Below are 72,089 nucleotides of genomic sequence, written 5' to 3'. Positions count from 1 at the left end.
TGAAATAAATGATGAATATATGATAGTTTATCTGTATTAGATAGTGTTCGGCTTTCAAAAAATACATTGCATGTGATAGTGTCCGTCATGTACTTAACGACTGTGCTTTTGATAGAACTTCCTTTTATTGATGTGGAGCCGTCGAGTGGGGACCATTAATGTGGCACTTTCAGAAAAAAATTTTAAATTACACTAACACTGTTTAAAAATTAATACCATAACTTAAACATCAATATCGCCCTGACATTGATTTTTAAAATATAAAAGAAGGGTATATTTGGACTTGGCACACTTAAGAAACTTGTAATACTTGGAATTAGTCTAATCAAAACTCTCTCGATATTAATGAATTTTGATTGAAATATATTAATGAACTTAAGATATTTAGATTTCTTGAAAGTTGGTATGTAATGAAAGAGAATAATACATCAAAAATATTTATGATATCCATGCTGGGTTCTGATATCACTAAAAAAAATCATTTCAAATGAAGGAAATTTTCGTTGCTATTCGGTCGTTATATGTTCATAGCTACAAAATAACAACAGAACAATGAGTCTTAAAAAATTACGTTGTAAACCGTCATTTTTTTACGGAATATGATACCTAGGAATTTGCGATAGGAGTTCATTTTCGACGGAGAAAATAACTACGGAATCGAAAATCCGAAACTTCATTTCAATCGTCAGTATACTAATGACGGAACAGATAGTTCCGTCATTAACCAGCAACGGAATCATTTTTTACGTCGCTATATTAACAACGGATTTTATGAACATAGACAAAAAAAACATGATTTTGTCATTGATTATCATAATTAATTACTATGTGATATCACTAATTTTACGATGGATTAGTGCATCTGTCATTTAATACTGACGGAATGATTTTTTCCATCAGCATTTACTGATGGAATGATATTTTCCATAGTAGTTATTGTAACAAATCATTATTCTGTATTAATATTTAACGTTTGAATTATGGACTATCATTAAATACCATTACATACCAACGGAAGTCATTACTCCGTCGCTAAATATGTAAAAAAAAAAAAAAAAATTAAATTTGGAAATTACCCTATTTATATTTTCCATATCAAAATAAATCATTACAGACAATTACTATACAAACACAATCTATTTACAATACATATACAAATTAATCCAATACACAATCACAGCCTATACAAACAATCACAGCCATACAAATATTACAATCGATACACAAACAAATTAATTCTATAAACAATGTCCATAATCCACAATATATTATCGAAACATCCACAATAAAAATATGCAAAATCCAATAGATATAAAAAAAATCTGAATACCATGATAGAAATTCAAAGTATCCAAATTCACAATAAAATATTCATACCATATACAAATCCACTACAAAAGACATCCAAATTATAATCATGTGAGAGTAAGATCCTCTGGACCGCTTTTTGTAATTTAGGGGATGGTCCCTTTACATATATTGGTGGGGATGAATGGTCCCCAACTATTTTATAAGTGGGGGCTATCCATCCCACCAATGAATGTAAAGGGACCATCCTCTAGTGATATCAAATTATACAGAAAGTAAAATACGATAAATTATTATTGGAATAAAAATATAATATATGTATAACTAATTTTACATATAAAAAAAAGGTATCTGGATCATATTTTGAATATTTGATGTTGTTGATAATGATGAATATACCTAATGCGACGATAGAGGGAAGTTTATCTGGTACGAGGTCAATTGTCAAGGTGGAGGCCAAAGTCAAGACAGTCAACGCCCGGATGTCAAAGGGCCGAACAAAGGACAATTACAATAGTCGGTCGGGCAGCTAGGTCTCGACCGGGAGGAGACGGGTCCAAGCTAACTCTCGCTCAGACTCGGGATGATACGCAAGGCAGTCGACGCTCGATACAAAGTGGCAGGACGTCGTATAGGACTAGGCTCGGGATGATACGCAAGGCAGCCAATGCTCGATACAAAGTGGCAAGATGTCATATAGGACTAGACTCGGAATGATACGCAAGGCAGTCGACGCTCGAAACAAAGTGTAGGACGTCGTATAAGACTCATCCAAGGACGGAGTGGAGTCCCAGTTGAGCGACTGCCCCACTTGGCCAAACAACGAGATCACTGTAGTATCTCTCAACATCCTTTTGAGAGATAGTATCGCTGACACGAGGCATGGTAGACAGGCGGATCATACGGTCGAATCTTCTATTGTCGCGTTAGGGATATGCATGCCTTGTTAGGGTATGGTGTTAGGGGTACTTTCCTCACAATGCCCTTTCATAGGACACCTAGGAGAGCATGCCCATGCCTCAAGAAGCGTTCATGACGCCCACCGGGGCTCTATATAAAGGGGAGTCTTTCACCGGAGGAGGTACGCGTTACTATTGAATTTCACTATTGTTATTGTTGCTCTGCTTCTCCACATTTAATGATGACTGACTTGAGCGTTGGAGGACCAACGCAGGGGATCACTTTCCTAGCCTGACACTGACGCCGTTTGTTTTGCAGAGCGGAGCGAAGTCCACATCCGGTCAGTGAAGCCGCCACCTCCCAGCTTTCTAGCTTCACGATTTCAGACAGGATCATTTTGGTGTCGTATGTGGCAACACAACCTGCATCCGAACGGGAAGATGGAAGACTTGGACGCTTCATGAAGGTGACGTTGATGCAAGAGGAGCTCGACATACTGATACAAACCCGAGTAACGAAGATAGTAGAGCAACAACAACAGCAGGCGCTGGCCGAGCGCTAACAATCGATGGTCGAGCGCCAACAGGCATTGGTCGAGCGCCAACAGGCTCTGGCCAAACGCCAAACGCAGGAGCCTGCAACCTCAGCTATTGGTCGACCGGCTGAGCAGTGTAACCAAGCGGATCGAGGATCTGCTCGAGGTAATAGCAAGAAACTGGCTGGCATATATGGGGGCGTGCCTAATGAGCATATTCCCTTCCACCGAGCATTGTTCCGGACCCCATCGGAGGAAAGGGACCGAGCGAACAGGAACCGGGGGTCTTCCTCAGATGACGCGCTCATTCGGGACGCAAGGAAAGGGAAGACACCTAAAGAGGATGATTCACCCGAGCGGGTCAATCGACAGTTTTCAGAGGGATTCTGAGCAACCCTCTGCCAAAACATTATACTCCGCTGACGATCGGAGAGTACAACGGAACTACCAACTCAGACGACCACTTGGCCAAATTCGACAAATGCGGCCACACTTCATCAGTACACTGATGAAGTTAAATGTCAAGTCTTCCTCGGTACTCTCGCCGGATCGGCACAACGCTGGTTCAAAAGATTATCAGAAGGGTCGATCCACACCTTCAAGGACTTCCGGGCGACGTTCCTTCACCACTTCGTAAGCAGCAGCCGCCGCCACCAAAAGACGAGCGTTAACTTGTTCTCGCTCAAACAAGGGCCTAGAGAGGCCTTGAGGGCTTATATCCAATGCTTCAATCAGGTGGCAATGAATATCCCGGCGGTCTCCTCGGACGTGCTGGTGAATGCCTTCACCCAAGGGCTCACCAAAGGAGAGTTCTTCCGATCGCTCATTCGGAAGCCGCCGAGGGACTTCAGCCACCTACAAAAGAAGGCTAACATGTACATCAACGTAGAAGAAGCCCAGGCAGTAAGGAAAAAGGAGACACCCACCGAGCCCACTAGAGTATATGAGCGGCAGCATTCAAGAAGTCATCAACCCCCTAAGGGGTCGTGGTCGGGAGGATCCCCACCGCACCACGAGCCCAGAGCATATGTCGTTCAGCATGTGGCAGTCGCTCGCCCAAAGACTACAAAATGCATAATGAGAACGCTGATGTTCTGCTCGTTCCACCAGTCGGCAATGCACAACACCAAGGATTGCTACGACCTGGAAGCTAGCAGGCCGGTCCCGCAGGGATACTGTCGCCAATCCCCCTCTCTCGATCAGCGATATAGGCGCCAATCAACTGGTCGAAGGGAAGAAGGAAGGACAGCCGAGCCACGTCACTACCAGCCCCAGTAAAGAAATAATCAAAGTCCCACACGAGCCTTTGTCGAGCGGAATAAACATTCGTCTCGAGAAGAAGAGAACAAGAGCAACGCCACTCTAGGAAAAATATGAATGATCGCCGGAGGGCTGACCGGTGGTGATTCCTGTTGGAACCCCAAGGTTGTTTTGGTGTGATCAACAAGTTAAGTTAGGTCCTATTTGTTTCTAACCTTGTGTCTAAGTGTGCAGGAGTTTAGGAACACAGGTAGTCAAGCGGAAGACGCAGCTAGCGAGAAGGACGGCAGTCTGAGGGACGAGGTGCCGCGGAAGAATACCCCGGTGGACGAGAAGGAAGTGTGTGGTGGTTCCGAGGGACGAAAGCCGGAGCGGAAGATTGCTCGGGAAGCAAAAGATGCATCTAGCGAGAAGGACAGCACACGGTGCGCCCGAGGGACGAAGACTACGGATGAGTACGCCGGCGGACGAGAAGGAAACACGCAGCGATTCCGAGGGACGAGAAGCTGGAGGGAAGCCTGCTCGAGAAGACCGGAAGTTGGGTTCGGGTGAGCCCTATTCCGGATGGCAAAGATCACCCAAGTAAGCGGATCCGGAGCGAAATACCCTGACCGAGGCGGGATTGAAGCAAAGCAGAGGTCCCGGATGAAAAAGTCAACTAGAGTTGACTTTTGGGGTCCAGGGCGCCCGGAGTTGACCGGGGTGCCCGGAACCCTTCCGGACTCCCGGACCTGAGTTTTTGACCTGATCGAGTTTTGACTCGATCTGAACGTTGGGGAATAAAATTTATCCCCCTCAGGGCGCTCGGAACCCTTCCAGGCACTCCGACCAAGGCTATAAATATAGCCTTGGTCCAGAAGCTTTGAATAAACTCAGTAATTAGCATTCCAAACACTTGTGCGCTCACTGTTCTAGTTTAGCTTCTGTTTTTGTGCTTTCACCGGTGTAAGAGGCTTATTCGCCCGAAGGAGATTTTAGTGCGATCACTTTCCTTGGATTAATAACCTCCCCGGTTGTAACCAAGTCAAACACGGTGCCTCGTTTCTTTCTTGTATTTCTGCTTAGCTAATTTTATACAAGTGTTAGTTTAAGAGTTCGAGAAGGGTTGCTTTTATTTTTTTTACAGGGTTATTCAACCCCCCTTCTAGCCGACCCAACGGTCCTACAAGTGGTATCAGAGCCAAGGCGCTTCAGGAGGACTAACCGCCGAACGAAGCAACGAGATGGCCGGACCAAGCATTCACCCGCTGAAATTCGAAGGGGATTTTGCCACTTGAAAAAAACATATGCAGGTATTTCTTACAACAGATATTGAATTATTTTTAACAATGAAACTTGGCTTTCAAGCTCCAGAGGACAAGGAAATAGATAAATGGACAAAAAAGGAGCAGGCCGACTTCGTAGTGAACAGCAAAGCAGAGTACCATCTGCTTAGCATTCTTCCGCCTCAAGAAGTCAACAGGATCGATAAATACAACTCTGCAAAGGAACTTTGGGAGAAGTTCCTCGAGCTGCACGAAGGAACGCCCGAAGTCAAGATCGCCAGAAGAGATCTGCTTCGCAATCAGCTCACCAGCCTGCGACTTGGGGAAGACGAGTTAGTCGCGCATCTGTACTCGAGAATAAAAGAAATTATCATCGGACTTTCGAATCTCGGAGAAAAGGTAAGTAACCGAGATTCGCTCAGGTACGCTTTAAATTCCTTTCCTAGAAATACCAAATGGACATCATTAGTAGATGCATTTTACATTTCTAAAGATTTAGAAAAGATTTCATTAGAAGAATTCTTTTCAACATTTGAAGTGCATGAGTCAAGATGTGCAGGAATGAAGGAGCCTAAAACCAACGTCGCCCTCAAAACCTCGAGAGACGAACCAGAATCAGAATTCTCTCTCGATGACGAGGAAATGGTAATGATGGTAAGAAGATTCAAGAAACTTTGTAAATCCAGATCTACTAACCATCCGCAGGGAAAGAGGAGAAGAACGGTCCGCTGCTACCACTGCGACGAAGAAGGGCACGTCAAGGACAACTGCCCCAAGCTGAAAAACAAGGACAAGGAGAAGGGTAAGAAGCCTATCCAAAAGCGAAAGGCCCTAAAGGCGACGTGGACGATACATCGTCCGAATCGGAAGTCGAAGCTTTTTCCGGACTCGCACTGATGGCGAGTCATCAAGACGACGACTGTTATTCAAGCTCTTCCGAAATGAGCATCGAGAGCATCGATGAAGGGGGAGACACGTCGGAAGAAAGCAGCAGCTCAAGGGGAGAAACGGACAACGAGATCGACAAGGTAAGTCAGGTATGATCTCTTCCTCCCGATAAAATGTTTAAGTTCGTTAAACTTTTAACAAAAGATTGCTGCAAATTAGAAAGTAAAAATAAAAATTTAAAAGTAATTCTAGCTAAGTCTTGTCCCTTAGAAGAATTAGATAAATTAAAACTAGCAAATGAAAAATTGAAACTTGAAAATGATGATTTGAAAATTCAAGTAGATAACTTGAGAAACCATGCATGTTCATCTAAAACCAATGTTAGAAGATTTAATAATTTAAATTGGTACTTTAAATATCACCCTGGACAAATTAGGAACATTTCAAGAAAATATGTTCCTAAAAACTTTTTAGTTAATCCAGTAGGTTGGAACCTATATTGGGTTCCTAAATCATGCTTAAACTAAATTTTAAAATTAAAATTAGCACTTTAAGTGAGAAAATTAAACAAAGAATTTCTTTATGAGGCTTTGTCAAGGAAGTGGTTGTTGCTCCAATAACCAAGAAGGCCTAGTGCCTCGCCACGACTTGGAAGCCAAAATATTGAAATAAATGTTTAATTACTAATGAAGCATTAATACAAGAATTAATTAGTGCTTTAAAAAGGGTTATTCAAAACATTTTATTTCAATTTAGAAATTTACTTACTTAGAAATTTTTAATTGACTAAGTCATGTGTTTTAAAAATGTGCTTAAAAATTTTCAAAAATCATTCTTTCTTAAGTTAAAAGATTTTCTGAAATTAGAAATTTATGCTCAAATTACTTAGAAATTGTTTTTCCTAAGTCAGAATTTTTTAAAACTTTACTTAGAAATTTTTTTAAGTTAGAAATATTTCTCAAAATAATTCTTGCAAAAACTTAAAATTGTTTTTATGAATTTCTTTTAAATATTTTTTCAAATTTACTAAATCTTTAACCCTTAGATTGTTTTTCTTGGAACCCTATTTTTTTGTGATCAAAGGGGGAGAAGGGAAAGTATAAGTCTAGGGGGAGGTAGATAGATTTAATTTTTTTTATCTTTTCTATCTATTTGCACTTAAATTACAAATTAAGTTAATTTACTTAATGTTATTTAAATGTCTATTTTAACCCTAGCTTAACTTGGGTTGATCACACCAAAAATGGGGAGATTGTTGGAACCCCAAGGTTGTTTTGGTGTGATCAACAAGTTAAGTTAGGTCCTGTTTGTTTCCAACCTTGTGTCTAAGTGTGCAGGAGCTTAGGAACACAGGTAGTCGAGCGGAAGACGCAGCTAGCGAGAAGGACGACAGTCCGAGGGACGAGATGCTGCGGAAGAGTACCCCGGTGGACGAGAAGGAAGCGTGCGGTGGTTCCGAGGGACGAAAGTCGGAGCGGAAGATTGCTCGGGGATCAAGAGACGCAGCTAGTGAGAAGGACGGCATGCGGTGCGCCCGAGGGACGAAGACTACGGATGAGTACGCCGGCGGACGAGAAGGAAACACACAGCGATTTCGAGGGACGAGAAGCTGGAGGGAAGCCTGCTCGAGAAGACCGGAAGTTGGGTTCGGGTGAGCCCTATTCCGGATGACAGAGATCATCCAAGTAAGCGGATCCGGAGCGGAAGACCCGAACCGAGGCGGGACTGAAGCGAAGCAGAGGTCCCGGACGAAAAAGTCAACTAGAGTTAACTTTTGGGGTCTAGGGCGCCCGGAGTTGACCGGGGCTCCCGGAACCCTTCCGGGCGCCCGGACCTGAGTTTTTGACCGAATCAAGCTTTGACTCGATCTGAACGTTGGGGGATAAAATTTATCCCCCTCAGGGCGCTCGGAACCCTTCCAGGCGCCCCGACCAAGGTTATAAATATAGCCTTGGTCCAGAAGCTTTGAATAAACTCAGTAATTAACATTCCAAACACTTGTGCGCTCACTGTTCTAGTTTAGCTTCTGTTTTTGTGCTTTCACCGGTGTAAAAGGCTTCTCTGTCCGAAGGAGTTTTTAGTGCGATCACTTTCCTTGGATTAACAACCTCCTCGGTTGTAACCAAGTCAAACACGGTGCCTCATTTCTTTCTTGTATTTCTGCTTAGCTAATTTTATACAAGTGTTAGTTTAAGAATTCGAGAATGGTTGCTTTTGTTTTTTTTACAGGGCTATTCAACCCCCCCTTCTAGTTGGCCCAACGGTCCTACAATTCCAACCCAGCGAAGAAGTTGCACGCTAGACGACTTAAAATCCATGCTGTTGGTTGTAGCAAGGAGCGGGCCAAAGGACCTGAGATCAGTTTCAGTTTGAGAGATTTAGAGAGAGTCGAGATCCCTCACGATGACATGCTGATCATCCGAGCGTTAATTGCTAATTATACTATTCACCGAACCTTCGTTGATACAGGGAGCTCAGTGAACATCATATTAAAGAAGACGTTCGATCAGCTGCAATGGACCGGAGCAAGCTATTGTCCATGACAACCTCGTTCTATGGCTTCACAGGCAACGAAGTGTTGTCGCTCGGCCAAGCAAAGTTAGTCGTCTCACTCGGGGAGGAGCCTCTAAAGTGGGCAAGGACCACCAACTTCATTGTGGTCGATACACCGTCGGCCTACAATGTTATATTGGGTAGACTAGCCCTCAACGAGTTCCGAATGGTCGTATCCACATATTACCAGAAGATCAAGTTTTCAGTGGATGACAAGGTGGGCGAAGTCAAAGGCGACTAGTTGGTCGCTCGACGATATTGTTGGGATCGTTCGTACTCGGCTAGAGAGGGGGGGTGTGAATAACCGCCCCAAATCGCTCGTTTCTTCCTACAATTCGTTAGCGCAGCGGAAAAATAAACTAGAAACGAAAGGAAGAATATCAAACCTTAACACAGCGATGTACGAGGTTCGGAGATGATGCTCCTACTCCTCGGCGTGTCCGTAAGGTGGACGAACCCAATCAATCCGTCGGTGGATGAGTCCCCGGAAAACCGGCTAATAAAAACTCCTTCTGGGTGGAGAAACCTCGCCACACTTGTTTGCAACAGCAAACAGGAGTACAAGTACAAAGAATAAGCAAGAAATACAATAAGAATACACAAGCACTCTACCAATCTTGCTTTCTCGTCGACTGGAGTCCGGATGAAACAGCAGAACAGCAGCAACTGTTCCATCGGAAGCTCACGCGAAGCTTTCGGAAGGAACTCAAACAGAGCTCTTATCACGACTACAAATCTTCAGCAGAAGAGAAGAAAGAAGAGAGCTACAGAAGATGCCCTCGATCCTTTATACCGTGAAGAAGAAATGAAGAAACTAGCCGCATGGCTAGAACCCCGATCGTGGACCGATCGGGAAGAAGCTTCGCTTCCGTCTCGATCGGTCCATGGACCGATCAGGAACCCTGATCGGTCAGGATCCGATCGAACTCTGATCGGTCCGGGACCGATCAGCTTTGTCGATCGGTCCCCGACCGATCGCCCCTCGCGCCTCGCTCTGCTTCGACGACTCGATCGGTCACCGGATCGATCGGTTATTACACGATGCTATCGATAGCACCGATCGGTCACCGCACCGATCGAATATTCATCCGGATCGATCACTAGATCGATCCGACTCATTAATTCGCCCAAACCAAGTCCAAACCAACATCCGGTCAATCTTGACTGTTGGTACATGCGCCTAGCATCCGGTCACTCCTTGACCTAAGACTCCCCACCAAGTGTTCGGTCAATCCTTTGACCCACTTGGACTTTCCTCTTCGTGCAAGTATCGGTCACTCTATGACCTACTTGGACTTCCCATCACCAGATGTCCGATCACCCTTGATCCATCTGGATTTTCCCTTGCCCGGCTTCACTCACCAGGACTTTCACCTAGCTTCACTCACTAGGGTTTTCACACTGCCTAACATCCCAGTTAGGACTTTCTCACTGCCTGGCTTCACTCACCAGGACTTTCCACACTGCCTAACATCCCAGTTAGGACTTTCCCACTGCCTGGCTTCACTCACCAGGACTTTCCACACTGCCTAACATCCCAGTTAGGACTTTCCCACTGCCTGGCTTCACTCACCAGGACTTTTCCAGTGCCAAGTCTCCATACTTGGACTTTTCGCGTGCCAAGCTCCCTGCTTGGACTTTCCCAGTGCCAAGTCTCCATACTTGGACTTTTCAGGTCAACCAGGTCAATTCTTGACCTAGGGTTGGACCGATAATCTCCCAACCATCTATTCTTGTCTCACATCAAGAATAGAACTCTCTCACGAGTGTCAAACATCAACATGCAACTCAACTAGGTCAACCTTGACCTAAGGTTGCACCGACAATCTCCCCAAGTCAAACATCAAAATACAACTCGAGTCAAGTCACCTCGAGTCGGGTCAACCAGGTCAACCTTGACCTAAGGTTGCACCAACAGATATTACGTCGAGATGGTCAAATCAGAAGCGAAGGAAGCTCGAAAAAATTCACGCTTGGAAGTGAACACTATCACGGAGAAGAAGCCTCCTACGCTGGTCTACGAAGAAAAGGAGGAGGTTCAGATCCACCCGAGCCAGTCGGAGGCAACCACCTTTATAGTCGTCGATCTGGAGAGCGTGAAGAAGGCAAAGCTGGTCACCTACTTTAGACAAAATTATGATGTGTTCGCCTGGTCGACACACGAGCTTCTCGGTATCTCTCCGAGCATGACTCAACACGAGCTTCACGTCTGACTGGATGCTCGGCCAGTGAAGCAAAAGAAGAAGGACTTCAGCGCGGAGCAAAACCTGATCATTCGGCCAGAGGTAGAGAAACTGCTGGAGGCTGGTCATATACGGGAAGTCCAATTCCTTAGTTGGCTCGTTAATGTTGTGCTAGTCTCCAAGTCAGGCAATAAATAGTGGGTCTGCATCGACTTTCGCAATTTGAATAAGGCATACCCAAAGGATTTTTATCCACTGCCCCGGATAGATCAGATGGTGGACTCCATGGCAGACTGCGAGTTGATCTGCATGCTCGATGCACATCAGGGTTACCACCAAGTGTCGCTCGCCCGAGAAGATCAAGAAAAGGTCAACTTCATCATGGCCGATGGAACATACTGCTACAACGTCATGTCGTTCAGACTCAAGAACATTGGTGCCACCTACCAGAGGCTCATGGACAAGGTGTTCTGACAACAGATCAACCACAACATGGAGGTATATGTCGATGACATATTAATAAAATCCCTCCGAGTTGTTGATTTTTGCGCAAACATTGAGAAGATTTGTCAAACTCTGAGGGCTTATGGAATAAAGTTGAATCCGAGCAAGTGCATGTTCGGTGCAAAGGGCGATCAATTCTTGGGGTACATCATCACCGAGCGCGGGATCAAGGCGAATTCGAGCAAGGTTAAGGCCCTGCAAGACATGCCACCGCCGCGCAGCTTGAAGGAGGCCCAACGATTGATCAAACGGATTATTGCGTTGTCTAGGTTCATATCTAAGTCATCTGACCAGAGTCTGCCATTCTTCAAAGTATTGTGTTGAGCACCGAAATTCTAGTGGGACGAAGACTGCGACCGGACGTTAGAAGAGCTTAAGGAACACCTCAATTCCCTGCCTGTATTAGCTAAGCCAAGCACTGGAGAGCCGCTCTGGATCTATTTGTCGTCCACCGAATATGCAATTGGCTTGGTATTAGTAAAGCAGAATGGTCACGAATATCAGCCCGTGTATTTTCTAAGTCATATATTGAAAGATGCAGAGTCTCGCTATATTGGTCTTGAAAAGTTAGCTTACGCTTTGGTGTTTGCCGCTCGGAAACTCCGCCCATACTTCTTCACACATCCGATCATCGTGATGACCAACAGTGCCCTGGGAAGAGTTATCCTCAACCCAGAGATGTCCGGGAGGCTAATCAAATGGACAACCGAACTAAGATTTGATTTTCAATATCAACTCCGAACAGTGATCAAAGCTCAGGCCTTGGCAGATTTCATCATAGGGGTACAAAATGTCGAGCCAGAAGAAGCTTGGAGAATATATGTCGACTATTCATCCACCCGATAAGATAGTGAGATCGGTATCCTTCTAATTTTTCCACGAGAAGATCAGATGCAACTCTCTGTACGACTTGACTATCGGGTCACCAACAACAAAGCCGAATATGAAGCCTTGATAGCCGGCCTACAAGTTGCAAGACACGTTGGAGCCACAAAAGTCCTCATTCACTCAAACTCTCAATTGGCCACTCAGCAGCTATTGGGGACATTCGAGATAACCAACTCCCGACTCAAATTGTATGTAGAAGCTTTGAAGAAGCTAAGAGCATACTTCCAGGAGGTCATTATACAGAAGATCCCCTGATCGAAAAATCAAGCGGTGGATAAGCTGGCGAAGTTAGCGAGTTCACTGTCGTCGATCGTGATAGAGCAGTCGATCGAGCAAGTTTCATTAGTGGCACATAAAAACAAGATGGAAGGGATAACCTTCCCGAGCGACTGGAGGACAACATTGGTGGAATTCCTCCGATCGGGTGTTGCACCTGCTGATCAAGAAGAGGCTTGCTTATTGAGAAAGAGGGTTGAGCGGTTCACCTTGGTCAAGGATTATCTATATAAGAGAGCCTTCTTCTGGCCCTGCTTAAATGCGTGGGACCGGAGGACTCATAGTACATCCTTCAGGAAGTGCACCAAGGTTTTTGTGGAGGTCATCCATGCGGTCGTTCGCTGGCTCGAAAGATTCTCCTGGCCGGATATTTTTGACCCACCCTCCAAAAGGATGTCGTTCGGACAGTAGTCACCTGTCTATCCTGCCAAAAGTATCACAACATCTCGCACCGGTCGACCGAGGAGATGAAAGTGTCCACGATGTCTTGCCCATTCGACCAATGAGGCATGGACATCGTTGGGTCGTTCCCCATGGCGACCGCTCAACAAAGATTCCTACTCGTCACGGTGGATTACTTCTCAAAGTGGGTGAAGGCTGAGTCGCTGGCTAAAATAAGTGAGCAGATGGTAATCATATTCATCTGGCAGAATATCCTATGTTGGTTCAGCATCTCCGCCTGCTCGTCTTGGACAACGGGAGATAGTTCATCGGTCGGAGGCTCAGGGAATGGTGTGAAGGCTATGACATTTAGCAGGCCTTCACCTCTGTGGCCTACCCTCAAAGCAACGGGCAAGCGGAAGTCACCAATCAAGAGATTCTCAGAGGCTTACGGGTCTGGCTCGACCACGCGGGAGGCAGCTGGGTCGACGACCTCCCTAGTGTTCTATGGGTCCTCTGTACGACTCCGAATAAGGCGACCTACGTAACATCATTCCATCTAGTGTACAGTGGCGAAGCGGTGGTCCTCATAAAGGTTGGAGTAGAATCCGACCGGGTTTATCTCTACGATAAAGGGAATGCCAAGTGGAGGTGCATGGAGCTCGATTTAGTGGACGAGGCATGGGACAAGGCTGCCATTCGGCTGGTGGCATACCAGCAGCATATGAAGCAAAGCTACTGTTGTACAAAAGGATGTCCACATATCTCCACAATGATATTATATTGTCCACTTTGGGTCTAAGCTCTCATGCCTTTGCTCTTGGACTATACCCAAAAGGGCTCATGCTAATAGAGATATCATGCATCATTTTAACCCCATGATCTTTATCAAATCTTTTCAATGTGGGACTTTGATTGAACCCCAATAATTCTCCCCTCAAACGAAGGACCACAATTACTCTCATGGTCCAGGCATTCCCGAGAGCATCTAGTCACCCTGACGTACTTTGGGCCTCCCCGCAAGCATCCGCACCCGGTCACCTTGACCAACTCCGGGCCTCTCCACAAGCATTTGCCACCTTGACATGCTTCGAGCCTCCATGCGAGCATCCGGTCACCCTGACCTACTCGCCTCCCACAAGTACTGGTCACCCTGACATGCTCCAGGCCTCCCCGCAAGCATCCAGTCATCCTGACCTGCTTCGGGCCTCCCCGCAAGTATCCACTTCCGGTCACTCTTGATCTACTCCGAGCCTCCCTGCGAGCATCCGGTCACCCTGACCTACTTACCTCCCCGCAAATATCCAATCACCCTGACCTACTCTAGGCCTCCCCGCAAGCATCTGGTCACCTTGACCTACTCCGGGATCCCCGCGAACATCCGGTCATCTTGACCTACTTCAAGCCTCCCCGCGAGCATTCAGTCACCTTGACCTGCTCCGGGCCTCCTCGCAAGTATCCGATCACTCTGACTTACTCCGGGCCCACCCTCAACTTCGTTCAAGGCTGCCTCACATTGCATCTGGTCTGGACCATAACTCTGATACCAATTGTTGTGCAAAAGGATGCCCACATATCTCCACAATGGCATGATATTGTCCACTTTGGGCCTAAGACCTCATGACTTTGCTCTTAGGCTATACCCAAAAGGCATTATGCCAATGGAGATATCATGCATCCTTTTAACCATGATCTTTACCAAATCTTTCCAATATGGGACTTTGATTGAACTCCAACAGCTACAACCAGAGGGTGATCCCGAGATCTTTCTAAGCTAGCGACCTGGTCTAGAAGATAATCAAGTCGGTCGGTGACGTTAACAAGCTCGAGGTACCATGGGGGGCCTTACAAGGTCGTACAAAAACTCCGCTCTCGAGCTTACTATCTGGAGGACGAAGATGGGAGGCGACTCGAGCGGCCATGGAGTGCGTGTTAGAGTGTATACTAAAAGTCTAGCTTTTGTAAACATTTATTTGTTGAAATAAAAGAATCACATTGGTCAATATCTGCATTTATTTGTTAAATGTACTTGTTCAATTAATTTATATAGTAGATAACATGGAGTGTGGTGTCACACTCAGAAGATCATGTTGTCGATTCTCTATAAATTATAAACAGTTGCTCGCGACTAAGATAAAAAAGAACAAACTATCAGAATAGTCATAGTGTAATTAAGTATTAGTTTATTTTGACTAATAAATTACACTGATATACTTTAAGTGTATTGAGTAGGACCATTTAGGTATATTCTTTTTGTACTGACTTAGTAAAAGAACTAAACCTTAGTTATTATGGAAGTGTGTGCTCTTAATCCTAATATAATAACAAGCACATATATTTAATATTTATTTCTTTGACTTATCAAAGGGTGAGGTTTAGCTCGATAAATCAATATATGCCCGATAAGTTGGGAAATGATATTACTTATAGTGTGTATTGCTGATTATAGAAGGAATCTGTGTCCTAGTTATCTAGGTTGAGAATGTCCCCAAGAGGAGCTCATAAGGATTGTCATGTTAAACCCTACAGGTGGACCTAGTCCGACATGACAATAAAGTTGAGTGGTACTACTCTTGAAGTTAGATATTAATTAAGTGAGTTGTTAGTAACTTACTTAATTAGTGGGCATTCGTAATCTTAAACACAGGGAGACTAACACACTCATGATAAGAAGGAGCTCATAATGTAATTTGGGATTGGTGTGGTAGTGCGGTAATAACTCTCTAGTGGAATGAGTTATTATCGATGAACTTGAGTTGTGTGTTCGGGGCGAACACGGGATACTCAAGCTCATCGGAAGGCCAGAACCAATTTCTCCTCTAGGTCCCTGTCGTAGCCTCATTATAGCCTCAAGTCCATCCAAATGTAAGGCTTTTCTTGGTGTCCAAGAAGTGGGCCGGTCCAATGCTTGGTGACCAAGCATGGGTCGGCCACATCCTCTCCTATAGAGGCCGACCCTTTGCTTGGTGACCAAGCATGTAGGGGTCGGCCACACTATTCAAACAAGGAGGGTTGTTTTTGAATTTTTAAAATATTCTCTTTGTAGAAAATTATAAGTTTTAAAAGAGAGATTTTAATTTTTTTAAAATTTTCCTTATTTGAATTTGGCCACATGTTTTAATAGAGGTTTTTAAAAAGTTTTAAAACTTTCCTTTTTTAATCATCCTCATGGTTTAAGAAAAAAGGGAGATAAGTTTTAAAATTAAAATTTTCTATCATCATGTTAAAAAATAAAATTTTATAAGAGAGTTTTAAATTTAAAACATGGTTTTAATTTTTAGAAACTTTCCTTTTTTAACTCCTACTTTAGGAAAGAGAGCTTGTAAAATTTTATAAGAGTTTTTTCTCTTGTAAAATTTTTAAAAAAATTATTATTCCTTTCCTAAATATGGTGGCCGACCACCTTGCTTGGTGCCCAAGTAAGGGGCCGACCAAACTTAATCCTAAACCATATAGGATTGATCACAACCATTAATTGGTGATTGATTCAATCAAGAGGAAAGGAAAGGAAAAAATAAAAAGGGAAAAGGAAAAATTCTTGGATGATTTTATTTTTTGTAAAAGGTTTTTCCTTATTTGCCTTGGGCAAGTAATATAAAAGAAGGGGTGAGGGGATTTCATGAGACACAACTCTTATTCTATTGCTTGGAGGTCTTTTGGTGGCCGGCCCTCTCCCTTCTCCCTTTCCCTTTGCTCTCTTCTCCTTGGTGGTGGTGGTGGCCGAATCTTAGAGGAAGAGGAAGGTCTCTTTTGGGTGGTGTTCATCTTGGAAGATCGTCGCCCACACGACGTCAAAGGCGAGGCGAGGAATACGGCAGAAGATCTCGAGGTCATTAGCTTACAAAGAGAAGGTATAACTAGCAATTTTCTTCCGCATCATACTAGTTATTTTCTTTGTAAGAATTCTAAATACAAGAGGCAATTAGATCTAGTTTATCGAATTTATTTTTCGATTTTGTGTTTTCTTCTTTTTCGAATTTGTGATTCGATTGTTCTTTTTGGTTAACCTAGAGTTATTTAAGAAAATAAATATTAGCTTTCCTTAAAAGGCTTTGCCTAGGCGGTGGTGGTTGCTCCCATATCCAAGAAGGTCATGTGCCTCGCCATGCAGTCCTGGAAGCCAATTTTGGAAATTAATATTTATGGAATTAATAACTTAGGTAGATTTGAATCAATAGTATTAAGTTCTGCTTGTGATTCAAATATAAGCCATTAAGAACAGATAAGTTAAATTTGGAATCAATGATGTTAAGTTCCGTCTGCGATTCCTTATTTAACTTCTAAAGAACACAATAGGTTATTTAAGGAAAGGTTCGACACTTGTACAAAAATTTTTGTACAGTGGAACCGGTACGTTTTCCTAGGATTAACCAACAATTGGTATCAGAGCTAGGGTTTGCCTCTGTGTATTTTTAGAATTCAAATAGGTTATGCACATGTCATACATAATTTAGGCAGGAAAATAGTAGGATGTGCTAACTCTTTGGTTTCAGACTCCAACTATTATGGCTTATTGATATTGTGTGTGATTGGACCCTTGGACATGTTAAGGGCATTATTTGTGTGCATGATTGTATGTATAAAATACAGCAGGAGATGTATTATTTTTAGAATTTTATTTTTTTGATCTAGAATACATGTACATTCCCTCGTGGAATATAGGATCGATATATGTAAAATTCTATTTTTGTTGCGGATCGGATTCTTGCGAGGCGTGATACTTTTGGAGCACCAGAGGCGCAGTGGAATGAGAAGCAAGAAGGATGCGACAACTCGACCCGATGGCGATGGCTAAAGATGACAGCAGCTAGGGTTGGAGCATACTGGAGACAGTGATGGAAAAGGCCATAATAGTTGGAAAATTAATTTTCAAATTTATTACTTTTATTTACGGTGATGTTTATATGCATGTGATGTATGCTAGGATAGTTTAAAATTCCTCATTTTAAATAACTAAGTGGGAGAGAAATTTATTTTAATGAATTACACGGTCTCCATTACTGGTTTGTAAGTGATGCAAGCAAACTTGCGCGTTGGCTCTGAGTGCCTTCCTCTATATCGGATAAGTTTGTTTGCGGATCACTAGATCAAACTAACATTTCGGATGACTATAGGAAATTAATTAAGAGCGTGTGATCTTCCCCATCGGAAGGGACACAATCTTATTAATGGACTTAGTGTCAAGTAATGGTATACACTTAGGCGCGTCTAATAGTATCCTCCCCATCGGAGTCACTGCTATTATTTGTGTGACCGAAGGAAACCAACTATTAATTTTATTTGTCAAAAAGTTAGGTTGACAAAAATTAATAGGTTACACCCTCCTTTTACAAATGTTGAATTTGTATACGTCCACACTATCGTGGCATACAAAATTCATGGTGTTTTGAGGTGTTGGTTAATTTAAAATAGTATTGTTTGAGGAATCAATATTATTCTAAATTTAGAGTCCTAACCAAAGTTATTTTTGTGATTCTTAGGATGACTTTCAACCCACTGGCCATTATACTGAAAGAGAACAAACTTACTGGACCTAACTATATTGATTGGAAAAGAAACCTGGACATTGTCCTTACTGCAGAAAGCTATAAGTTTGTACTGACTGAGGCTTGCCCTGATGCACCTGACGGTGACTCTACCCCAGAGGAGATTGAGTATCATAAGAAATGGGTAAAAGCTGATGCGATGGCGCGGTATTACATTTTGGCATCTATGTCAAATGTATTGCAACATCAACATCAAGATTTACCAACAGCTTATGATATAATGAACAATCTCAAAGAACTCTTTGGGCACCAGAGTCGGACTGCTAGGCAAGAGGCAATGAGAAAGCTAATGACAGCCACCATGTCTGAGGGGACACCCGTAAGAGATCATATCCTCAAAATGATGGCTTTTCTGAATGAAATACAAGTCCTTGGAGGAGAAATCGATGGGAAAACCCAGGTCGATATAATTCTTCAAATGCTACCCAGAAGTTTTGAGCAGTTCTGCCTGAACTATAACATGAACGAAAGAGAGTATACGTTGGTGGAACTTCTGACAGAACTACAGGCAGCAGAAGGTATATTTCGTCAAAGTTCTCAGATTCACTATGCTGAAAATAGTTCTACTTCTAAGTCGAAATGCAAGAAGAAGAAGAAACAGGTCTTTTCAGCGAAGAGAGTGAATAAACCTCAGGGACAAAAAGCTGGAATGAAGAAGACGAAAGGCAAGTGCTTCATTTACAAACAGACAAGGCATTGGAAGGCAGACTGTCCTCGTAGGAATCAGAACAATAAAGATATATCTCATACTCTAGTTGTTGAAATATGTTTAGCGGTATTATCTACCAGCACCTGGTGTGTAGATACGGGAGCCACTGATCATGTCTGTAATTCCTTGCAGGGGTTCCAGGAAAACCGACGACTAGCTGAAGAAGAGATTAGCGTCTACATGGGCAATGCTACTAAGGTGGCGGTTGTTGCAATGGGAGACGCCTACTTATCTTTTAATAGGAATAGAAATTTGGTTTTAAGAAATTGTCTTTATGTACCCAGTTTTAGAAAGAATTTAATTTCAATTTCTAAACTGTATTTGGATGGATATTTAGTTTCTTTTAGTAACAATGTGGTTATAAAGAGAAATAAGGTGATTATCTGTTCTGATGCATTGGTTGGCAATTTATATACTTTAAATCTAATTTCTCCCACAAAGCAAAATATGAAAATTAATAACACATCTTCTAACTCTAATAAGAGAAAAGAACCTTCGGAAATGAACCAAATGCATCTTTGGCATCTAAGGCTTGGTCATATTAACTTAAGTAGGATTCAAAGGCTTGTAGCCGACGGACTCTTAGGTCCATTAGAGTTGGAAAACTTTCCAACATGTGAATCCTGCTTGGAGGGTAAAATGACCAAGAGACCTTTTAAGGCCAAGGGGTATAGAGCCAAAGAAGCGTTAGAACTGGTTCATTCTGATTTGTGTGGTCCTATGTCTATCCAGGCTAGAGGTGGTTTTGAATATTTTGTCTCTTTTATAGACGATTATTCAAGATATGGATACATTTACTTAATGCGCCGCAAGTCTGAGTGCTTTGATAAGTTCAAAGAATACAAGGCTGATGTGGAGAAACGTCTAGGTAAAAGTATCAAGACACTACGGTCTGATCGTGGTGGCGAATACCTCTTAGGAGAGTTTAGGAATTACTTATCAAAGGCCGAGATTCAATCCCAATTGTCTGCACCTGGTACACCCCAACAGAATGGTGTGGCAGAATGAAGGAATAGGACTCTTATAAAGATGGTTAGATCGATGATGAGTTATTCAAAATTACCAAATTCATTTTGGGGAAACGCTCTGGAAACGGCAGCGCACATTCTGAACTTAGTACCTTCTAAATTAGTATCTTCTACTCCCACAGAATTGTGGAATGGGCGAAAGTCTAGTCTAAGACATATTCGGATTTGGGGTAGTCCAGCACATGTGCTAAAACCATATGCTGATAAGTTAGAATCTTGTACAGAAGTTCGTGTGTTAAGTTATCCCAAAGGAACGAAGGGTGGTTTATTTTATAGTCCTAAAGACCAGAAGGTCATTGTTAGCACCAATGCCCAATTTTTAGAAGAAGACTATATAATGGACCACAAGCCCAGTAGCAAAATTGTTCTAGAAGAACTTAGAGAGGACACGTCTACTTCAGTACCAATAGTACAAGATGAGGTACCACAAGAGACTGCAACACGTGTCACCATGATACACAACCACAGACGGTGCCTCATCGTAGTGGGAGGGTTGTAAGGCAGCCTGAGAGATTCATATTTTTGGGAGAGTCTTCGAACTTGATCCCGGGTAAACATGAACCTGATCCCCGGACATATGATGAAGCACTCCAAGATATAGATGCAGTATCTTGGCAAAAGGCAATGAATTCCGAAATATAATCTATGTATTCTAATAAGGTCTGAGAGCTTGTAGAACCACTTGATGGTGTAAAAGTCATTGGATGCAAGTGAATCTACAAAAGGAAAAGAGGGATAGATGGGAAGGTAGAAACCTTCAAAGCAAGACTTGTTGCGAAAGGGTATACTCAGAAAGAGGGAATCGATTATGAGGAGATTTTTTCACCGGTAGCCATGCTTAAGTCTATCCGGATACTCTTATCCATTGTCGCTCATATGGATTATGAGATTTGGCAAATGGATGTCAAGACAGCTTTCCTTAACGGAAATCTTCAAGAAAACATCCATATGAAGCAACCAGAAGGGTTCATTGAAAAGGGCAAAGAGCATCTAGTGTGTAAGCTCAATCGGTCCATTTATGGACTGAAGCAAGCTTCAAGATCTTGAAACATCTGGTTTAATGAAGTAATCCAGTCATATGGATTTATTCAGTGTCCGAATGAGTCTTGTTTATACAAGAAATGTAACGGAAACGTGGTGGTATCTCTTGTACTATACGTAGATGATATTTTGTTAATTGACAACAATGTCAAGGTATTATCGGACGTAAGGGTATGGTTGTCCAAACAATTTGATATGAAGGACTTAGGAGAATGTGCACACATTCTTGGGATCAAAGTTATAAGGGATCACAAGAAAAGAATGTTGTACCTATCCCAAGCTTTATATATAGATACAATCCTTGCTCGTTTTAGCATGCAAAACTCCAAGAAAGGTTTCTTACCTTTTAGGCATGAAGTAGCCTTATCTAAAGAGATGTCCCCGAAGACATCAAAGGAGATTGAGGGCATGAAGGCAGTTCCTTATGCTTCGACTATAGAAAGCCTTATGTATGCAATGCTGTGTACGAGACCTGCTATCTGTTTTACCGTGGGCATGGTTAGCGCAGATATCAGAGTAGCTCTGGACAAGGACATTGGACTGCTGTGAAACATATTTTAAAGTACCTGAGAAAGACTAGAGATTATATGCTAGTCTACCAAGCAGACGATTTGCTCCCTATGGGTTACACGGATTCGGATTTCCAATCAGATAGGGACAATAGTAAGTCTACGTCAGGCTATGTGTTTACTCTAGGAGGTGGAGCCATTACATGGAGGAGTGTTAAGCAAAAATGCGTCTCGGACTCAACCATGGAAGCTGAGTATGTGGCAGCCTCTGAGGCAGCCAAAGAAGCTGTATGGCTCAGGAACTTTCTAATGGACTTAGATGTGATTCCTGGTTTGCCCAAGATCATCACAATTTATTGTGATAATAGCGGTACAGTTACAAACTCGAAGGAACCACGAGCTCATAAGGCAAGTAAACATATAGAGCGCAAGTACCGCCTGATACGGGACATCGTCAAGCGAGGAGAAGTTATCGTCACAAAGATTGCATCAGAAGATAACCTAGCAGATCCTTTCACAAAGGCCCTTCCGGCGAAAGCTTTTGATCGGCATGTGGAGGGAATGAGAATCAGATGTAATGCAACAGATATGGCAGCTTAGTCTTTTAGTATAAGTGGGAGATTGTTAGAGTGTATACTAAAATTCTAACTTTTGTAAATATTTATTTGTTGAAATAAAAGAATCACATTGGTCAATATCTGCATTTATTTGTTAAATGTACTTATTCAATTAATTTATATAGTAGATAACATGGAGTGGGTGTCACACTCAGAAGATCATGTTGTCGGTTCTCAATAAATTATAGACAGTTGCTCGCGACTAAGATAGAAAGGAACAAACTATCAGAATAGTCGTAGTGTAATTAAGTATTAGTTTATTTTGACTAATAAATTACACTGATATACTTTAAGTGTATTGAGTAGGACCATTTAGGTATGTTCTTTTTGTACTGACTTAGTAAAAGAACTAAACCTTAGTTATTATGGAAGTGTGTGCTCTTAATCCTAATATAATAACAAGCACATATATTTAATATTTATTTCTTTGACTTATCAAAGGGTGAGGTTTAGCTCGATAAATTAATATGTCCGATAAGTTGGGAAATGATATTACTTATAGTGTGTGTTGTTGATTATAGAAGGAATCTGTGTCCTAGTTATCTAGGTTGAGAATATCCCCAAGAGGAGCTCATAAGGATTGTCATGTTAAACCCTACAGGTGGACCTAGTCCGACATGACAATAAAGTTGAGTGGTACTACTCTTGGAGCTAGATATTAATTAAGTGAATTGTTAGTAACTTACTTAATTAGAGGGCATTCGTAATCTTAAACACAGGGAGACTAACACACTCATGATAAGAAGGAGCTCATAATGTAATTTGGGATTGGTGCGGTAGTGCGGTAATAACTCTCTAGTGGAATGAGTTATTATCGATGAACTTGAGTTGTGTGTTCGGGGCGAACACGGGATACTCAAGCTCATCGGAAGGCCAAAACCAATTTCTCCTCTAGGTCCCAGTCGTAGCCTCATTATAGCCTCAAGTCCATCCAAATGTAAGGCTCTTCTTGGTGTCCAAGAAGTGGGCCGGTCCAATGCTTGGTGACCAAGCAAGGGTCGGCCACATCCTCTTTTATTGAGGCCGACCCTTTGCTTGGTGACCAAGCATGTAAGGGCCGGCCACAATATTCAAACAAGGAGGGTTGTTTTTGAATTTTTAAAATCTTCTCTTTGTAGAAAATTATAAGTTTTAAAAGAGAGATTTTAATTTTTTGAAAATTTTCCTTATTTGAATTTGGCCACATGTTTTAATAGAGGTTTTTAAAAAGTTTTAAAACTTTCCTTTTTAACCATCCTCATGGTTTAAGAAAAAAGGGAGATAAGTTTTAAAATTAAAATTTTCTATCATCATGTTAAAAAATAAAATTTTATAAGAGAGTTTTAAATTTAAAACATGGTTTTAATTTTTAGAAACTTTCCTTTTTTAACTTCTACTTTAGGAAAGAGAGCTTGTAAAATTTTATAAGAGTTTTTCTCTTGTAAAATTTTATAAAAAATTATTATTCCTTTCCTAAATATGGTGGTCGGCCACCTTGCTTGGTGCCCAAGTAAGGGGTCGGCCAAACTTAATCCTAAACCATATAGGATTGATCACAACCATTGATTGGTGATTGATTCAATCAAGAGGAAAGGAAAGGAAAAATAAAAAGGGAAAAGGAAAAATTCTTGGATGATTTTATTTTTTGTAAAAGGTTTTTCCTTATTTGCCTTGGGCAAGTAATATAAAAGAAGGGGTGAGGGGGCTTCATGAGACACAACTCTTATTCTATTGCTTGGAGGTATTTTGGTGGTCGGCCCTCTCCCTTCTCCCTTTCCCTTTGCTCTCTTCTCCTTGGTGGTGGTGGTGGCCGAATCTTAGAGGAAGAGGAAGGTCTCTTTTGGGTGGTGTTCATCTTGGAAGATCGTCGCCCACACGACGTCCAAGGCGTGGCGAGGAATACGGCAGAAGATCTCGAGGTCATTAGCTTACAAAGAGAAGGTATAACTAGTAATTTTCTTCCGCATCATACTAGTTATTTTCTTTGTAAGAATTCTAAATACAATAGATAATTAGATCTAGTTTATCGAATTTATTTTTCGATTTTGTGTTTTCTTCTTTTTCGAATTTGTAATTCGATTGTTCTTTTTGGTTAACCTAGAGTTATTTAAGGAAATAAATATTAGCTTTCCTTAAAAGGCTTTGCCTAGGCGGTGGTGGTTGCTCCCATATCCAAGAAGGTCATGTGCCTCGCCATGAAGTCCTGGAAGCCAATTTTGGAAATTAATATTTATGGAATTAATAACTTAGGTAGATTTGAATCAATAGTGTTAAGTTCTGCTTGCGATTCAAATCTAAACCATTAAGAACAAATAAGTTAAATTTGGAATCAATGATTTTAAGTTCCGTATGCGATTCCTTATTTAACTTCTAAAGAACACAATAGGTTATTTAAGGAAAGGTTCGACACTTGTACAAAAATTTTTTGTATAGTGGAACCGGTACGTTTTCCTAGGATTAACCAACAGCGCGAACCATCTCCAACCCTACAGGGCCAGATGAGAGGTGCACGAGTGAACATTGATGTAATTTGTATGTGCCTTGGTGATGTAGGACAGATATTAATAAAAGCACAAGTATCCTAGACTCTTGAGCCGATCGGCCAAGTTAAAAGACGAGCGACAATTATAAACTCTTGTCTACACATTATAGCTGTCAAGCGGGCAATGTTAAACCCCTGTCTTCGTCAACCGTCGAGTGACGACGTTAAACACCCATTTTCATCAGCCGTTGAGCGGCGACGTTAAATCCCTGTTTTCGTCAACCGTCAAGCGGCAACATTAAACCCCTGTCTTCGTCAACCGTCGAGCGACGACGTTAAATCCCTATCTTCATCAACCATTGAGCGGCGATGTTAAACCCCTATCTTCATCAACCGTCGAGCGATGACGTTAAACCCCTGTCCTCATCAACCGTCGAGCGGTAATGTTAAACTCCGGTCCTCGTTAACAGTCGAGCGACGATCCTAAACCCATGTTTACATCATTCAGCGGTCAAGCGGCGACCTTAAAACCCCAGTTTTCAGTAATGGTTAAGCCGTGACCTTAAACCCAAGACTTCAATCAGCATCAAATGATAATTCAGAAACACTGCTCAAAAGCATGGGTTTTCACTATAAGGCGGTCGTTCAGTAAGCCTGAATTGATTAATCGCACGGCTATGAAAACGGATAGTCCGTTGCCGATCGAAAGGTCACGAAGCCACATTGGTAAGTGCATTATGTTGAGCAGTTCGCAAATCGAAAAAAATAAAAAGGAAGAGTTGAACGGCGCGGAACGAAGGAGTGACATTAAATAAAAAGATTCGTCAAACGGGCGACCATTCATTAGCACTTGCAAATTTTTACAAGCTCAAAAAGGAAGTACAAAAACGAAGGCGCGCGGGAGCAGGCTCACTCAAGATAATCCAAAATGTCGTCGGGTAGCGACTCGGTCATCTTGTCCCAGTTGATGACTTTGCTTGTCAGAGCGGTGGGAATGTAGCCACCATCTTTCAGTTGGTTGAGCGTCCCGTAGATCGCGAGGTTGAAGAAACAGAGTGCTTGATCGGTGACCTTATTGTTGAAGGTGTTGGAACCCCATGGTAGTTTTTATATGTTCAACTAAGTCCGATTAGATTTTGTTAGTATTTGATTTATGTATAAGTATATAGGAACTTAGGAGCAAAGGAAGTCGAGTGGAAGACGCAACTAGCGAGAACGATGACATGAGAAGAGACTCGACAGGCTCGATGCATCCAAGGGACGAGGTGCTGCGGAAGAGTACACCGACAGACAAGAAGGATGTGCATGGCGGTCCGAGGGACGAGAATCTGAGGAGGAAGTCTGCTCAAGGAGAAAGCCATAAAATAGGTTTGAGTAAGTCCTATTTCAGTTAGCCGAAATCACCTAAGCGATCGAAGCAACAAGAGAGCCAAAAGGGAGCTGCGGAGCTACGACGCTGCTGGAGGCACCCTTAAAGGAGTTAAAGGCACCTCCGCGTCTTTCAGTGGAAAGGTGCCTTCAATAGGGTTGACGGCGGCCTCAACCCACCATGGAAGGCATCTTCGACAGGCAAATATTGTCATTGCCAAAGGATAAAGCTTTATCCTTTGGTGCCTCGCTAGAGGCGCCTTCCAGCCTATTGGAGGTGCCTTCCAGCCCTGGATAAGATTTTTCAAGGGCTATAAAAAGACCCCTAGACCTAGGAAATAAACATCAACTCTAGTATTCATTTCCTAGCAACTGTTTGAGCAATTAACGAGTGTAAGAGGCTTCTCTGCCTTCAACGAAGGAGATCTTTTAGAGCTTTTTCATTGTCCTTGGATTAACAACTACCTAGGTTGTAATCAAGTAAATCTTGTGCCTCATCTTTTTAGTTGTTAATTTAATTTAGTATTATTGCTGCTTTTAATTATTAGAGTTGAAAGAATGGGAAGAGTGTTATTTTTTTTATAGGCAATTCACCCCTCTCTTGCCGGCCACTAGCGGTCCAACAATTGGTATCAGAGCACAACCGCCTCAAAAGGGCTAATCACCGATTGAAGCACCGAAACGATGGTCGGATTGACAATCTTTCCACTGAAGTTTGAGGGAGAATTTGCGTCATGGAAGAAACACATGCAAGTATTTTTCAAAACTGATTTTAAAATTTTATTAATAATTAAATATGATTTTGTAGGTCCCAAAGACCCCCAAGGAAATAAAAAAGAAGAGTACTAATGGACCAAGAATGAGCAAGCAGATTTTGTAGCAAATGGACGAGCCGAGTTCCATCTACTCAGCGTACTTCCACCCCAGGAAGTAAATCGGATCAGAAATTACGAATCAGCAAAGGAACTTTGGGAGAAGTTCCTGGAGTTGCACGAAGGAACTTCCGAAGCAAAGCTCGCGAGACGGGACCTACTTCGGAACCAACTGACGAACCTCCGGATGGAAGAAAGTAAAATAGTTGCACATCTGCACTCGAGGATCAAAGAACTTATCATCAGACTCACAAATCTCGAAGAAAAGGTAATGAACCAAGATTCATTAAGATATGCTTTAAACGCATTTCCTAGGACACCCGAGTGGACATTTATAGTCGATTCATTTTACATATCTAAAGACCTCGAAGTTAGTTCATTAGAAAGTCTTTTTTCCACTTTTGAACTTCACGAATCAAGATGTGTAGACTTGCGAAACAAAAAAGAAAAGACAGACCACAACATAGCACTAAAAGCCAACCAAAGGGATAAATCAGATTCAAACTCTGAAACATCCATCGACGTAAATGAAGCGACACTATTGGTAAGAAAATTTAATAAATTTATTTGATCTAATAAATTTAAATCACAGACGAAAAGGGACTATCGGAATAAAAGGAAGGTCCGATGCTACAGCTGCAACGAAGAATGACACATCAAGGAGACTACTCCAAACTAAAGAAGAACAAGAATGGCAAGGGCAACAGACCAAAGCACAAGAATTTGAAGGCCACATGGGATGAGTCGCCGTCCTCTGAATCTGAGATCGAAGCTTACGCCGAACTAGCTCTATTGGCTGACCACTAAGAAGAAGACGAAAGTAGCCCAGAAATGAGTATCGATAAAGGGGGAGGATCATCAGAGGAAAGCTCCGATGAAGGGGAAGCCTCAGTACATGAGGTAAGTGAGGTAAGTGCTCTTTCATCCGAACAATCTTTCTAATTTATCAAAATACTTTCTAAAAATTTGTGCAAATTAAAAAATGAAAATACTAATTTGAAAAGATAATTAGCCAAGATATACCCATTAGAATTATTTGATAGTTTAAAGTTAGAAAATGAAAAATTAAAAGAAAAACATAGAATTATTCAAACAAAATTCTGCATGCACAAATACCTATAATCATTCAAATGTTAGACATATCAGTACGCTAATTTGGTATTTATGATTTCATAGGGGTCAACTTAGAAAAATCCCCAGAAGTAATATACCCCTCAAATTTTTAATTAATCCAGTATGAAGGAACCTATATTAAGTTCCAAAATCGTATTTGGATTGAATTTATTTTGAACTTTTAGAGAAAAAAATTAAATGTTTAATTTCTTTAAGAGACTTTGTCTAGAAAGTGGTTGTTGCTCCAATAACTAAGAAGGCCTAGTGCCTCGCCACAGCCTGGAAGTCAATTAATGAAATGAATATTTAATTGACTAAATGTTAAAGTATTTAAATTAACTAATGCTTTCAATGTTTGTCAAAAATTCTATCAGAAATTATTTAGAAATTTTTTATTATTTCATCACTTATATTTTTTTAACAGTTAGAAAATTTTTCAAAGTGTTTTCTTTTGACTCTAATTTTTGGGCTTGCACCTTAATATTTTTTTGAAAGCTTTCCTTAGACTTTTTAATGAACCCTATTTTTTTAATGTGATCAAAAGAGGGAGAAGTGAAGAATAAATCTAGGGAGAGGGTACTTGCAAAATTTTTACTTAGAAAATTTTTTCTTACTTGCAAATTTTTACTTAGAAAATTTTTTTCTCACTTAGAAAAATTTTTTACTTGCAAATTTTTTTTACAAATATTAAAACTATTTCTTTGTATGGTTTACCCTAACTTAACTTGAGTTTGATCGCATTAAAAAGGGGGAGATTATTGGAACCCAGTGGCAGTTTTGATGTGATCAACCAAGTCTGTTTAGGTCCTATTAGTATTTGGTTTCTGTGTCTAAGTGTGCAAGAGCTTAAGAGCACAGGAAGTCGAGCGGAAGACGTAGCTAGTGATATGAATGGCACAGGAAGAGAGTCGACGGGCTCGGTGCATTAGAGGGACAAGGTGCTGTGGAAGAATACACCTGCGGACGAGAAGGATGCGCGCAACGGTCCAAGGGACGAGGAGCCGGGGAGAAAGTCTGCTCGAGGAGAATGCCAGAAAATGAGTTCGAGTGAGCCCTATTTCGGTTGGCCGAAATCACCTAAGCGATCGAAGTAGCAAGAGAGCCAAAAGGGAGCTGCGGAACTGCTGGAGGCACCCTCAAAGGAGTTAAAGGCCTTCGTATCTTTCAGTGGGAAGACACCTTCAATAGGGTTGAAGGCGCCTTCAATAGGGTTGAATGCGCCTTCAACCCACCATGGATGGCACCTTCGACTAGGCAAATATTGTCGTTGCCAAAGGATAAAGCTTTATCCTTTAGTGTCTTGCTGGAGGCGCCTTCCAGCCTGTTGGAGGTGCCTTCCAGCCTCGGATAAGATTTTTCAGGGGCTATAAAAAGACTCCTGGACCTAGAAAATAAACATCAACTCCAGTATTTATTTCCTAGCAACTGTCTGAGCAATTAATGAGTGTAAGAGGCTTTTCCGCCTTCACCGAAGGAGATCTTTTAGAGCTTTTTCATTATCCTTGGATTAACAACCACCTATGTTGTAACCAAGTAAATCTTGTGCCTTATCTTTTTAGTTGTTAATTTAATTTAGTATTATTGTTGCTTTTAATTATTAGAGTTGAAAGAACAGGAAGGATGTTATTTTTTTTATAGGCAATTCACTCCCCTCTTGTCGGCCACCAGCGGTCCAATAATTAGTATCTGATGTCTCAAAATTTTATATCTGATGTCTTTTATGTTCCTAAATTTCACCAAAACTTATTAAGTATAGGACAATTATCCGAAAAGGGTTATAAAATATACATTACTCAAGGGTATTGCACCACAAGAGATGGAAAAGGGAAATTGATAGCAAAAGTAAAGATGTCTCAAAATCGATTATTTCCTTCGAAAATTCAACATAAATTTCTTTCTTGCTTTAATTCTGAGATTTTGGATGATAATTGGTTGTGGCATATGCGTTTTGGGTACTTTCATTTTTCTAGGTTAAATTATTTAGCGAGAAAGAAGCTTGTTTTTGAGTTACCTGATATTATGAAGCCTAATCATGTTTGCGAGACTTGCTTAATTGACAAGAAGCATAGAGAACCTTTTCCTGTAGGAAAGTCGAGAGCCACAAAACAGTTAGAACTTGTTCATTCAGATTTGTGCACAGTTAAAGTTCCTTCACATGGAGGTAATAAGTATTTTATTACTTTTATTAACGATTTGAGTCGGAAAACTTGGGGTTATCTTCTACATCAAAAGTCAGAAGCATGTGATATTTTCAAGCAATTTAAGTTATTTATTGAAAAACAAAGTGGACATGAAATCAAAATCTTAAGAACTGATAGAGGTACAAAATATATTGTTTGTGATGATTTTTTAAAGAAGCATGGTATTCAACATCAAATGACACCTAGATATACTCCACAACAAAATGGGTTGGCTGAGAGAAAAAATAAAACTGTTATGGACATGGTAAGATGTATGTTGAAATCAAAAAAACGTGCCTAAGCATTTCTGGGCAGAAGTTGTATCTTGTGATATTTTTGTCTTGAATAGGTGTTCAACAAGAAGTGTTCAAGATAAGACACCTGAGGAAGCTTGGAGTGGAAGAAAGCCAAACTGTCAAACATCTCAAGATCTTTGGTTGTTTGGCATATGCACATGTACCAGATAAGTTGAGGAAGAAACTTGATGATAAAGGTGAGAAATATATCTTTATTAGCTACAGTAATACATCAAAGGCTTATAAGCTATATAATCCTAAAACTAAGAAAGTTATTATAAGTCGTGATGTGATTTTTGATGAACATGATAGTTGGAATGGGTCTATTGAAAAAGAAAAGTCAATTGTTATTCCTATTATTCCCAATGACCTTTTGGATGAGCAGCCTACTCAAGATAATATTCAAGTTTCTGTACAATCTGAAGCACCAACTAAGAGATCACAACGCGAGCACCGATTACCAGCTTGCTTGCAAGATTACATATTAAATAATGATAATGACCTGTCTGATGAGGAAATTGTTTAGTTTGCTCTTTTTGCAAATTGTGATCCTATATCTTTTGAGGATGCTGCAAAAAAGACTCATTGATTAAAGGCAATGGATGAGGAAATTCAGGCCATTGAAACTAATGGTACTTAGGAATTGACTGAATTACCTCCAAGAAAAGAACCGATTCGAGTAAAATGGGTGTACAAGACAAAGTATAAATCAAATGGTGAAATTGATCGTTTTAAAGCAAGGTTAGTTGCAAAAGGTTACAAGCAAAAAGCAGGTATTGATTACTTTGAGGTTTTTGCTCTTATAAGTAGACTTGATATAGTTCATATGCTTATTTCACTTATTGCTCAAAATAATTGGAAACTGTATCAAATGGATGTGAAATCTGCTTTTCTGAATGACTTCTTGGAAGAAGAAATATATGTTGAACAACCTTCAGGATACGTGAAGAAAGGGGAAGAGAATAAAATTTACAGGTTGAAGAAATCTTTATATGGTTTAAAATAAGCACCGAGAGCATGGTATAGTTGTATTGATTCTTCTTGAAAATGGTTTTTTGAGATGTCCTTATAAACATGCTTTGTATGTTAAACATACTAAATCTGGTGATACACTCATATCTGTCTTTATGTTGATGACCTGATCTTCACCGGAAATAACTTAAAGTTAATCATAGAATTCAGGGAGACTTTGGTTAGTAAATTTGAAATGACAGATATAGGCTTAATGAGTTATTTCCTAAGACTTGAAGTTATTCAGATGGATGATGGGATCTTTGTCTCACAAAAGAAATATGCTTCTGATAGTTTGAAAAGGTTTAGAATGGAGTGCTCAAAACCGGTTCCTACTCCTGTGATTGAAAAGATAAAGTTGTCCAAAGATGAAACTAGTAAGAGTGTGGATATTACAACTTACAAAAGCTTGATTGTGAGTTTAAGATTTTTGGTTGCTACGAGGCCAGATATTTCTTTTGGAGTTGGGGTACTTAGCAGGTTTATGGAGAAACCAAAAGAGTCATATTGGGCTGCAACAAAGCGAATTCTCATATATGTCAAAAGTACAATTAATGATGGAATCTTGAATTTTACTAATGAAACTGTGAAACTTGTTGGATTTACAAATAGTGATTGGGCCGGAGATGTTGAGACTAGAAAGAGTACATCAGGATATGCTTTTCATCTAGGTTCAGCTATATTTTCTTGGTCCTCTAAAAAACAGCAAGTGGTAGCACTTTCAACAACAAAAGCAAAATATATAGCAGCAACAAATTGTGCTACGCAAGCAATTTGGCTAAGAAAAATTTTAGAATTTCTTCAATACAAACAAGATGACCCTACAATAATTTTATGTGATAACAAGTCAACAATTGCATTATCTAAGAATCCAGTCTTTCATGGTCGCAACAAACATATAGATATCAAGTATCATAAAATCAGAGAATGGATTGAAGAAAAACAAATCAACATTGAGTATTGCCCTAGGTGAATGTCAAGTTGCAGACATCTTTACAAAATCAATGAAGACAGAGACTTTTCTCAAGTTGAAGAAGGCAATTAGAATGACTAACATTTGTGGCGGTTTAAGGGAGACTATGTTGTATTATTTAAATCAAGTCAAAATTAAGATAGAATATGTCCGTATTTAATGGATATGCTTTGAATCAAGTCAAAATCTAGATGCATAATTTAAGGATCCATGGCATGATTTTAGGATCAGATTAGTTTCTTCTACTGCTATATAAAGGCATGTGTAACCTATGCTTGTAATCATATTTTAGATTTATTAGCAATATAAAAAAAATTGATTCTCAAATTTTTATCTCTTCCTCATCTAAGTTACTGTTATCGAGTGTTCTCTTTTGTCTCTTCTTCATCTAAATGCTATCAGAAATGCATACAATTAGAAAAAAAAAAAATCTGATTTTTATTACGGAGTAGTGATTGACTAGGTGATGATTAGAGATCACTATTTCATTCAAGTTAGTGTCGTTTAGACGAAATTTTGTTTGGGTTTCTCATCTGCGTTCAATGTCGAATTTTATTTAAAAGAAATCCTGTGCAATATCCTCATCTGCAATCCTTTTGGCTGTTCTTTTAACTGAAAATCTGGTTCAGCACTTGATTCCCAGAAGTCATGATTCCTGTGATAAATAATTACCTGTAAAAGGTTCTGGTCTATGCAATATATACAACTTGATAATCTTACAAGGCTAATATGCTTTATAACATGGATCATATGATCGTTTGAAAAAAGCAACATATTCACTACAACAGAATGGCAGATTCCAAATATGTATAAAGGTAAATCCACTTTTGAATGAACATATTGAGTTTAGGCTGTCATCTGGCCAAGTTGGTAAAAGGACTTGGAATTTGTTATGAAACAACTGGACCAAAACTTACCTTCACAAAATGGGGGTTTAGGTTGTTTCTATGTGCACTAGAAATAAGTTCCAGGTAGTTTCAACACTCGTATGACATGAATATGATCAACTTAATATGCAAAATTGAGCTGCTTGCAAGTGTAAATTTCAAGCTCATTGGTGATAGGTAATGCACAATTTCCCACACTTGAGTGAACCATGGACTAATTTCTCCATCAATAATAATTGTGAATGTAGCTTAAGCAAGCATGCCTAGTAATTTATAAAAGCAGACATAATAGTAAAATTAATTTTATAATTTATCAAACACGCACTTGGCCTTGTACTTCCAGTAATTTCCAACTAGAATTTGCTGGTACTATGTGTTGTTTAAATTCCAAGGTGGTTTACATTAGCCACCTTATATTAGCCATTTGATTCCTTCATAGTCTGTTTGGAATGATATGAAATTCAATTTCTTTTAGAATTGGAATTGAATTCCATACTTTGGAATGTTTTTTTAGCTAAGAATTGATATGAAATTCAATTCCAATTCCATCAAACAAGGCAAAAGTAAATTACACCTCTTTATGTGTGATTTAGATAGGGAATTCAATTCTCCATATTATGTTCATTGTGCCCTCATTCTCTCTTCTTTGTAAAAAAAGAAAAGAAAAAAGAGAGAAGGATAAAATGGTAAAACATAAGAATTTCATAACTTGTTACAATTCATTCCAAACATGAGAATTGAATTCAATTCCTTATGGAATTCAATTCAATTCCATGACTTAAGTTATTTCCAAACAGGGTGTTACTATCTCCTCTTCCCCCCTATTTTTTTCTTCTCCTTCCCACTAAGTTGCTCCATTTATGGGATGATGGCCACTTTTATCATTGCCACCTCATTTAATAGCCATAATGACTACCTTACATGGTGACAAAAGGCGAATACGTTCGCCCCCAGCGCCCCCGCCAATCCGTCTCAAGACAAACACGGAGGAGATAAATCACAGGCGACTACTAGTCTTTGGAATAATGACTAACACATAAAGAAGATATTTACCTCGACTTTACCGAGATTCAAACCCATAATGACTACCTTACATATTGATGATAATCAAGTTCAGCAATGAAAAGTGATAACACCTCATGCATCCTTTATATGAGCTAAGAGATGAAGGAATATTGACCTTACATTGCCATGGTACTTTACATTTCTATACCATAGTTTCATTTTTTATTTTTTTTTTATTTTTTGCTACACGGTACACTACAAAAATTTCTAGGATTATCGACGGAAAAATCCATCGATACAAAGCCTTACCGACGGATTTCCGACGGAAAACAATCAGTTGTGAGGATATACGTCGGAACCTATTTTTCCGACGGAAATAAAACTTCCGTCGGTATATTACCGACGGAAATAAAACTTCCGTCGGTATATTACCGACGGAAAAGCTAAGCCCGTCGGTAATTTACGATACAAAAATACTGACGGAATACATATTCCGTCGGTATTCCGTCATAAAATTAAAAAAAAAACTGACAGTACTGTATATAAATTATATATATTCATATAAAATCATCACAATCGATGATATTTCATACATATAAACATCATATTATACAATCCATACGTACAATCATATTTTACATATACTAACAATTCATACAATCACCATAATACAAATCTTAACAAGCCATAACCACTACCCCTCCACAATTGATGCTATATTGATGCTATGGCATTCCTTAATTTCATATCCTTCAACGCCATAACCACTACCCCTCCACAATTGACTAGGAATGTTCCATCACCCATCACAGCCATAATTAAAATTTCTACTGTTGGAGCAGTTTCTATAGTCATAACATTGGGAATGTGCTCTTAATCCTGAAGTTAATAATTTGTGCACCAGGAATTTTCAAGATGCCATGTATATATATTTGTTCTTTCTTGGTGGCTGGATGAATATGCTTGACTTGATTACCTCAGGTACAATGTTTAAATTAATGAGATAGTATTATTGTTATATGAAGGAAAATGACTTTATGGTTCTGTGTCATCTAAACTTGAAATAAAATCTTATGCATAGATGGCTTCGGGCTTGCCCTATTTTATACAAGCGAAATATCTAAACTTAGAGTCAGTGGTAAATAGTTAAAACAAGAAGTTAGGGCATTTACTGAAAGTGAATTAAGATAACTGATGTTCCTTATGATGCTGATGTTGTTGTATGTAAGACCCACTCTTTTTTCTTTGTCGAAATTGGCATGAATCAAGTGCTCAAATAGGATTTGGTGAATGTGCATTGTGCAAGCAATAAGAAAATCTCACACTTCAACACAAATGAGTGGGGAGATGAAAAAGGTCCCTATGAAATAGGACTAACTTGACTCTGAGAAAATCCATCTTGACAATACTTAGTGGGCACAGGGTTGTCTCAAGCTAATAGACTGATTCTATCTTTATTATAATATAATAGATAAAGTATTAAATCAAGAAGAATCTAAATCTAAAACTTAAATACTAAGATAATGAGGAAAAATAACACAGCTTAGCTGGCTCATTTATTTTTGTTAAAATAAATAAAAAATTAATCTAGAAAAGTGGGCAATTGGACCACAGTGGGTAGAGGCTATGACATTCATTAGGATGATAGGGAAATTGGAGCAAGCGGTACTTATAATGAGTAGGGTGTGGATGAAGTAAGAAGGTTAAGAATGTACTCATGCAAGAGCTTATTAGGTTGCGCCAACAGCAGCAAACTACAGATAATCAATTACAGTCATTGACACAACACCTTCAAGGAATGGAACAACGACAACAACAGATGATGACATTCATGACGAAAGTCATGCAAAGCCCTGGATTCTTTGCACAATTTGTGCAGCAAAATGATAGCAATAGATGCAATTACTGGAGTTCACAAAAAAAGATTGCCAGAACACCAAGGCACTATGCTTGAAGGTCAAATAGTAGAGTTCCAACTATTGATCAATGAAGAAGCTAAAGCGTTGCTGAGTCAAATTTCAAAGATGAATGCATCTCCAAGGTTTGAATCTTTAGAAATTTCAAATAATCTTCAACTAGAGAACTCCCAAACTTCACCTGAAGTATTTGAAAGAACATCAAGTCAGAATTCTGGTGTTACTCAATCACAGATCCTTTCAAATTCTGTTGCTTCATTTCTCCCTGTGCTCTCGGCTGAATCTGATCAGTCTTCTGTAGTAGTTATACCATAGTCCAACACAGCTCGTCTGTATGGATCTACACAACGCATGAATAATAATATCATGGTGCTGAAGCTTTGATGTTTTTACATAGCCTTTTGGTTGTTGCTGCCTACAGTTTCTATCCGGCATGACTACCATTTCCTTTTTGACAGCAATCTTCTTGTTTTTTTACCTTTGTTTTAACAGCAATCATTTCTGTTACTAAAACCATTGTCAATTTTTCAAGCTTACAATTGATAAAAAGCCAGTGGCATAGGCTTATATGATTGTTTTCTCCTGAAATATCACTTCCACGTTTGTTCTCGGTCCTGTAACTTGACAGTCAAATCCTCAAATTTAATTTATAACTCAGCATTTGACAGTCAATTGGATATTTTTCTATAAAAAATTTCAAATCTAAAGAAAAAAAACGACAAAGATTAGAAAATATTAGAAATTATTAGACTGAAAAGTAAATTGACTCGTACCAAAATTAAAATTGAAAAAAATGTACATCATGAGAATATTATATATATTTTAAGAATGTCAATCCGATCAATAAAGGAATACGGAAACATATAATTATTGGATTGGAGGATATGAATTATATAAATGATCAGAATTTAATCTGCCAAAATAATATTTTTTTAATTTTTAAAATTATTATTAAATATGTCTAAATAATAATACATCTTCATCTATTTTCATATTTAATTTCAAAATAAATTTTAATTAATTTTTAATAATAATACTTAATTAAAATTTTAATTAATAAATTCATTTTCTGGTTGACCAGAATCTGGCCAGCCAGATTTACCAGTATTTAAATACGTGTTCGGATCCTCTGTCCCGAATTTTCTCTATTCCCATATCTCACTGTCGATCGGACGGTCTAGATTACATCTCAAGGATGTCTTGCACATCACAAGGATACTGCATATATCTTAAAGATATCATGATATTATGAAATATAATCTAGATCGTCCGATCGACAATGGAACATGAGGACAGATAAGATTCGGGAGAGAGATCCGAACTACCTTAAACTGCACGCCACGCAATTTAAAGGGTAAGACTAGAATTGTAATTTTCTTGCGGAATAAATCAACTCCTGCGCGGTTCAAACCGGTTCGGGATTTCGGTTATCCGATACGACGAGCCACCTTCGTCCCACTCTAACCCTACGGTCTCTTCTTCCCGTTCGCTCTCCTCTCCTGTTGCGAAAGCAGCGCATCCACCGACAGCACGCCTCCTCCGGATCCAAGCCGGCGCCGCGGCCGCCTCTTTGCACTTTCTTCTTCTCCGTCTCGCTTCACTACGCTAGCTGCTTGCCCCTCCGGCCGCGGTGCCGTTGCGGTCGCTGCCCCTTTTACGCCTTACTTCATCTGAACAGCCAAAAATGGTTGTCGGGTTGATCAATGCTAATCCCGTAGTTTATCAGAAAAAAGAACGTCGACCTCGTGGTCTTGCAGCCGTAACAGATGAGTATGCGGAAGAGCCTATTGATCTGCTAGAAATTTTCGGTACCCTTTTTAGCATCGCAAATTGTCCGCTTTATTTGATCTATGTAGTTGCTTCAGAAATCATCGTGTGAATTTCTTAGTTATATGAAGGTATCACTGATTATGTAGTATCGGCAATTTACTAAAAGATGTATTTAGATTTTCGAATTTAACAAAAGTTGCACACTATTTTGGTATTTACCAAAGGACGTACCTTTTTACAAGAGTCTTCCCATTATACTCTCTTGACAAATTTAACTGATTTCCTTTTTATTTTCTTTGTCATTCCTCTCTCTTTTTTTTCTTTTTTTTTTTTAGTTTTTATTTTCTCAACCCTGTTATAGGAGATCAGGCCTAACAACAGAAAAAAAAAAAAAGATAAAAGGGAAAAAAAAGAAAAAGAGAGATTTAAGATTTTCAAAACCTCTGGTTCACCACTAGGAATGCCGAAAATAACAATGGAGAGCATATTTGGATTCCTTCAATTTTAAAGATGTACAGGACCTGAAATGGTTGCAATCTGAGGTCTCTAGGTCGATCAATAGATTTCGATCTTATTTTTGGCATTTCTAATGGTGGATTAGAGGTTTTGAAAAAAACTAAATCTCTTTTTTTTTTTTTCTTTTTTCTTTTTTTTTTCTATTATTGGGCCTGATATAGGGAGATATCAGGCCCAATAACATGAAAAAGAAAGAAAGAAAGAGAGATTTAGTTTTTTCAAAACCTTTGGTCCATTACTAGGAATGCTAAAAATAACAATGGAGAGCATATTTGGACTCCTTGCAATTTTAGAAATCCACAAGATCTGAAATTACTGCAATCTGAGGTCTCTAGGTCGATCAGTGGGTTTCGGTTAAAATTCACTGATGGACCTAAAGAGCTTCGATTGCACCCATTTCAGTTTTGTGGATTTTTGATGTTGCACGGAGTTCAAATATGTTATTCATTGTTTATTTCGACTTCTAAAAGATGTTAAAATATAATAAGAAAGAATCAGCAAAACAATCCCCATACGTTGGGCCTGATATTATTCATATCAGGCCCACACATGAGGATTTTTGCCAATTTATCATTATTATAATTTTACACTTCCGTAGAAGCCAAAATAAATAATGAATCAGTTTTTGTTGATTTCTGGGGTTGCAAAGAATTCAAATATATCATCTATTGATTATTTCGACTTTATTAAAATGTTATCAAAAAATTAACTAAACTCTAAACATTGTGGGCTTGATATGATTTTCATATCAGGCCTATGTTATGCATGAATGCATGGAAAAAAAAAGAGAGAGGAAAGAGAAGAGCGGAGAGGAAAAATTAGATTGGTTGCATGCATAGGAGAAAGTAAATAGAAAAGAGAGTGAGAAACGACAGTGAAAAGGAAAACGTCAAATTTGCCAAAAGGATAAAATAGGAAATGCACTTTAAAAAGTGCATTCTTTGGTAAATACCAAAGTAGTGTACGCCTTTTGATAAATTTTAAAAAAAAATCTACATGCGTCCTTTGGTAAATTGTATCCTACTTAACATATGATCTATGAGGAATGGTAATTTAAACTGTGCCCTTTGTATCTGAAAAGCATCAATAGGCAATATTTGACTGGAGGATCTTTGTTCTAAATGATTTATGAATTGCATTTCATTTTTTTAGAAGAAAGTGTTTCTTAACTTGCATATGGTAGAATTGTGGAGAAACTCATGAAGATATATTCTCTAGGTGATGCTTGGAAAAATTAAAGCTATTCATGTGTCATTAGAAATTGCTACTGAATTAGTGATGGTCAGGGAGAAAGAGTTATTAAGAATCTAAGATATCATTGTGAAACATGCTCATCCAAATTATTTTTGTCAAAGATATTATTGTGAAACATATTCATCCATATTCAGGGACAACAAAATACCTTCAACAAAAGTATTTTTATGATTTAAAATTCGAATCAATATGTAGTTATCAATTTCATCACGGGATTTTCTGACTTATTTTATTTTCATAAAAAGTAATCACGAATAATACCTTTAATAGAGTAAGGTACATGTTCTCTTCTTGGTATTTGGGATTATTTTATGTACTCCTAGCCAACGCCAAAATTTGTGTAATCTTCAAAACTTTGCATTTATAAACATCATTTTTGTGTATTCACCTCCATTCATTTGGGCTACCGTTATGTGGATTACTGCCAAGAAGTTGAGCAGACAAGAAGTTAAGAGTAGGCATGACTTGTTAAACAAAAACCAGCAATATTGATATGCTGTTAGTATGATGAATAGTAATCATCAGATGATAAGACTGTCGGATCATTTGTTTTTGCATTTTTTTTAGTGTCATCTATGCACTAATTTTTTATATTTTATATTTTGGCAATAGTAATTAGGGATTGTGGTTTTGGTCAGTTTGTGTACTGGCATTGAGATCTGATTACTATGTCACAATTTTATATTTTTTCTTCTATTTTACTTAGATGCTTCAACTACTTAATGCTCACAGATCATGTAAGAGATATCAAGGACCCAGAGCACCCATATTCATTGGAAGAGTTGAAAGTGGTAACAGAAGAGTCAATTGAAGTCAATGATAAAGAGAGTCATGTTAGGCAAGTCAGCATTTTTTCCTTCACTTTAATAGGGTCATTTACCTAGTTGGTTATGAGATTTATTGTTGAGTATCTGTTTGTATATGTGCAGGGTCACTTTTACACCCACGATAGAGCATTGCAGTATGGCCACTATTATTGGACTTTGCTTGCGAGTAAAGCTTATGCGCAGTCTTCCTTCTCGTTACAAGGTTTGAGTGCCATGCAAAATCAATTAATAAAGTGTTTGTGAAATCTGCTCATTACAACCCGTATCAATATGCATGCCCAATGTTAGAACTACTAGAAGCATGACAAATGATTTTTTATATAGCTATAAGTTATACACCAAGAGTCGGCCTTAAGTTCCTATCTTTTTTATGTTAGTACTAGGTAAACTAACCAATTATACAAGTATACTTCTTTGGTGTATTGATGAGAGTATTGAATTTGAAGCTTGAATTATAAAAAGAAAAACTTGATACTAAAGGCTTTAGCGTAAGGAGAATAAAAATTGAGCATAGTTTCAGTAGGTTAAGATGGATACGAATTTTCATGAATAAGAGTTTTAAATGTCTTTATCTTATTATTTAATAAGGGGGCATGATAATGATGAAAATATTATTAATGGTATAGAGAATGAGCAATAATATGATTGTGCTATGGTTTGCAATACTTTATGAATCAAAATATTAGGTGTTAGAAATTAATGCGTATCAAAAGTTTGATATAGCCAAGACAAAAGTTATAAGATGGACCCGTGGAGTTACTTGAGCAACTAAGATTAAAAAAAGTGTCAGAGCAATTAGGTGTAGTGTTAATAGATGATTAAATGAGACAAAGTAGGTTGAGACGATATAAACATGTTTAAAGGTAATCAATACATAATATAGTGAGCAAAGTCAAATCAATTAGAGCAAAAAACATAATGGGTAAAGTGATACTAAAGAACTTCAACAGTCATTGAAAAATCAGATCGTATCACATTCACCAATGTAATTAAAAAATATTATTGATTCAAGCAGGGCTAATGATGTAGGGTTGCATAGAGCTCTATGTAGTGATAAGATTTATGCAGTGGACTCTGAAAAGTTGGGACATACACTATTTGATGACAATGATATATACCTGTAAGATTTCAAATTTGTTTAGATTATAGCAGGCATAGCTTGAAAACTCGGCTGATTTTGATATTTATCCTTCCAGTTGGATCCAAATCAGACCTGAAATATTTAATGTTGTTTCTTATTAATCAGGTAAGGGAATACAATATAATTATTATTACACTACATTTAGGTGATCTAATACACTTCAACTATTTTTATTATGAATTTTATAATTTAATTTTGTTCATCATTGCCAATATATTTTTAGTTATATACTCTTAACATTTTGATATATATATTAATAGTAGTATGCTAGTGATAAATTATAGTGTAAATATATTGCATAAATACTTTTATTTTATACACTAAACATTTTTTCTATTAGTTCCAATAATTATTGATTCTATCGATCCCATAAGTAGATATTTTGACATGCTGATACAGATTTTGCAAACTATGCTCACATGTTATGAACTTCTTAACATAATCTGTCGGAACTACCTGATTATGTATGAATTGCAATTGGGGCTCTGAACTTTCTACTTGGCTGATGTAAAGCAACACAATATAAAGCAAAAGCTAAACTGATTTCACTCGAGACATTGGGGTCTAGATGGTAGAGGTTAAATGAGGTTGCCACGTAGTGGAACAGCAGCAGTCTGGTGCTCTCCGACTCCAACAGAAGATGTTAGTTGAACCTCGAGGCTGATGCGGAAGGACCAATATTAGAGAACAGTGAGAATTTAGAAGATGAGGTTGTTGGTATGGAGGAATTCGCTACTGATTGTGAAGGACCAATATTAGAGAAACAGTGAGAATTTAGAAGATGAGGTTGTTGGTATAGAGGAATTCGCTACTGATTGTGGAATTTGGTCCCGTTGTAGTATCATGGCTTGTGGCAGTTCTGTGGCAAGCAAAGGGGGTTTAGATAGTGGAAAACATTGAGAGATTTAGACTTCAGAGTGCTTGGGTTTGTTTACTAATAGAGTGATCGCAGCAACCATTCGATTTTTACCTGTGCCCCCAATCATCAGTCAAATTTTTTAATAATCGTTTAAGTTATATTGTGTTTAGAATGAAGCTGATTATTAGACAACTGCAACAAAAAGGTAAATTTAGCCGTAACTCAACTCTACTGAATTATATGTTTTGAACCAGCATGACTACAGATGTCCTTTCAGCGTACCCTTTTACCACGTTTGGATGCAGTTTCCTGCCGATCCTCGTGTTATTTTTACCGTGTTCATTAATTCTCTTCCTTGAATGGGGCTAAATCTTTTTGTAGGTGGACATCCGGGTGGCTCCTGGAACGCATGCAACAGAAGCCGCGGGTACAATACCATACTGTTTTGGGAGATGAGATCCTCTGTCCTCAAAATACTGTGTCCTCATGTCCCAGAGCCGATCGGACAGACTAAATCACATCTCAAGAATGCAGTGTACATCATGAAAATATCATAGCCGTCCGATCGGCTCTGAGACATAGGGACACAACATTTTGGGGACAGAGGATCTCATCTCCTGTTTTGGCTGTTGGCATCACTGTTTTTCCCTCTTTGTTTTTCTGTGCTTCATTCATACTCAATTTCATTTCGCATTATTCCAGTGAACAAGCAGTTAAATGACAAAGAGCGCGTTGCAGCAGCGCTGGAGAATCCAAACCTACAGGAAATGGTGGATTCGTGCTTAGAGCCAACTTTTGCCTGATTAATTCAGAGAGTAATTATATTTCAGCTGCGACATTTAATATGCGAAATTTTCGTGCCCACGTAAGAATGCATGATTTGAATTCCTCATTCCTTGCATGTGTTGTTGTTTCTCCTGTAGAGCCACAGGCGTGGTTTGTGTATTTTTTATTTTTCCAGAGCGTTGTGCAAGTGAAAGACAAAAGGAACCATTTTTCTGATGTAATTTGGAATATTGAACAGCTATTTCACGTAAATACAATCGATAATAAATTAATTTGTTCTATTATATATTGTGCCTTTTAGTGCTTCCAGGGTAATATAATTCAGCTTTGTTTAGCACATTATTTTATTTTTTTGGTGCTTCCATTCATAGATCACTAACATTTGCTAGAACTTTATTTTGACCAGTATCGTTTTCGCGTCTGCATCATTCCTCCTTTATGTGATGTGGAAAAAAAATTCTACAAAATAGAAATGCAAGCAACTTATTAGCAATAAATTTGGTTTTTTAATTCAAAAATTAAGAAGATCCTTCTGATGAGATAATTTGATTAAGTTCCAATCGATGTGCTCATTTTTTTTTATTTTTTTTTTGCCAAAATCCAATAATTCAGGTTGCATAGTGAAATAAGCTTGTTGCCAAAATCTGACTATTTTTGAGTCTTAACAATGATAAAATTGCCAAAATTTAGAGGGGCAGAGTGATGAAATAAGTATTATACGGTACGGTGTATATATAACTTTCAATAATAAAAATAACATAATTAAAAAATAAAAAAAATACTCAAAGTTAATATGTTACCAAAAAAGAAAGCTAAAAGTTACTTAAAAATATATTCAAATATAATTCTTTAAATAAATAATTTAACATTTTTTAAATTTTCAAAATGTCCTAACTTTTATGTTCATATTTTTAATAATTTCTCACTCAATATATATTAGTAACGTGTTAAAAAAACCTCCTCCATTTTACTTCCAAGTATTATTTTCACAATATTTATCATAAAAAATAATTATTCTATAGTATCAATAAAAATCCGAAAAGTAAACATAAATACAAGTACTCTAAAAGTTAGGTTGTATATAACACACTTATCATTAACATAACTCTAAAATCTCTAAAATGGATGAAAATTTTTTTAATCAGACCTTTGACTAATTATATTTGTAATACTTCGATTGCATTTCTTATTAATCTTTTTTCGTCTTTTATAAAATATTGGAGATCAAACTTTTCAATCAACATGTATATGACAACTCTGAAAACGAAAAAACAAAGCATCTTTGCTTCCCAGGGTCATCATAAATGCTGAATTCGTCCTTGTACTTAATCATATTAAGTAACGTTGAATCTAGAGCTATCAATTTAATCTTATGAAATTTTTTTATTAACTGTTAAGATAAATAAAAAAGTATCGCATGCAATGAACAATGTAAAAATTCAACATCCTTTAATTACAGTTTTATTTTAAAAAAAAATTCTTATAAATATATTATAATTAAAAATCGAATTGTAAACATTCGGATGATACCCTTTCATGCATCATAACCCTGGCCTGCCTAAATCCACCACAATAGATTGATTGTTTTTTTTTCTAATCAATCGAATGAATTAAATTTTTTAATAAAAAATAAACTAAAATAAAAATTATTTTTTAAAACCATCATCAAGTCATGGAAATTTTATACTTTTTTATATTTTATTTTATTTTTTTATATTTCATTTTATTTAATTAAAAAATTAAAAACCGACCCAATTAATTAAAAAAAATCAATTTAAATTTCAGTCTAACCCAACTTTTACTCACCGCAGCTTGAACTGAGTGGGAGTATACGCCATGGAATTATAACTTGTTATCCAAGAATGCAGTTTGCCTCTCCTTAAACCCTGTAAGCCTCTTCTCCTTGCCGACCACGATTTCCCACCATCGTTGCAGCAAAAAGGTGAAATCCTCGCCCCCAGGACTCCCACCGACCGGACCCACAGTCATTACGAGAGAAATAAATCATAGCATCCGAATTAACATGGGACGAACATGGAATATAGAGATAGGAGATTTATCCGGCCTGATTGCAGCAACTTCCGCCCCCATGCCATCTCGGATGACCTACGGGGTCCGATTTGCCACCATCGTGTTCCTATGGCGGGTTTTCGGTCGGTAATGTTGGCCTCTGCCGTCGCCTCCGCAGCCCTTGCTGCCGACCACCCTACGCTGACGGCGGTTCCTTCACGTTCCCTCCCTTCTCACAATCGTTGGCGGCTGCTCCGACAGCTTCCGGCTCTGCCCGCCGAGGTCCTCCTCCTACCCGTACGGCCGATACCTCGCCGGAGGAGGCGCCTCGTGTTCGTAACGACAACCCTCGGACCTCTGCCGCCGGTTTCGATCCGGAGGCCCTGGAGAGGGGTGCGAAGGCCTTGCGCGAGATCAACAGCTCGTCGCAGGCCAAAAAGGTGTGCACCGATCCAATTCAGTGTTTCCTTTGATTTCGGTTTTCCTTTTCCGAGACCTCAAGGGTTGTTACTTTACTCCTCCTTTTTGCCTTCTGCGAATTAGGTGTTTGAGTTGATGAAGAAGCAAGAAGAGACAAGGCAAGTAGAGTTGGCGAAAAATAAGGCAGAGTTTCAGGCTTTGCAAGCGCAGCATGAAACCGTAAGACACCAGTTTGTGAATATCTCAAGTTTATGCGAACCCTGCTTGCTTACTTGGAGCTGCATCGCATAGATGCTTACTTCTTTTGGAACACTTTCATGTATCTTAACTGCTTAGTCCTCCTCGGAGGTTCTTGGAAGGAACGACTATTTGTGATGACTGCCATTCCTTTTTTAAAGGTGCCTTCTTTTCTAGGCCGCAGTTGTTTCTTAACTCTGTGGCGCCCTTTACGTCTCATTCAAGTCTAGGTTTATTTCTACAACAGGTCCTTGTCATCTTTCGTGGATATGCTTCCAATCTCACATACAAGCAAACTTATGAGAAATTACTGAACTGTTGTGTATGATGCATATTTATATTTTAGGCTTTTGGCTATGATAAGGTAATTACTTTGCTGATCAACTATGAGGAGTCAAGTGACATAATAAGGATTTTTTTATTCTCTTATTTATTGAAGTTGAGCAACGGCAAGGATTTTAACATCCTAATAGGTTTTTGGTGTGTTCAGTTGCCACTTGTTAAACTCGCCAGTTAGACTCTCAAGTTGTGTACTGGGGCTTGAATTAGAAATAATTGTGGTATAAACAATCACTCGTGAAGGCAATTTATTAATGTACTGTTATGCGTCCATTGCTCATCTCTTCTGCTATGTTTCTATTAGTGATTGACATATGTTTTTAAAGTTAGGTCTTAACTAGAATTCTTTAGACTACTGGGTCGAATTCACAAAATCACAGCCCTCTGACTTATGTTTCCGTCATATATTACTCAAATGTTTTTGACAAGTCAATGTTTTTGACATCAAATTCCAAGGATGGAAGTTAAAGATTTGGTACTTGTAGGTATTTGATATAGATGTATAGGATTACAGATTGTGAATCTCTTAGAATAGGTTCCATGGAGTGAAGTAATCTACCTGAGGCACTCACTATTGTGGAAAGTAAGAGGGATTGTTCTGGTTGAAAAAAAAACTTTTCATTCTTATATAAGCTGTATGAATTTTTTTCCCCTTTGACGGATTGTTCTAAGTTGTGTGAGTGTCTAACTAAAGGAGCTAATACATCATGTCTTTTTCATTTGTAGTCATCTTTGGTATAATATTGATAACCATACAATTTTACCCAAATAAAGTCACTGAAGTTGTTGAACTGACAAGCTAAGTTGGCTATATGTTATGTAAATTTTTTTTTGAAATAATATTTTCACTTTGTAGTTATTTGGTCATTGAAGTCTCAATGGGGGTCCTTGAATTGTATTTGGATGAAATACCAAAGGAAAAAAGACGTCATCTTTAACCTTAGAAAACCAACTCATGTTTCATTGGGATTGCTTTTTTACCCTTTCGAGTAAGTTGTTATGTCTTCACCCTAATGAGGCAAAAGGTCGTAACCTGAGTTTTTTTTTGCTGAATGAGCCTTGCCTAATTGTTTCCAATGTAAAATTACTCTGATGTAATATTTATTTCCACAATTTCAGAAAATGTATGCAGGTGCTATTTTGTGATCAACCTACTGTATAGTGTATATGCAATACATTTGGCATATGCAGTTAATATTAAAAATATTTTTAAAAATTGTATTGATGAAAATGACCAACCTATAAAAAGGAATATAATCAATATAAGTCAATGATATAGATAGATGATGTATGTAAGAACATGCATATCGATACCATCTAAATTGTTTATTACTTGCAAATTAAGTTAATAGAAGGGGAGCCTTGACGCAACGGTAAAGTTGTTGCTATGTGACTAAAAGGTCATGGGTTCGAATCTTGAAAATAGCCTCTTGCAAAAAGCAGGGTAAGGCTGCGTACAATGAATCCTTCCCCATGACCCCGCATGGTGGGAACTTCGTGCACCGAGCTGCCCCTTTTTTTTTTTGCAAATTAAGTTAATATTTATGAATTACAAGCTACAAATAGTTAGCTTTGAGTTGTAAGTCAATTGGTTCAGTCTAAGCTGGTCTAAATGATTCAAAAATGGGCATATGTCATATGTGACAGTTATACAATCCTCTTTCAAAAGCTCAGGTAGCCACTTTTAGAACCATGTTTAGGTCATGATTTTCAACTCCCGCCCTTACCTCTTAGGTAAAATTGATCTACCTGTGAGATTTTTTATATTTTTTTCTTATGATAATTTTCTGTTCAACTGCCTTAGCTTTTCAGCATTCATTGAGGAGTTCCATGTGTCTCTATACTGAAATTTTATTTTCTTTTCCAAGCAAAATTGTTTCTTTTCCTATTCAGTTTTAATGAAAATATCACTCAATCCACATAAATTTTCTTTCCCCGTGCAGATTTTTTTTTTTAAACTTCAGTTCTCTTTGTCCTTATGTTTTTGAGTTTCCTTTTTTCTTCTACGTTCGAGATTTGAACTCAAGAGACTTCAGTTCTCCAAAGTTCAGGATGATTCTTGTAGCACATGCAGTTATTTTTGCAGCTTTGCTATAAAGACGTTTGTTTGATTGCCTACTAGTTGCTATTTGATTATTAAGGTCCTGATTAGTTGTCCACCAAAGTCTCTGTATAGCACAGGAGGAATAACTAGGGCACTAGTTGATCACCTTCTGAGATCATGTTGTTTCCCTCTCATACTATGTCTCACTAACATATTGTTATAGATGAAATTGGTTGTCATTCAGATTTTATGTTTCACCAAAGGCTTAAAATCTCGACACATGCCGAGGTTTCGATCTTGAACCGGAACGATACTGTTTGGGTACCATATCGTGTTGTGTTGTGCTGATATGGTTTATATATATATATATATATATAATGGGATAGTTTTTTATTAGGGTTTAATTAAGGTTATTTAAATTATCCCAACTATATGCAGGAGTTGATTGAAATTATTAATGTAAGTTTTTTTTTAATTAAAAGTTAAGTTGACTCTGTGTTCCAGGCCGCCAGTGAATGTGAGCCCTGCGCGTCCTCTGCGGAGGCTGCGAGGCCATCATAAGGCCTCTGCATGGCCTCCACGGCAGTTGCGAGGCCTCTGCGATCGCCGTGAGGCCATCGCGAGGCCTCCACAGCTGCTGCGAGATCCTCGTGAGGCCTCTGCAGTGGCCACGAGGTCATCGTGAGGTCTCCGCAGCGACTGCGAGTCACGCACGACACCTCCTTCACCGCGGTAACTCAGGCGTGTGAGTGCCAATTTCGGTCGGTGGGCAGAACAGGATATTTCGCCTGTACCAGGTGACACACCACGCTATTTTAAACCTTAGTTTCACCTTGTATTTGGTCAGATTAACACATTGAATCTTGCTTTGTTTTGTGGCTGTTGTCTCCATCTCATTATTTGTTTGCCTTGTGTACTATTTGTTTCATTATCATGTTCCACATCTCCAAACTGCATGCTTTAATATGGATTGTCAAGATATTTCATGCCTCAACTTCTTTCAATCAGATTAGCATATTGGATTTTTTGCTTTTCTGTGGATGATATCACCATCTTGCAGGACAGGCAAAGGTTGATCTATGAGGAATTCAACAGAAGGCCCATGGCTTGATACGAGGATGAATTAGTAAGAAAGAGAATGCAGGTACACTGAGTAATGTTTTTTATTCAAATTGTCTACGACCCCCGTGTGTTAATTTGTTTTGTTCTTTATGCAGGCGGAGCATGAGAGTCAAAGGGCAAGAAATCAAGAGCTTGTGAAAATGCAAGAAGAATCATCAATTAGACAAGACCAGATTCGTCGTGCAACTGAAGAACAAATTCAAGCTCAGCGTAGACAGACAGAAGGGGAAAAGGCAGAGATAGAACGTGAAACTATTCGCGTGAAAGCATTGGCAGAAGCTGAAGGAAGAGCATATGAAGCAAAATTGTCTGAAGAAGTAAACAGAAGAATGCTTGTAGAACGGGCTAATGCTGAGAGAGAAAAGTGGATATCAGCAATTAATACAACCTTTGACCATATTGGAGGTACAAACTTAACACTATGGAAGTTCCAAATGATCTAGTATCCTTGTTCATTCATTTCATTTAGTTTATCTAATGTATATATGTCATAAATGATAAGGTCTTTTTTGCAACTGCTCCGAATTTATGGCAACAAGGTCATTTACTCAGAGATTCCTGGATAAGCAGTCAACTGTTCAGTATTTACTCATAATTTTATATCATTACATCCCAAAATTCTCATAAAGTGCATCTGTGTGGGTGAGTTAAATATTTGATGGTAAAATTTCTCTTGGGGGATTGTTGATTTGGCATGATTGCATTCACAATGCTTCAACTGCTGCTTCCAGGCCCTTCTGTGGTTAAGATAAATGAAACATTTCAAGAAATGCACACAACTGTAATTCTTATGCTTATCTGATCAGCTCAGGCTATGGAAAAAGCATGCCTTTTTTTCCTTAGTGTTCACATTTTAATGATCAATTTTCCTCATACATCTATCCTTTTAATGATTTAAACAAGAACATAATTCCGCTCCAATATAATAACTTTCTTTTTTTCACATACATTTGTTTGTTCTCCATATTCTCCCTACTTTCACAATCTTTTTTTGACTTCTATAACCATCATAAACTATGAACTTGGGTACTATGAAGAGGATTCTATTTCTGGAATTGGTGACTTTTATAGTACCAATGAGGTATTCAATTCTCAACGTAACTGTCATGGCCAAAATGCTGGCGCCTGCAGCAGAACTTGCGAAACAGAACTTACTGTCATATCTATACTGTTATAAAATGTGTTAATGATGATTGACAGTGATAATAGTTGCATTGTAATCTCTTTATGATGAGCACAGAGTTTAATTCTGTAAAAATGGATGCTGGACTTGAACCAGAGCTAAAGCAGGATATTTTTACTGTTATAGAATATGCTAATGATGATTAAATCTCTTTTTGATAACTACAGTGTTTATTTCTTTAAAAATGAATGCTGGACTTGAACCTGACCTAAAACAGGACTTATCACCAATATCTACATTTTAAAAGTGCTAATGGAGGTGATATTTAACACATTTCTTTTTTCTGGGAACACTGTTTAAACATACGTGCAACATCAACATCAATGATATGTATTAGTCCTAGGCTCACTGCTATTTCAATTTGACTATATGGATTTTATCCTCCATTAAATTTTACACAAGGCTATACTACTAGTCATATATATAGATCTCTTAAATTACATTTTTCATTACTTTAATTAGAGTGTGATAACTCTAATCCATTAAACTGGTCTAAGCAAGAATCCATTGGTTGTCTTTGGAACTGTTCATATCATCTTTAATCTATTGTATCCTATTTAATCATCTATTGAAGCTTCACTTTTCTCATCACCTGATTTTCTAATTGCCTTGCGCAACTCTCTAAGAAATTCCCTAAGCACATCTAACTCCTTTAAAATTGTGATGGTGAAATTATTTTCATCACTGATATATCTTGTTTAAACTATGATTTAAGGTATTCTATTATATATGCCTGACAAAGTGATCTCTTATCCTTTCTCTTTAATGTGTTCAATTTCCATAGATTTGTCTGATAGCTAAATGCATCTCAATTTCTAACTTCTTACATTTCTATTTAGTAAATGTAAAATGTAGATAATTAAGCTTTATATTCAAATTTATTGCACTTTAGGTGGCTTGAGAGCAATACTCACCGACCAGAACAAATTGATTGTAGCTGTTGGAGGTGTAACTACTCTAGCTGCAGGGGTTTACACAACAAGGTAATGGATTCTTTGCCCTATGTACTTCTGTACTGTTTATGAGAAACAATGCAAATGCTTGTGCATTTGTTTAGCCAGTAGATCTCTGTATTCAAAATGTCCGATGCTGCTATTTGTCAAAATATATCTATGGTAATACTTTCCAAGGCACTACAGGAGTGTGCATTTATGTGAAGTGTCAACCATCCATGTCCACAGAGATTATCAGCTCGCATAGCAGACAATGGACTGATATTATACAATAATAAGGTGTATCATGGACAAATTGACTTGTGAGATTGTAGACTTGAAAGAAATTTTTTTTGTTTAAGCTGTCAGAATTGAATATTTGAAATTACTTTATCCAATACAACATCAAGTGAATCTTGATTGCAAGCAACTTAATAGGTTGATGATGTGAAACTCAGTATCGTCTTTTGATGATGATATATAGTTATTTGTTTGATCAAGTTAGAAGAGACTCAAGAACCAAACAAAATGAGATATTACAACTAAGATAAAATTTAGAGTTAATTCTTCAATGGGGATGGGAAGACAGATGCTTGTATCACTTGTCTCATGTGACAAATCTAGGTTACCATTATGCTTGTTGCAAAACATATAAACAGGTACAGTCCAATCAAACTTAAGCTAGTTAATAATCCCACATTTGAACCTTTCCTATAATAAGTGCAAATGATATTCTCTGGTATTCTGATTTTTGTTTGCTACTAAACTAGAGTAATATAGCAACCTCTTTGTTTGTTGTATTTGGGTCCTGCTTAGTCTAAGTTTTCTCTGTTGTCTTGTATGTTGTAATCAATTATCAGAGAAGGTGCTAGAGTAGTCTGGGGATATGTTGATCGAATCTTGGGTCAACCATCACTAATCAGAGAGTCATCCCGAGGAAAATACCCCTGGTCTGGCGTCTTGTCTCGTATAGTTAGCTCGACATCAAACAAATTGAAATGGAAAGATTCAGGAAAGAAGGGAAATGGTTTAGGTGATGTAATCCTCCATCCATCCCTTCAAAAAAGAATTGAACAGCTTGCCAATGCAACTGCAAACACACAGACCCATCAGTCTCCATTTCGTAACATGCTCTTTTATGGCCCCCCTGGTACAGGGAAGACTATGGCCGCTCGAGAATTATCTCAGAAATCTGTATGTTGCTTCATGATGATTCATTATGAGAAATGATAGTAAACTTACTGTTTAAATTTACATGATGCTTGATATTGCCCCAGGGCCTAGATTATGCACTAATGACTGGAGGTGATGTTGCACCATTGGGATCACAAGCTGTCACCAAGATACATCAATTGTTTGATTGGGCCAAGAAATCCAAAAGAGGTTTGCTTCTTTTCATTGATGAGGCAGATGCATTTTTGTGCGAGTGAGTCATCCTTTCCTCTAAATAATATAGTCCTTTATAAAGATGTAGTGTAGAATTTGTCTGAATCCTTGATTTAATTTTTTAGCTAGGTGCAGTGTCAGTATTCATCTTGGATTGTTTTTTTGTGTCAATAGAATCTCGAGACATGCTAGTTATGTGATCATCTAGGCTCTAGCATTATTGCTGATTTTTTCTGCCTGAATCATTGTTTATATTAGCCTGGACATCCAACTTTAAATATGCGCCGTCATATTGTCATATCAGTTGTTAAACATGCCAGCTTACAAGCATATCTCTTTCACTTTGCATAGGCTGTCTTGGGGTATTTGATATAACAGAAAACTTTAACTGAGCCTTGTATTTTATAGGCGCAACAAGACATACATGAGTGAAGACCAAAGGAGTGCTCTCAACGCTCTCCTTTTCCGCACGGGGGACCAGTCAAAGGACATTGTGCTTGCCCTTGCCACCAACCGACCTGGTGATCTTGACTCCGCTGTAGCTGACCGCATCGATGAGGTTCTTGAATTCCCATTGCCCGGGGAAGATGAGCGACACAAGTTGCTCAAGTTGTATTTGGATAAATACATTGTAAAGGCTGGACAGAGCAAGTCCGGTTGGTTTGGTCAATCTCAGCCTCAGCAGGAGAAGATAATCATCACAGGCATATCCGAAGAGGTAATCAGGGAAGCTGCTGCTAAGACTCAAGGATTTTCTGGCAGGGAAATCGCCAAGTTGATGGTCAGTGTTCAGGCCGCTGTCTACGGAAGCAAAGACTGTGAACTGAATTCCGAGCTGTTTCGGGAGGTTGTGGATTATAAAGTTGCGGAACATCAGCAGAGGAGAAAGCTTGCTGGGTCTGAGACTCCTGGGGAAGGCATCTAATGCTCTAGGTAACTTCAGTGTACCTTGTATTTGTTTGCTCAAGATCGCGATTTTTCGAATCATTGCTATTGGCATAAATTTAGTTTCCCGTTTGGGGATTTTGATGAGATTTTTTCATCTATTGAAACGGCAGTCGACTTTCCTTCTGCCGATTAACTTTGTCAAGAAAGTCAATTTAATGCAGATACGACGATAAATCGTGTCGGTGAGACCGCGTCGCATCACCAAGATAATGCAGCCCAGCTGCTCCCGTCACGTGACCTCATCGGAATTCTCACATGCCTGCCATTACCCATAATTAACCACCACGGACGTAACACTGACTCCAGTGCGAGAAGTGGCAAAAGCGAGCGAGCGAGGCCATGGCCATGGCGGTCGGAATGGGCCTCAATCTTCTTCTCTTGCTTGCCATGGTCGCCACCAATATCCTCTCCCTCTACCATCTCTCCTCCACCCGAAGCGTCGCCACCGCCGCCACTTCCTCCTCCGCTCCCGCCGACGTCCCCGACCACCTCCTCCGCCAGCTGCACACAATACGCGCCACCATCTCCCACCTCTCCCGCCTCCGTTCCTCCTCCGCCTCCGCCGCCGCCGCGCCACCGCCGGAGCTCCTGATCTACGCTCGCATAGCTCCCATCGCCTCCGCCTGCTCCGACCACCCCGACCTCCTCCACCGCTACATGAACTACACTCCCTTCGCCGCCTGCCCCGGCGACGACGCCCGCGCCCTAGCCGAGGCGCTCATCCTTCGCGGCTGCCATCCGCTCCCCCGCCGCCGCTGCTTCTCCCCTACCGCCCCAAAACCCCTAACCTCGCTCCCCTCTGACCCCTTCGCCCCTCTCCCTGATGCCGCCGTCCTCTGGCCTTCTGCCACGTGCCGTTCCTTCTCCTGCCTCTCTGCCTCCCTCGGCTTCGACCCCAAGGTCGAATCGACCCGCTTCCTCTCCGCCCGATCGGTTCTCGATCTACCCCTCACCCAGCTGCTCAACCTTGCCAGATCCGCCGGCGCCGCTCCGATCCGCCTCGGCCTCGACGTCGGAGGCGGCACCGGCACGCTCGCCGCGCAGCTCCGGCGGCTGGCCAACGCGACGCTGCTGACCATCACTCTGGATCTGGGGGCGCCCTACAGCGAGGCGGCCGCGATCCGGGGGCTGGTGCCGCTACACGCGCCGCTGCAGCAGCGGTTCCCGGTCCAGGACGGGGTTCTGGATCTGGTGCGCACGGGACACGCTGTGAACCGGTGGATCCCAGCGCCGGCGCTGGAGTTCCTGCTCTACGACGCCGACCGGGTGCTCCGAGCGGGAGGGCTGCTGTGGGTGGACCACTTCTTCTGCCGGGCCGGCGACCTGGAGGCGGTGTACGCCCCGATCATCGCGCGTTTCGGATACCGCCGTATCAAATGGGCAGTGGCCAACAAGACGGATGGCGGCGGCCTCAAGAACGGAGAGGTGTACCTCACCGCCCTCCTTCAAAAGCCATTGCCGTCTCCGATCTCCTCTGCAGCTGGAGTCAAGTCTTCTTCCAACTAGGTGAGGCAAAAAATCTCCTGTCCTTTTTTTTGATCAATGTAAGGGAACATCGATCTTAATCGTTATCATTATCTTCCTGAACAAAAAAAAAATGAAGATCTAGATCTGCGTAAGGACGAGGCGGCAGTAGTTTGAGGAAGAACACGAGTTACAAATTACAATGAGCGCTCCCCTGAGTTACAGTGAGGCGGTGACGGTACCGCTTTGTGATAGAATTCATTGAAGCCAGAACCGACCGCGGTCGTCGCTGGTCAAATGCGTATTTTGGGCTAATTGACTAATTGGTGGATAGTTATTCTTGATCGTCTAATTTGTCTGTACATTCACAAGTTTGTATTCTTTTACACTACTTCAGTATTGGGTAAGTTTATAGATTTAAGTTCCATTAGTTTTTGTTTGTTCTCCTATCACTGAAAATATACTGAGAACTACAAGCACTGCGGTATTCATGTTACTGGACGAAAGCTAACTTCAAGGCGAAGAAGCATTATATTGAATAAGAAAAGAAAGCTGGATCACAAGCTAGGGCCGAGCAACAAACCGAATGCGGATTTACATCTGACGTCAAGGATCAGACAGTCCTGTAAAGCGAGTTAGTTTGTCATGGTTCAAATTCATAATGGTAGACATAATGAGGAGGGGATTCCGTGCTCATTTCACTCCTAGAAGGCGAGGAAAGATGTGATTGGCCTTTGTCTACTCGGACTTCAACCTTCTCTTCTTCATCGTCATCGAATGAGTGAAAAATGGGGTGCAAGTATGCGTCTGCTAAGTAGGCTTTAAGGTTCAAGTTTGGTTCAGATTCCCGCTCCATTATGTCCCTTTCCATTGCTTCCTATTATCAACAAGAGAAATACAAGACAAACAGTTTGCTATTGTATCGTAAGCATCTAGGAATAGAGTTCAACATTTGGCATTACCTCGAGCGGATACTTTCTGAAAGCAGGTTCAAATCGGCTCTTGCAGTATCTGTGGAACCATATTGTAAATACAGGTAGCACGGTGAGTAAAGGCGTCGAATTGGCTGCTTTCTTTGTGCTGAGCAAACCAATAAGAGTCAATTGGGCTATCAACAAGCTTACGACTATACGACCATGCACGAACGGCCAAAACGCCCCGGCACTTTCGTATTCTTGATTATAAACGTTAATAATCTGAAGCAGTAAAAAGAATGTGTTAGGGACAATTGGAGTTCATATCAATCTCGTCTACTCATTTTGAAGCTAAGAGGGAATATCTGCCGGTTGAGAACACAGAATGGTTGCTAACCTGGTGACGATACACAAGAAAAGCCAAGGCGAAGAATACTAGGATAAAGGGAAGGAGGACTGGTGTGACAACTGCGTAAACTAGTCCGAGAAGAAAATATAGTTGCAATGATGGAAGGTTTTCAGGAAAATCAATACTTCCAGGATCCATAGCTTTTTCTCTATCTCTTTCGGTCTTTACTATAAACATGTTCTTGAGATGGTATATGACCAGTGGCTTGAGTCGAAGAATCTCACTTGCAATTCCTGCCCAACCATCCAACATAATATAGGTCATAAAGAATGTAGCTTTCATTGGTATTGCCACACCAATGGTTGCTGGGATTCTGCAAGCATAACCACGTATTATATTAACAAAAGATGAAGCAAGATATATAGTGTTATAAAATAAATGATACATCATCCAGGCATAATATGATGTGATCATTGGGACTTTTTCATGCCTATGCCTGATATTTCTAAGCAAATATAAAGTCACAGTATAAGTATTAGCCAAAAGAATGTGCATTGAACCGATTCATAAGGTTTAAGAGAATTACTGAGTAGGCGATTGATGAATAAATGAATAAAGTTGTTCAAAGGCTGCTCCAGCTATGATACTTCCAAAAAACACATTCACCAACATAAAGTAATAATACTTTGCTGCTGCTTTTCTTTCAATCGATGATAGTGAAAAATAACCTTCCATTTTGGACATCATTACCAGAACTGCTGGAAGAATGTATAAAAATATTTTTAAAGCTAGACCAGGCAGAAAACCTTGCAAGAAGCTCTTGACCACCTTTCTGCAAATGTTAAGAGAACAACTTGTCAGCTAAAATAGAAATATAATTGCATGAAACAGACTGGAAATGTAATGTCTCATGTACAGAATAGAATCAGGATTATCTTAGCAAGTGTCTATATCATTACTATTTAGAGATACATAAGCTACTCAATTTCAACTTTGCGCCATTCTAAGAATTAAAATGCTACGTGGAGCACATATAAGTTATAATATAACCGATAAAAGAGCCCGCATGAAAACAGCTAGCATACAATGATAACGTGGGACTAGTATCTAAGAAATCATAAAGAATACTTCGTTAAACTAGTCCCTTTGTCATATATAAAGAAAGCTATCATATGACCATATCCATGTTGAGTAACAAATCTGCTCATAGAGAATGATGGTATGCGCTGTTCTTTCCAGTCCCACATGGCCTAGTTTAGGTAATTTGAGAGCCTTTTAAGTAAGCATAATGCCACTCCCAAATTGGTACTCCATGTGGGCTAAATGCGAAGTGCAAACCCATTAACATGGTAGCAAAGCAGGTCTGCACAGGACTGAGAATTAGAGTGCTAGCAAATCTACTTGGCCAATGCTTCTTATATTCGCACTTACAAGCGCCCCCCATATGGTAGCCATGTTTGGCTGAATAGAGAGTGCAAATCCTTCAACATCAAGATACAAGCTCAACCAACAATGTTTCTAAAAATACAAGTTTCAAGGAGAAGAGGCCTATTTTATGATTAGCTTTCTCTTTCTTTTTAAGGGATCTATATGAAGTAGTACCTACATGACAAGATAAAAGCAGTTATCTTCAAGTTTGAAAAAACTAAAGTTTAGTAAGATCACATTTGGAATCCTAGAGGGAGACCTGTTGGTAGTAAATCTAAGCACTGGGGCACTACCATTATAAATTCTGGTCTTTATCTTGATGCAGTATGTTGTCTCGTTTCAGTTCTTGTAATTCTGATTCATCTTACTACTAGCAAGTTACTTTGCTGGAACTGACTGCAGGACTTGCACGCTTATTAGAACAATCATTATCTCAGCATCAAGGGTACCAACATTATCATTTCATCCCTCTAGTGGTAGTTAAAATCACATGATTGGGACTATAGAGGAAATATAACAATATAGCTAATTCTCATATTATGGATTAGCATATCAATATTATTTTATCATCAGATTCTAATAATACCTTATCTAAAAAGTAGAACTGAAATCAAAAGGAGGATCACTGCCCATGCTGAATTTAGGCTTCATTTCCACTGACCATTTTAAACTTCAGGTGTACTATGCTTGAGTTTAATGCTAAATTGAAACATATCAATCATTTTTATACAGTGCATCTACCTAAAATATAAGAATATATACTGATACGGATGTGTTAAGGGGGCCCAAGGTAATTAGGGAGAAGGGCATGGGCATTAGGGGAATGGAGGGGGCTTTTCAGGGGGGATTCTGGTCCGCCGCCCGGGGGGGGGGCCAAGTTTCCTCCCTCCTCCCTCCTCCCTCCTCCCTCCTCCCTCCTTTGACGCTCCTCTCCTCACCGACGTCACCGCGGCTCCCCTCCTTTTCTTTCTCCCATCACCAGCTCCACCGAGGGAGCTTCCTCCCGACGCCACTAGCTAGGACGCACGGGAGAGCCATCGCCTCCTTTCTTCTCCACGCCGACGCCGCCGAGGAGCACCGCCACCGCCCCAAGAGGCCTTCGGCGTCACCTGCAGCGGCCTTCGCCTGAGCTCGTCATCGGCGTCAACGCCGGCCAAAGAGGCACTGCCTCCTCCCCTCACACCAACAGCCTCATAGGTTGCCCCCATGGCCAGACTTACACCCTCATTGTCGACTAATGCTGTCATAGGCCCTGCTGTGGCCTATCTAACCGTGTTCCACTTCCGTCATGTTCCTCTTCTGTGGTGTTCCGACCTTTGCTTTGACCTAACTTGCGTGTCGATGTCATAGCTTGGCCTACGTGCCGTAGTCATATCCCGACCTATGTGTCGATGTCATATCCTGGTCTATGTGCTGATGTCATAGCCCGACCTGCTTGCCGATGTCATACCTCGGCCTGCATATTGTTGTTAGGTCCTGGCCTGCATGCCACCTTTCGGATCCATACCGCGTCCTGCTCCGCGTAGTCAGATCCAGCTCACATTCATCAACTCTTTCGGATCATGACGACTCGATCAGCGTCACGACTATCTCACTGATCCACTAGAGGGCACCCTCCTAGGCCAGGGTACGTTCACTGTACTCACTCTTCATAAATTTCATTACTCTACAATTTGTTCTGTTCATTATATATTCGTTGAATCTGCCTCAAGCATCGAAGTACCAGGGACCGGAGCAACCCGGTCACTGGATGCAAGTAGCGTTGACCAGAGGACTTATGACGACTTGATCAACATAGAAGGCAGCTCAGCATATCCCCCTCTGAGCTATAGCGATTCAGTCAACATTCCCCCCAAATCACCTTGGCAATCCGTCTGATTCAGCTTCGAGACAAGATCATATACCTTCAATGAATATCAAAGTGAGATAATGCAAACGAAAACAAACCAAATACAAAAGCTATCTAGATTCTAAATATTGCAAATCTATTATCGTGAACAAATTGGTTTGCAGTATATTATTGAAGGCTCAAGAATCAGCTTAGTAGATTAGGCTGGACAGATTTGTTTTGTAGGCACGTCATAATAAAAGGCAAGTGTGGCATGATTAAATAATGTCAAATTTGGAAGTTAAACTTGCACTAATCAGAGAGTTCCTTTTGACAGTTCACTTTGTGTCAGAAGTGATAAATAATCCAGGGCTGAGTGCAGATATATTAAGCATGCATGCATGGAAAGACCAATACTTGTAAAACTAGCCCCATGCATGAATAAACTAAAAGGAGTAAATCTTCCTACCATATTTGGTAGGATGTCTGGATATATGATCCTTTAACAAATATAACAAACAGCGTATTACAAGTTATTATCAATGATAAGAGATACTTACGTTTCAATTACTGGCCTTAGAAAAGGAGCAACCCTTTCAAGACCCTCCAGATTTGCTAGTGATTGCACAAATGCGATGGGGATCATATAAAAGAAAACCAACAAAAAGACTAGTATTGATATTAGAAGCCTTCGAATGCTGAGAGAAACAAATGGAATTGGTAGATTTTCCCAGTATACATCACGTGGTTCGGGTGCCCATTTTGTCAACCATTGAGTGGGATTCTTACTTTGCTGTGTTTGGGCACACACAGCTGCTCCCCATCTTGAGTCAAATGTAACAAATGCTACAGGCATTATAGCTTTGGGGTCTTTAAGAATTCTTTGGCGCTCATATGATATCTGAAGACAAATGGGAAGATAAAGTAATTTATCTTATGGAAACTTAAAATCAGAACATTCTTAAAAAAAAAGAGAGAACAAAATATAAATATGAATGAGCTGTTTGCCATCTAATGAGTATTTCATTAAGGCAATACAATATTTTCCTTTTCCAAATTCTACATAGTATCATAGCCTTCTAAAGATTAAGGTTTTTAAAGGAGGATTCCCCTTAGGAGGAGGCTGACATTGCCGCTGCCACCTCTACAACCTTTCCTCATCTCTTGATTACTTCTCTCTTTCCCTCTTTCTCATGTTTTCCCATTTGTGAACCCGAAGTTGCAATCTGGCATAGCCTGCATGTGAATCCCTGACGATAGGCACTCACAATATCCCTCAAATAGAGGAAGCCCTCCACGGCAAAGTTCCACAGCTGGGAGCTCCTTTGATGCAATGTCCTGTGGATCCACCCGCCAATCATACAAAAGACATCGTGATGCCTTCCCTTGTTCAGAACAACCATGAGAGACGACGACACCTATTCCATGAGACTCTGTTGTAGTGCATTTACCTCTTCTAAGCAACACGGTCTCGCGAGACTCTTCTAAAATGTTGACCTCTTAATCCAATAGCGCCACCAAGAGTGGGAGATGTCACCGATATGTTGCTCTCTCCCTATTGCTTCCTACCAAATTTGCTTGTTCATAGGCACAATCTCAACCCTGTCAAGGCCATTTGAGCCCCACAGCTTATGTTCTTTCTTGATCTATCCATCGATGATCTAGCCTCCACTTGGTGCTTCCCTCAAATTCTACTGCGTGTGAATCCAAACAAGGGAGCCTAAATAGTTCATCAATGTTGAGCATATAGTTGCAGCAACTCCTTTATGATAAAGGAGAATTACGTCCAGAGCAGGTCCGCGTGAAGAAGGCAGAGCATCCTCCTACATCGTCCTCTCATCGACGCCTCTAAATCGACTTTGAGTTGCCTCTCTCATTCAGCCTCTTTTGAGAGAGACCAACATATCTGGTATCTACCAACCCATCTGATGTTGATCCTCTTCTTTATAGTAACCTCTCTCTTGATTGCTAACACCATATTCTGATGGTGCTTCCTAGTCTGTACATGTGGATCCAAGTCCTCCATCTTTTCCCTTTTAATCCATGTCCTTTTGCCTTTTACTTTTGGTCTTCTACACAACCTCACAAGTCATCTTCATTGGGTCACATCATGAAGGGAATCCTTGGTTGTTTGTCATCCTCCTATTCTTCTCCTTGTGTTTCTTTCATGTGTACTTTTATCCAACTATTCATCTTAAATGACAATCTGAACAAAGAATATGTCTAGTTCTCATTGTTTATGTCCAACAAAGGATCAAACTACGCTATTCATCTCCAATGAAAATGTCTTGTTCTCATTTTGTTACGTCCAACAATATATCACGCTGCGATGTGTTATCATCTTTCTACTACAACCCTCAAGTGTTTTCTTTTTCTCACATCCTATTGTGTGTTGTTATATCCGCCACTTGATAAAGAAGACCACTCGAACAACACTCTTGAAATCACTCTTTATACTAGTTTCATTAATCTTATCTTTCTATCTTCTATCTCTTAATGATGTGTTGGTTGATCTGAGGTTGAATAAATCATTGCAAATACACTCCAACTATTTCCAAAGTTGTTTTATTAAGAGCATCCACACTAGCTTCCCTATCTAAAATGCATAATTTAGGGTAAAAAAGTTACTTTATTAAATTTAGATATCCACTTTTCAATACACCATATATCAACTTTTCTATTTCTTCTCTCTGTTCTATGATGTTTAGGGAATGGAATCCATTCCTTAAATTTAAAAAAGTAATGTTAATAAATGCATAATTTAGCGAATGGATAGGGTAGCTGATGCAAAGATTTTTTAGCTAGCATATCCAAAATTTAAGGTAAAATCTTTGAATACGGTATCTGATGTAGATGCTTTAAGTCGAAGCGACCATTAGTTGCATGCCCATTTACTCCTTTAAACTTTCATTTTACAAGTGTGAGGAATATGCTACTAGTTCCATTATTGTTGTGTCAAGCTTATGTTCTAGTTATTAGTATGAGAGGTTCTTTAGTCTATGTAAGAAAGTGAACATAGATAATATCTATTTCCAGCTTAAAGGAGATTGTTAAGTACTGGAGATATTAGGTACTAGGTATAGTGGGTTTAGTGCTGTATTAGTATCTCAAGGTTGGAGTTTTATTATGAGGCTATACATGCCTATATAATATTGTAATCTCATTAAAGCAATACAATAGTTCGTTTCTCCAAATTGGGCAATAAAATAAATAAATCTCTGTTAGAAATTAATATTACAGGAGTGAATAGAGTAGAAGCACTGATTACCTTTTCGTCAAGCTCACTAATTTTTTCTCTATAATAATTGATGGCATCCACTTTTTCACCACAAAGGCCTAAAAACCCTCCCTGCAACATTTAATTGAAAACGTCACAGGAATAATTAAAAGAAAAAATTGCTATTATGTTTTGATTTCTTCCTGATAGTGTGAAGTATCTTTAATTTTATTAGTACATCACAATTACAAATATTACTAAATTTTACAATCAAACTACAATAACAAATGCAAATCCCCCAAAATTCCAACTGTTCAGGATCATACTTATACTAAAATTAATCACGAATCAGTGCAAATCCTAAATAACATATCTATCAGAGACTCAGAATATATCTAACCAACTTAAAATTTAAACTTAGGGTTAGAGTGTACCTTAGTGGTTGGCCTTTTATCTGGATGTCTTTCATATTTCAGTTGGTTATAGTCCAACCAATTTTGTAATCTTTCCTTCTGCCTCACCAGTCTGGCAAATCTGTTTGCATTGTACACAGCCTGAAGAAAACAAAGAATGTGCATTTAATTCATCTGATTTTTTTCTTATTCTAATAGAAGCAAGCAAATTATCTATAACAAAGTATTATTGTTTTCTTGTGGAAAGTACCTTAAAAGTTTTTATCAAAAAAGCACTATTAGTGAAATAATAGCAGCAGTACCTGGTGTCCTATATAATGGTCAGGGTGGTTTCTTTGAAAAAATTGTTCAATACTCTCCGAGATGGAATGTCCTGAAACATGTGGCACATTTCTCACTACAACCTGGAAGGAAAGAAATCACTGATCAGAATCTTTGATTTGCCTAGGAAAGACGTGAGATGATGAAATAACAAATAGAAATAGAAAAATATAGAAAATGTTGAGCTTTGATAACATAAGAAAGAAAGAAAGAAAGAAAGAAAGAAATAAAAAGGGTTATGGGGTGGGCCTGGTCTGTTTTCATGTTGACAGCTATCACTTGTCAGATTGCAGTAAGTGTTCCTGAAAATTACCCAAAAGAAATTTCCACCGTGTAAATTATTAATCCATTATCAAACATAGGATAGTTGTTGGATTTTGAATGGATCAAAAGAATTATTTATGTCTTTTGGCAGCTTTTATTACACTAATTTCAGAAGAAATTAATTAGTAAAACAACAAATTATCTTCTGCAATAAATAGTAGCAATGCCAATGGGGAAATTCATTTAGAACTAAAAAGCTTTATGCCCCTAATTTCTTGTTTGCATTTGCTATCACGGTTGAGCCAACATTAGCCCTATTGCTCAGTACTGTTCTTGCCCACCCCTTCCCACTCTTCTCTTGTTGTTGCTACAGCAAGACCGTCATCCTTCCTCTCTCCTGCTGCTGTCAAAGACCCACCCACTTCTCTTTCACTCTACTTCAAATTCGTTTAACCAAGCAAAGGCCATAGAATGGGCGTGAGTCAATAGATTGTGTGATCAGTTGGAAGTCACAGTGTGTGTGACAGCAAATCCTGCATTTGTTCAAGCTCCTCTTGTCAAATGCTTCTAACCAAGGTGTATGCAACGTGAGCAAGCTAGAACGTGAATGTCACACCCTTCTACAGGCAATGCAATAGTAGCCCATTGTTGCATTCAAAAGACCAATTTTCTCCGAGTTATAATCTCAAGTGATTAAATTAATGATGTCCTTAGAAGCAAAATGTCGAAAAGGGACAAATTGCATATACTTTGGCATTCTCAGTGTGCAAATTTCAAAGTAGAAAAAACTACTTTATTGATATTTTTATCAAAAATATTATATTAGTTAAGTATATACCATTATATTATCAAACTAGATGGTTTCACAGTTTAAAATATTACCTTATCCATGTCATATACTAATACATAGTATATACCATTACTTTCCTAAACACCAAAAACAACCTTTTGTCTTACATTTCTGTTGTGGTGAATTCTAAGCCATATTTTCCATATGTTATTCCTTCTTACCTTAGAAAATCATCACCCATGAAGTTGAAGGGTTTTCTCTTTTTCAATTGGCTATTTTCAATAATGCAAATAGTTCATGGAAGGCATGAGTTATTTTAGGAAAGACTTTGTAGTCCTTGTACAAAGGGTCATAGATCTTTTGATTGTAGCAAAAGGTGATTAGGTTCACCTCAGGCACCCCTCACAGCCCGTCTTTAGGTTATGTAAAGGGAGGTAAATCACGGGGTCAGCTTATAGCTGACTGCCAAGTGACTAGGGAGTGGGAGGAGTTTTTTCCACGAGGACATGTGCCCGCTAGGAATTGATCCCTGCTCCATTGTAACAAATCTGCCACCCTCTAGCTAACTAGGCAGCACTATCTAGTTGAGATTTTTATTTATGATATATTTCTAAATTTCTGTGAAACCATCACAACTTTATAGATGGATTATATAGAGAGAAAGGACCAAAAGAGCATTATCCCAAATACACCTTATGATCCAACCAATACAAATTTTAAAAGAGAACATTTTCATAAAGTAAACACTATCCATTACAAGGTCACTGGAATTGATTTAGTTGCATATAAAATCTCTTAATCATTCACACTAACAAATGCTATAGAGAAAAAGAAGGCACAGTAAGACATGCAATTTAAAGGTGGAACATCGCAGCTGTTACTTACAGTAAATTGATCAACTCGGCGATGCTGAGACGCTAGAAAATGTAACCTCATAAATGCTACATTGTCATATTCCTTGTAGAGAACATACAAGGTCCATAATGTGAACAAGTATGCCATCAAAATGTGAATCCAGAATCTAAGTAGAGACAAATAATCATATAAATGGAGATAAAAAGAACACAGCATATATTTGACAAGAATACAAGGTAAGGGATATTTAACTAAAAACAAACATTGAAAATATACTGATCGCTTATTAAAAAATATAAGGAACATTTCAAATACAATGCAAAAATAACCTTGTCCAGAACATGAATCCTTCTATTCAAGAAAATTTTTCTTCAATGTTCCCGATTGATGAGATTAGGAATAAGATTTAAATTTTGAATTCTGATTTTGAGTGTGTAGTAATTATTCTATTTTGATTTACTATTTTTGATTTGGTAGTCAAATAATGGGATTATTGTATTTCCCAATTAGCACTATTTCTTTTCTAGATTAGTAGAGATGGATTTTATAAAAGTGTTGTTCCTATGATTAATAATATTTGTACTTCCAATTCTCTGTCTCAGCATTTTCTTTTGATGCTACTTCACCATCACAATAAGATTGTTATGTAAGTATCAAGTTCCTAAATAATGCTAAAACATTGTAAAACATAATGGCATTTCTGAAATCTAACACTACACACAAGTAACAACAATAAAGCTATAAAAAAAAAAGTGCAAGATGCAAATATGAACAGAAAAATTTAGAAAAAAACATATTGAGATAACAGCATTAAGTGCTTATTTATAACAGATCGGGAAAGGAATCATTTTTCCATTGTTCGCCATGTTCTAAAATCAAGTCAAGCAAAAGGTTTTCACTTTAAAGCAATCACTGCTAGGTACAGAAAATCCTTTCTGTGGTTAACCCTTTTCTAGAATCTAGTCAACCAAACATTAGCCTACTCACTATCTTCTCTTTCATGAACATTTCACAGTTTAAAATATTACCTTATCCAAGTCATATACTAATACATAGTATATACCATTACTTCCCTAAACATCGAAAACAACTTTTTGTCTTATATTTCTGTTGTAGTGAATTCTAAGCCATATTTTCCATAAGCTATTCCTTCTTACCTTACAAAACCATCACCCATGAAGTTGTAGGGTTTTCTCTTTTTTTTATTGGCTATTTTCAATAATGCAAATAGTTCATGGAAGACATGAGTTATTTTAGGAAAGACTTTCTGAACAGGTTCAAACGTGTACCTCCAGGATAGAAAAATGAGTATGAATATATGAAACAAATTTAAGTTCAAAATATCAAGACATATTCTTAGTTTCTTTGTCTTAAATAAGTAAAAATTGAATTCTTTGTAGCAGCTAAAAACAAAATTATATGTATGCAACACTGGAACATATCAATTATTGTTGTCTGAATGAATAGCATTGACCAATAGAGATGAATGGTTTACCTTTGAGATCCATTACTAACATTTGAAATTGAAAGCTTATCAATGTCACTGAACATGATATTTCTGTTGATGTTTAATAGTGTACCACCAGATACATTAACTGGAATTAGTATCAACAGTGCAAGGACTGTGATTGGCACAAAAATCTTTAGCCTGAAGAAGGCAGAGAGACAATTATTGAGCAAACCATTGTGCCAACACAAATTAGCAGCAGAAGTAGTAGAGTTGCATGCAACATGAAGTAGTAGAAGCAAGGAAACAAAAAAACAAAAAATTAAGAAATAGATAACAACACACAAATTACATTTTTCTTAAACAACCACAAGGACCATACACTAATAAGATGTACAAAAAAACAGCCCATTGATGAGTTAAATTAAAAAAGAAAACCAACTTCAATAACCTTTCAGTTATGCTTCAATGGAACCTTTTGTACACTAATCTATGAATATCAATTGAACATCAAAGTGTTGCAATTTTCCTAGAAACACTATTGTTTAACAAGAAAATAAAGCCTGTTAATATAAGCTGTTAATATGATTCACGAGAGATCAGGGGTGTTGTATGACTGCACCAAAAACCAATTGGCACATACATATAAGCTAGTTTATTGATTGAAAATGCACTTTCTTTTTCAATTCCAACAGTATTTGTGATCATGGAACTAATATTCATGGAAAAAAAACATGAGTATTGATTTATTTAATATTCAAATATGTTTGAACTTTGAATAGAGGACAAAATAAGTAGGAATAATTACCTTTCTCATGCTCAGAATCAAAATGAGCTGGCACTTACCAATATTATTTTATCAAATTACATTTTAGATATAAATGTAAGTGCAATTTACTTTTCTCCTTGAGTCTAATTTATAGTTTGCTTATGAGAAGTTTCTCTAGTTCATACAACAAGCTGGACATAGACACTATCTATGCTACAGCTTCAGGACGAGTGTAAGAGGAATTAGTATTAACAGGGTGGGTTATTGATGTAGGGGTTTAGTCCCTCATTAGCATTTTAGGTTTAGGTTTATGCCAATGTCATATTTATACCTAAGTGATGGTTATCCCTTTAACATAAGAAATATAATTATTCTACCTTCTCTGATTTCTGCAGTACGTACAAAGCATCTCGGAGTATATTTCAGCAACATTTTAAATGTCAGTATCAAGAATTGCCCATAGATTACCTCGATTATCAATTGGGAGTCAGAAAACCTGATTGAGAATATGGGGACAGATTGTGAGTAAGATTTATTGTCACTTGGAACTTTGGCAGTGATCCTTCTTATAATGTCAGTTCTTCCATGGTTTATAGATCAATAATGTCGTTTCTTCCATGGTTTGCTACTGATCCCGATATTACATTATAAGCTGGATCGCTGCCAAGGAATGTTCTTTCAGCACCTTCGAGCTTCACATCATCTCCTTCCAGTGCTTTGGCTGCATCTATAGAGTTAGGAGGTTTGGGCATTTTAGATACTAGATTGTTGGATTTAGCCTAATTACCTAGCTGATGGTCACTTTTAATTATACCCGAAACTGTTTTGGAACTTTTTGGTCTTCCATTCTTATTTCTCTTCTTCCATATGGCTGATAACTTCTTCAAATTGAAGACGATCTCAGATTTGGAGGGATATTTGGATAGTTCCAACTATTTGAGTATGGAGTTCACCATTTCACATTCTTCAGATTTCTCTTTCTGGTATACTATAAGGCAAGGGGGTTTGCGTCCAAAGCATTCATTTCTATTCTTTTTTCCTTCATATAGGTACTAGATGTCAGAATTAATGAGTTCAACTTCAATTATTTCTCCCCTGGTATTTTGTATACACAGCTGCTTCTTAGCTGAGAAATGCTCAGTCTCTATTCAACTACTATGACTATTCAGCCAATCTTGAGTGCTACTTCATTCTGCTGGCAATGGACTTGCAATGGTCAATTGCCAATTTTATCAGACATCCACTTCTTAGCTCACTGTGGGGTATCAAATCCTTTGGCTCATTTGATTTGGCATTATTACCCACTTTGAAGGTGAAAATATTCTCTTGGTTAGCACCGCACAATAAACTAAATACCAAAGATAGACTAGCAAGGAAGTATACATTTATGGAAGATCCAGCTTTATGCTTTGAAACTTCATTAGTCTACCTCCTTTGGCCTCTAACAATGAAACCACTAGTCATCTATTCGTTGATTGCTTCACAGCAATAACTAGATGACAAATATTATGAGGTTATATAATTGTCTAACGCGTTAGATAGATCAACAGATTTGTTGGCCAATTCTGATACCTTATGCAACATTCACCTTGGCTACATGCTTGGTTATCTGTTTTATGGGCTCACTGCTGAAAGGACATTTTTTATGGCTGCAGGGTTGATATTAGAGATCTTCTACACAGTTGAATGGACCTTCAGCTCTGAAAATGTAGAGTGTCTGTTAAATGGAAAGGCCTCTACTTCTTCCTGCACCAATCATATGTGGTCACTGAACAAAGAGCTTTGCCAATCTAGTTATAACCAAGTCCAGCTGTTCTTTCCCTTATTCTTCTCGGCTCATAGCTCAGCTTGCTGCTGGTTGCATGATGCTTTTATAGATGAGAATATATGCATAATCTCAGTATTATACGCTGGATGTCAAGAGCATCTCTTAGATAATCTTAGATTGCACAACTTGGCATCTTTAAAATATTGGAAGCTGTAAATGGTGTGTTCACGCTATTTCCATTGTTTAGGAAAAAAAAAAAAAAAAATAGTAGAGGCCGAAGCAGCGACGTGGGCAAGGAAGCTGACTATGATCATATTTTCCATCTAATTTGTGCAGATTAATTCTAAGAGAGCTAAATAATCAAGCTTTTCCTACAAGACAGCAAAAGGGAAATTGAAGCCTTCTAGTTCATTAAAAATTACCAAAAGTCTTCGACTAAAAGTTGCCAAAATCAAAATTCAAGATTAATAACCTTGCTTGGGTATCGTTCAAGGTCAGATCATTTGCGCAAAAAACTTTAATCGAAACGTTGAGTCAATAACTCGAATGAAAAACCCTTGACTAAGAAGTCATAAGATAGAGATCTGTCTACTGCCCGAGTAGAAGATTTTTCCCCCGACAAACCAGAGGTGAAAGAAAAGCCAGTGAAAAAGAACTCAAAACAGAAGTCCGGAGAGGATTATCAAACATGAAAAAAAAAAAAATCTACAAAAAGCAGCAAAATTCCAGAGCTCACCCGATAATATAGATCCGGAGATAGACAGCGGAATCCAGCCCAGCATGATGAATAATCTCAGACTCACTCATCCTAAGAGCTCCAGGTATCCAGTTGAGGAACGTCAAGTAGGTCGAGAGATTGAGATTGACGAACCTGCTGACCCCGCAGCCGCACACCACGGGGCTCTTGCGCCCGCCGGTAATGTACCATTTCGGAAAGTAAATCCTATCGTTGATGGGCTGAATCCGGAGGACAGCGAAAAGGACGAGGAATGCGAATGCGCTCAAAATGTTGATGAACGCCGAGACGCCAAGATCCTCGACAGTCGCCATGAGCCCGACGACCCAGAGGAACCTCTCAGGAATCCATCAAGACGAAGGAAAAGAGCTAGCTGGCTTTGCGACGGGGAAGCGTGTGGGCGGAGGAAACCCAAATAGAAGACAAGAAGCGAAGCACCAGAGAAGAACAGAGCAGAAGGGAAAGGGAACTGTAAAGTGTGCCTTCCACTGGTTGAGATAAAAAGGAATCTTCCCGGCGAATATGTAAAGGCGGCGACGCACTTGTGAGCGCCGCGCCGCGGGAGGACAGATAATAATGCTTTTGTTATTAGTTGTTAGCAGCTGGTGTTATGTCACTCACTAGTCACTTTCACTGCGATAGCAAAAGGTCAGTATGTTCGTCTTCAGCGTTCTATTAATCTATTCTAGATTAACACCGATTATTACTAATATTTAAAATAATGATTAATATATAAAAAAATTAATCCGGTGTATGAAATTTCAGTCACGTGAAATTTCAGTAAAAATTTTATTGTACATAATCTTTTCAGAATTTAAATTCATGATTTTTTTATTAAATAATAATAATTTTATCGTTACATTAAAACTCCCCTTCAACATTAAATATATATAAAAAAATTATTCCCATTATACTAAAATTTAAATCTCATATCTCACGATATCAACACTGCTCGTCCTAAGGGAATTCTCTCTTAACCAACTAAATTGGTGTAATGGTCACTCGTGACTGCTCTCCCCTCCCATAAATTCGGCTTGTGGTCCCGCACGTTGAACTTTCTTATTGGATCAATCAAATTCCTCCAGCCTGTCATCGGGTGGTGCTTCACTACCGCCTACCGGTCTACCCCTTAATCCATATTAAAGAGAATAATATTTTTTTAATAGCTGTATCTCATCTATTTCATCTAATTGACTTTTATACAATAATATATAGTTAACCAGCACACTCACTGTCCGCACGACTGACTCAGTAAATTCAGGATACAAAGTGTCGTATA

General features: G+C 39.0%; 3 protein-coding genes and 1 pseudogene across 4 annotated transcripts; 3 read left to right on the top strand and 1 right to left on the bottom strand.

Moving 5' to 3' along the window:
* Positions 1-37,891: 37,891 nt before the first annotated feature.
* On the top strand, positions 37,892-43,910 carry LOC122024381 (protein AE7-like). Its single transcript, XM_042582999.1, has 5 exons — positions 37,892-38,281; positions 40,746-40,851; positions 40,943-41,042; positions 43,222-43,267; positions 43,543-43,910. The coding sequence occupies exons 1-5, from the start codon at positions 38,158-38,160 to the stop codon at positions 43,641-43,643; spliced, it is 477 nt and encodes a 158-aa protein (XP_042438933.1). The 5' UTR covers positions 37,892-38,157; the 3' UTR covers positions 43,644-43,910.
* A 1,558-nt stretch (positions 43,911-45,468) lies between these two features.
* LOC122023465 lies at positions 45,469-54,306 on the top strand (annotated as a pseudogene).
* LOC122023466 (probable methyltransferase At1g29790) lies at positions 54,082-56,141 on the top strand. Its single transcript, XM_042581583.1, has 3 exons — positions 54,082-54,232; positions 54,409-55,753; positions 55,851-56,141. The coding sequence occupies exon 2, from the start codon at positions 54,587-54,589 to the stop codon at positions 55,751-55,753; it is 1,167 nt and encodes a 388-aa protein (XP_042437517.1). The 5' UTR covers positions 54,082-54,232; positions 54,409-54,586; the 3' UTR covers positions 55,851-56,141.
* Positions 56,142-56,208: 67 nt separating this feature from the next.
* LOC122023464 (CSC1-like protein At1g32090) lies at positions 56,209-71,387 on the bottom strand. 2 transcript variants are annotated; one of them, XM_042581581.1, is made up of 11 exons: positions 70,811-71,387; positions 67,586-67,738; positions 66,121-66,256; positions 64,163-64,264; positions 63,882-64,001; positions 63,499-63,579; positions 60,791-61,131; positions 57,561-57,806; positions 57,023-57,347; positions 56,674-56,907; positions 56,209-56,588 (listed from the first exon to the last, which is right to left on the bottom strand). In XM_042581581.1, exons 1-11 carry the CDS (start codon positions 71,122-71,124, stop codon positions 56,355-56,357), a joined length of 2,286 nt encoding a protein of 761 aa, XP_042437515.1. In that variant the 5' UTR covers positions 71,125-71,387; the 3' UTR covers positions 56,209-56,354. The 2 variants fall into 2 exon arrangements, with proteins under 2 accessions (XP_042437515.1, XP_042437516.1); XM_042581582.1 differs by lacking the exon at positions 67,586-67,738.
* Between the last annotated feature and the right edge of the window lie 702 nt (positions 71,388-72,089).

This window comes from Zingiber officinale, chromosome 9B (assembly GCF_018446385.1).
Source record: "Zingiber officinale cultivar Zhangliang chromosome 9B, Zo_v1.1, whole genome shotgun sequence".
In the NCBI taxonomy this organism is placed as follows: domain Eukaryota; kingdom Viridiplantae; phylum Streptophyta; class Magnoliopsida; order Zingiberales; family Zingiberaceae; genus Zingiber; species Zingiber officinale.
This window is presented reverse-complemented; position numbering and strand designations above follow the sequence as displayed.

Excerpts from the sequence above, each read along its gene's own strand:
- LOC122024381 (XM_042582999.1), top strand. The coding sequence starts at position 38,158 with ATGGTTGTCGGGTTGATCAATGCTAATCCCGTAGTTTATCAGAAAAAA. Across the intron at positions 41,043-43,221 it reads GTCTTCCTTCTCGTTACAAG|GTGGACATCCGGGTGGCTCC; the intron begins GTTTGAGTGCCA and ends ATCTTTTTGTAG. Across the intron at positions 43,268-43,542 it reads GCATGCAACAGAAGCCGCGG|TGAACAAGCAGTTAAATGAC; the intron begins GTACAATACCAT and ends GCATTATTCCAG.
- LOC122023466 (XM_042581583.1), top strand. The coding sequence starts at position 54,587 with ATGGCCATGGCGGTCGGAATGGGCCTCAATCTTCTTCTCTTGCTTGCC.
- LOC122023464 (XM_042581581.1), bottom strand. The coding sequence starts at position 71,124 with ATGGCGACTGTCGAGGATCTTGGCGTCTCGGCGTTCATCAACATTTTG. Across the intron at positions 61,132-63,498 it reads TTAGTGAGCTTGACGAAAAG|ATATCATATGAGCGCCAAAG; the intron begins GTAATCAGTGCT and ends ATTTGTCTTCAG. Across the intron at positions 56,908-57,022 it reads TTCTTGTGTATCGTCACCAG|ATTATTAACGTTTATAATCA; the intron begins GTTAGCAACCAT and ends TTACTGCTTCAG.